The sequence below is a fragment of the Peromyscus californicus genome, unplaced genomic scaffold (assembly GCF_007827085.1).
Source record: "Peromyscus californicus insignis strain IS unplaced genomic scaffold, ASM782708v3 Scaffold_13__1_contigs__length_99412109, whole genome shotgun sequence".
Lineage (NCBI taxonomy): Eukaryota > Metazoa > Chordata > Mammalia > Rodentia > Cricetidae > Peromyscus > Peromyscus californicus.
Window position 1 is genome coordinate 72,315,310 of NW_026294424.1, and position 72,089 is coordinate 72,387,398.

Below are 72,089 nucleotides of genomic sequence, written 5' to 3' on the forward strand. Positions count from 1 at the left end.
GCAGGAATAGACCCAGCAGAAATTGTCGTACCTTTAACTAAGGAGGACATTGAAAAATTATGGATAGAAAATGAAGCTTGGCAAAAAGCTTGTAGTAATTTTTTGGGAGAAATTAACAGCAAATATCCCAAAAGCAATAGAATTGATCTTATAAAGAGAGCTGATTGGATCTTGCCTCAAATTGTGAGGAAAAAACCCATATCTGGAGTTCGTACATTTTATACAGATGCCAACAAACAAGGAAAGGCAGGTTACAAATCAGAAAATTTAAGTAAAGTGGTTCAAAGTCCTTATAATTCAGTTCAAAAATCAGAATTGTATGCTATTCTGTTGGTATTAATGGATTTTTCAGAACCTCTCAATATAGTAACTGACTCTCAGTATGCTGAAAGAGTAGTATTACATATTGAGACTGCAGAATTTATCCACGATGCTTCAGAATTAACTTCATTATTTATTCAATTACAAGATACAATCAGAAAACGGAGTCATCCTTTATATATAACTCACATCCGATCCCATACTGGTCTGCCAGGCCCTCTAGCACAAGGCAATGATGAGATTGATAAATTATTGATAGGAAATGTGCTGGAGGCCTCAGAATTTCATAAAAAACATCATGTAAATAGTAAAGGTTTAAAAAAGGATTTTTCCATAACCTGGCAACAAGCCAAAGAAATATTAAAGAAATGTCCTACTTGTTCCTTCTACAATCAAACACCATTACCAGCAGGATGTAACCCAAAGGGTACTCAGAGGAATGAAATCTGGCAGATGGACGTGTTTCACTTTGCAGAATTTGGAAAACTGAAATATGTACACCACACTATCGATACTTATTCAGGATTTCAATGGGCAACTGCTTTGAGTTCTGAAAAAGCTGATTCTGTAATCACTCATTTGCTAGAAGTTATGGCCATTATGGGTATACCTGCACAAATCAAAACTGATAATGCTCCATCATATGTCTCTGTTAAAATGAAACAGTTTTTTGCTTATTATAATATAAACCATGTTACAGGTATACCACATAATCCTACAGGTCAAGCAGTTATAGAAAGATCAAACAGAACTCTAAAGGATATGCTAAATAAACAAAAAGGAGTAACAAAAACCCCCAGAAATAGACTACATAATGCTCTATTAACTTTGAATTTTCTCAATGCCAATGAGAAAGGAACAACAGCTGCAGAGAGACATTGGATAATAGAAAAAACTACAGAATTAAATCAACCTATATACTTTAAGGATGTGCTGACCTCAGAATGGAAACCAGGGTATGTGTTACGTTGGGGACGAGGTTTTGCTTTTATTTCTACAGGAGAAGATAAGCTGTGGGTACCATCAAAATTGATAAAGGTTCAATTTGAACAAGAGAGACCTCTTAATTAGAGGAGGTGATAGTTCATCAACTATCGTAAACATCCAATTTAAACTAACTTACACCAGTAACACATGCCTTTTCATTTAATCAGATAACTTGTCAAAAAGGAACATCCCCAAAAAACCTTGGGGAAAGGTTTTTGTTTTTGTCTTTTAGGAGAATGAAGGTTAACGAATTTGAAGAACACTGGACAAATGAGACAACTGAAGAAAAGGAACAAATCATCTATCCTAAGAAACAGAGTGAAATGGCGTATGGGTATGTTATCTAAAAAAAAAAAAAAAAATTTATGTCTTCCTAAATGTTTGTTTCTGCTCTTCTTTAAAGATTTAACACTATTTAACTTCTAATAGTCCCAGTTCAATTAAAATTTAAAGCTGATTTTGGAGTTGGAGAATGGCTCTCTCCTTCTTTAAACTCAAGCATGTTGTTAAAAGGAAAATGCAAACTCCCTGTATCATGCCAGAGGAAAAGAGCCATCTTCTGCTATGGGACAGGAGAAAAGCCAAATTAATTAAGGGACTATTCTATTACGAATCTCAACTCTTTGATTCTATTCTGATTCTTTAAACTTTTCTTAAAGTATGAATTTTATATCAAAATTTACAAGATCAATATATATAGATATATATACATTTTAAACTTTGTTAAGATATAAATGGTCATATAGAGTACTAACTAATTCTAAAAAGTCACATATATAGTCTTTGTGTTCGAGTCTCTTATCAGTTTTTTGCAGGAAATCACGGTTAGGCCTAACATCAACTGAAGTCTCCAGGAAGAAGATGGGGCCCCACAACAACAACAATTCCACGTGGACAATAATAACATCACTAAGCTGACAAACATCATCTACAGATCAGCTTTGAACTACAAAGTGCTCAGAGCAATTTTGAGAAGAGCTAGCTGAGATGATCCAGTCTCAAAGACTACTTGAATAAGGATTTGAGATAAACCCTGAATTTTGGCATTATACACAGACTGGATAACGAAGGATATATTTTCCTTTCCTAGAATTTGACAATTAACCTAAAATTTTTCTTTCAGGATAAAGATACCTTCGCCCATACCCAGCAGGAAGCAATTTCAAGAATACGACGCCCACATTCCCAAAGAGGTGGTGTGGGGCGGTTGGTTTTTTTGGTCTTTTAATGGGTTTTGGGTCTGGGATAATTTTCATTGATTAGGGGGGTTGGTTACAAGTTGTTGTCAAGGGTTAGGAAAAAAGCTAAGCAAAGGAGATTAGATTTAAGGTTCTTATTAAAAAAAAAAAGAAAGAAAGAAAAGAAAAATGTAAATACTTTACATTGGATTGGATTGTTTTATATTGTATACAAATTATATATATTGAAATTGATATTGTTAGAAAATGTTATATATATTTTTCTAATTGTACCGTTCATCTAACAATGTAATGCAATTTTCTGATCCTTGAATGTTATTACCAACTATTAGGATATAAAGAAATGAAAGTTAGTAGTTAGATATTATAATAGAACTTGTAGTTATATTAGGTATGTTTTCAAGATTGAGTAGATATATTTTAGATAGACAGGTTATCTTCAAACCCTTCAGAGATCTACAGAATATGGCATTTAAAATGTTTTAATAACTTAGAAAATTTTTCTTTTTTGTTATGACTATGAGACATGTCGACTCCTGGCAGTACCAATCTACTTCAGAGAAAATATGGGCATTGAAGAAACTGCATATGGAGTTAACTTTCATTGTGGCAAAAGTTAGCCACTGGACAACAAAGTATCCTCGAATCAACAGGACAAAATGGACAAACAGGACATAAAACAAAGGATTACTGATTCTTGCCAAAACAAGTGTGGTTATGGCTTTATCAAAAGGCATCTTCAGAGGCCAGGACAATATGGCACCATCCCTGAAGTGGCCTTCGCAATTCGAAAAAGGTACAGTGCCCTTTTCTTTGAAGGCAGCTGAACAGGCAGTGGGCCGATGGCCTTTGATGTGCAATGGAACAGCAGCTGAAACAGTTATTCTTGAAGAGTAACTAAGCTCACGCCACTCAATAGTAGACTGGCATTTGATGGAGGGATATGGAGAAGAATGGGATGCTGAGATGAAGCCATATATACACAGCCAGGAAGAATGGACAGCTGAGTTGGAAAACCATCAGCAATTTCCAGAATTTGAAATCCTGAATCATGACATGACACTGGTGGAATTCAGGTGTTTCTGGTACATGGACTACTCTCACTCAATGTGAGGTTGAACTGTTGACCTTGTGTACATCCTACTTCACAAATGAGTCTGTCAGATATGCTAAGCCTATAGGCTGAAGATGATGCTCCAGCACTTCGGAGAAACCTCAGGTGACTGTCCAGACAGCTGTCTGTTTCTGTCAACTCACAAATTTTTTGGAGGTTGCTTATGTGCACTTCCTGTTTTTATTTTTGTTAGCTAATATTATTTCCTTCTTGGGTCTCTGAGGGAGTTGAAGATTAGTTAGTTATAGTTGAAGGTTAGTTAGTTATAGTTGAAGATTAATTAGGATACATTTTGGACTTACAAAAATAGGATAGATAATGAAATTATTTTCTCTGAATTTGTCAAATACAAATGGACTAGACATTGTTTAGGTATTTATTACTTGTATATATTGTATATAGTTATTGTCCTTTTGTATATAGTTTTTCTTATATTAGTTATAAGCTTTTTCTTTTTTTTCCTTTTTATTAAAATAGAAAAGGGGAAATATGGTGATATTTTATTTGTATTAAAATGTTATTTGTATGTTAATAAATAAAGTTGCCCGGGGGTCAGAGCTATTAGCAAGCCATAGGAAAGCAGGGCAGTGGTAGCGTACGCTTGTAATTCCAGCACTTAGTAGGCAGAGCTGGGTAAGTCTCTGTGTGTTCAGGGATACAGCCATTATTGGATACACATGCCTTTAATCTTAATACCAATCATGGAAAACCTGGAGGCCTATACAGACAGGCTGTGAGGAGGCGGTCATGTGGTTGGGTTTACAACCAATGAGAAGGCAGGACAGGAACTCTATATAAAGACTTTAACACAGGGGTAGCTCTGGTTCGGAGAGGTAGGACCACTGCAGGAGGAAGGGTAAGGTTTTGGCTCTTGGCTCTGACCTCTTGGCTTTCTTCTTTGCATTGGTTCTGTGTTTATTGTTTGATGGGAAGGTTGGATACATCTACACACTTCAGCACAACCAGCCTTGCAACAAAGCACTACAATTTTATTTTTTGGATATAATAACTAATTAAATTCATAGTTTCTGATTTTATCAGACCCCAAATTGCTTTCTCTCCTCCCTCAGAGACTTTGACCTACTTAGCAGATTAAGAACTTTGTGATCTGAATCATACTCTTGCCTGACGGCAGGAATTCATATCCCTTGAGGATTTACCTTAAGTAGGACTCATTAGCCCTCTGCAGTCCGGTGCCCCAGCTGCCCATGCTGAAGACAAAAGGGTAGCCAGTTTAATTAACCACAGCCTGGAGCAGCACAATTCATTACCATTTTCCCCAAGTAATCTAAGTCTATATCAGCATTCACAATGAAGGGGTAGATGGAGCCAAGCGATCTAATAAGGACAAAATCCAGAAATCTAATTGCTCTTTGGACTGTTTAATTTAAGGTAAAATTAGAGGCCATGACAAGATCACAAAAGTTATCATCAGAGCACAGAGAAGTATATATCTTCTATACGCTGAAAGGTCAATAAAATATACAGCTAAGCTTTAAGAAGACAATTATTGGTGATAAAAAAAACAAAAAGAAATAAAGTACTTGTGCTGTCCTTAGATTATGTGCTAAGTTCTATGTCAAATGCAAAAGAATTGAGTCACTTATTTTGCAATTATTTACAATGGTTTTCCAATACAAACCCAGTAATTAGAAATGGCTTTGCAAAGATGAATTTACTAATTCAGATATTAATTAAATGTCTACATGTGCCAGCATTATATGCAGTAAAGGCAAAGATGGAAAAAAGGCAGTTTATACCTTAGAAATGTAATGTTACCTTTCATCAATTAATCTTTTTTTAAAACAGCAAAACCTATGTATAAAGAAATATTCTCTGTAGAGGTTCCCAGAAGACAACTGCAGACAGGAGTACTCAAGAAGGGCTAGCAATTAGATTTAGAATTTATGAGAGAGGAAATAGTTGAGATTTCTCTATAAAGAAAGTAGTATGTGAAGAAACACCTGGTTATGTTCAGAAATCTGGTCCGCATGATTGAGAGGTGGGTGGCAAGACAGAGAGAAAAGTAGACTGATGTCAACTGTGTTATGATTTGATGGGTTATATGCTTGAGGACATATTTTCCATAGGTGGACATTCAGTCCACTTAAAAACTTTAGTGTAGCCTCTATTCCTTTACCTTGAAAAATAATGAGAATAAGAACTGAGAAGGTACTACAATGTCTCATGTCATATATATGATAAATGGAAGGCCATGTCTATAGAGACAGGATGGGCAGCTTCAAGTGAAACTTTCATTTTCATAAAATTACTGGCAAAACCTTGTATATTTTGTTCAGAAGAAGGAATAATCATATTGTGAGAATTAAGCAAGTCTCAAGAAAGACAAATATAGTTCATTTTCTCTCACATTCTTCATAGAGTTTATAGTTACATAAAACCGTGTGTGTGTGTGTGTGTGTGTATGACTTGAAGACAATTGATTACTCAGAGGTTTGTGTAGGAAAGGGTAATGAAAGAAGCCTTTGGGGAGACTATTTGACATATAAGACATATTTATGTGAAAAGTACTTATGTATTATAGCACTGTGTACAGCGAACATACAAAACTATAATTAGAAAATGATATTTTAAAATTAAAGAAAGGAAATTTTCAGACTACTATTGGCACATAATTAGAAAGCCTCTGGTTCTATTTTTTTTAAAATGAATACATGCCTCACACACACATATGTGATATTTTATTTGTATTAAAATGTTATTTGTATGTTAATAAATAAAGTTGCCCGGGGGTCAGAGCTATTAGCAAGCCATAGGAAAGCAGGGCAGTGGTAGCGTATGCTTGTAATTCCAGCACTTGGTAGGCAGAGCTGGGTAAGTCTCTGTGTGTTCAGGGATACAGCCATTATTGGATACACATGCCTTTAATCTTAATACCAATCATGGAAAACCTGGAGGCCTATACAGACAGGTCGTGAGGAGGCAGTCATGTGGTTGGGTTTACAACCAATGAGAAGGCAGGACAGGAACTCTATATAAAGACTTTAACACAGGGGTAGCTCTGGTTCGGAGAGGTAGGACCACCGCAGGAGGAAGGGTAAGGTTTTAGCTCTTAGCTCTGACCTCTTGGCTTTCTTCTTTGCATTGGTTCTGTGTTTCTTATTTAATAAGAAGGTTGGATACATCTACACACACAAAAAAAATAGAAGCCTAGTAAGTAAGTGGATGATGAATGAAAGAATGATATATACAAGAAGCTAAAATAGTTGAAGTATTTGTTAATCTATCAAGTGTTTGAGAAAGTATCATTAGAATCAATGTTAAAAACATGAAAATTCATTGAGCACCATCTTTATTAAAATTTTAAATATGTATATCACAATGCTTTTGTGTGGAATTTAAATATTCATTGCCTTTATCATCACAGAGTAAATTTCTGGTAAATAAGATGGGTTTGAAACGAAAGGAACAGGAATCAACACACTCTAGTACAAATTCTGATAAAGTGGGAGAGCAATAGCCATGCCATACTGTGTTTCCTCCGCTAGATCTAAGTAGAAGCTAAAGTGATAGCTTTAGCAAACACAAGCATCAGCACTTAGTTAATGCTTATGTTGCTAGGGAACACCAAAAGAAGGGACAGAACAAGGGACTTAGATGACTTAGAATATAAAGTATTTCTCATGCCAGCATGAGGAATTGAAACTGATCCCTAGAACCCAAGTGAAGGAAGCAAGAGAGAACCATTTCACAATGTTGTCCTTGGACCTCTGTGCTCACTCTGTGGCTTGCACTCCCCAAACACACATCACACATACAGTACCAATGAATAAATAGATTTTTAAAAATTAAAAGAAAAAAGATAGAATAAACTTTCTATATTTTGCATTAAGAGTGTCTCCTAACATCTAATTTTTAATAATTCAGATACCCAGAGTGGTGCTATTTGGAGAAAGTAAATATTTTTTTAAGGTAGGCTCTAGTGGGATGCCAATTACTCACTCACAGCATCTTGTTCCTTTTCCTCCTTTGTTTATTGTCATGAAAATGAGTGCAACTTCACCATGTGTTCCAGCAAAGAGGTGCTTTACCACAAGCCCCAAACAATGGTGCTAAACTGGTCATGTACTAGAACTTACAAACTGTAAGCCAAATAACAATTTCCTCTTCATTCGCTATCTCAGTTATTTTGTTATTGTAACAAAACTCTAATACAGAACTTTAGCTGCTACGGTACTAGTAAAGAAAAAAAAAATAGACAAACAAAACCCCTTATTTTCCTAAAGCAATTAGTTGGTAGGAAGTTCAGACACTATTTGAGTTTTACATAAATTTCACTTTTTGAAACAAGAGAAAAATCATTTTGTATTGAAACAACAAATATAAGGAATATCTGCATGCCATTAGACATATCACAATTTTTTTTCGAGACAGAGTTACTTTGTGTAGTTTTGGTGCCTGTCCTGGATCTCACTCTGTAGACCAGGCTGGCCTTGAGCTCACAGAGATCCACCTGGCTCTGTCTCCTGAGTGCTGGGATTAAAGACATGGGCCACCTGGCTCACAAAATATTTTGATACTAGAAGTAATAACTTAAAACTAAAAAGAAATTAGACAACACAATCAATACATAGGCTAACAAAATGAACAGAGACATCTCAAAAGATAATAAAAATCTAATTTGCAGGGACAAGAAAAATGTGGAAAACAAACGTTATATGATTAATCTCACTAGCCATCAAAGAATTCAAGTTAAAGATTCATTGAATTCCATCTTACACCTGTCAGAATGATAAGTATTGAGAAAAAAAATAGTCATGGAGATCTCTCCCATTTCCCCTTCCCACGGTGATCCATTCATCCCTCTTAGGGCCCTCCTTGTTAGCTAGCTTCTCTGGAGCTGTGGGTTGTAGTCTGGTTATCCTTGCACAGCCTTGATGGAGTGGGAGGGGCTTGGACGTGCCTCTACTGAATGTACCAGGCTCTGTGGACTCCCCATAGGAGACCTTGCCTTGTTGAAGGAGGGAATGTGAAGTGGGTTGGGGGGAAGATGGGAGGGGCAGGAAGAAGGAGGAGAAGGGGATCTGTGATTGGTATGTAGATCTGTGATTGGTATGTAAAATGAATAAAAACATTCCTTACTTTTTTTTAAAAAAGAAAACAAATAGAAGAAAATGTTGCCAGGGATGTTGTCAAAACTATACCATTATACACTGCTGGGAGGAATGTAGCATAGGCCAGCAACTATGGAAACCAGTAATGAGGATCCGGCTATAGTACTCCTGGGTATTTACCCATTGGTCTGATGGCCAACATTGCATAGAGATATTTGCATATCAGTGTTTACTGAAGCATGGCTTACAATAGCTCAGTTACATAATTCACTTAGGTGTCCAGTTTTCTCTCATATATTATTCCTGTCTTTAATTATATATACATGAATTCATGTATGCGTAAGATGAGTGACATCAAAATAGAGGCTAGTGTGGGTCATCTTTCTGCGATTATCCTTAAAGGATAAGCATGTGTTTCTACATTACAAGGCTGTGTAACAGAAACACAAATCGGATAGCATGGTCCATGACATCTACTTCTCACTGCAGAAACTCAAAGATCAATGAAACTGTATTGCATGATCTATGGCAGTGGCAACTTCTCTAGATGAAAAGAGAAGAAGACATGAGTTTAGAGTAAAACAAAAGGCAAATATTTAATGACAGTAAAAATAAGACCTAAAAGTGAAGTTGTGAGGTGTAATTGGTAAGTTAACAAATGTAATCAAGAAGCAGGGCTCAATTTATTTTATTTTATTTGTGTGTGTGTGTGTGTGTGTGTGTGTGTGTGTGTGTGTGTGTGTGTGTGTATGTGTGTGTGTGTGTGTGTGTGTGTGTGTGTGTGTGTGTGTGTGTGTGTGTGTTGGGGGAATCATTTACGACAAAAGGATTGTTTATACTTCTGTGCTAGAAAAGAGCTTCCTAAAGGTAAAGTTCTTGGCTAGCATGCAAAAGACTCTTGCTTAAATCCCAACTACTGAAATATAAAGCATGTGGAGGAAGAAAAGAATGAGAAAGAGGAAGAAGAGAAAGACATTTACTTAATTATATCTTTGATTTTGAAAGTTGGAGTATGATAACTTTTTACTTAAAATAAAGTTATAAAGGGAGACTCTAGAGACGCCTCAGCAGTCAAAAGCACTTGCTATACAACTGTGACTACCAGATTTCAAAGTAGCTCTAGAGGGAGTTTTTGGTGGTGGTGATTGGGATCAAAATATATTTTATGAAATTCCCAAATATTTAATAAAAATAGTATTAAAAAACTAATTGCACAAGGCAATTAGCACAGCAGATGAGGAGAGGTAAGAGATAATTCACACATACATAAACACACACACACACACACACACACACACACACACACACATACATTGTTTGCATGCAATAAGAATTAGTGAAAAAGAAGTCATTAATTTTAGAAGAGTATGGAAGGATTTGGATGCAGTAAAAGGAAGGGAGTAACTTTGAACATTAACATATAGAAAAATACACCACAAAACTACAAAGTGGAAACCAAAATATAAAAGCAAAGGACCAACAAGAATAAAAATTCTCAAAATTTTGTATTACCTGAAAATTTTCAGTTCTATGTTCCTTAAATTTCTGATTTAAAATATATAGATTCCTTTAAAATATACATTTAAAAATAAAGGAAAAAATAGATTTTAAGCTAGCCATTCTCAATACTCATGCACAAATAGATACATAATAAGAAAAATAAAATTATCCTCTGGTAAATGTTTCATGAAACAAATTTTTCAGTATTTTCTGGAATTTTACTCTTCCTACTATTTGAGTAAACACATCCTGTTCTATATTATGAATAGATGAGGAAGCACAGAGAATATTCTAATATTATTAATTCATGGAGACCTTTAATAAAGATGGCTTTCATTGCTGGGAACATAATTCTATTTTTAATTTCTTTGTTTCTAAATACATAAAATTGTCAAACTACAATTGTTTTTATATTCCAAAGAAGAATAAAATTAAACAACTTATTTTATTGGGAAAGGAACAGTTTTCATAGCAAAATGCATTTTGAAGAGAAAATGCACTCACATGAGTATGGACCAGGAAAAAGTTCCCATTGCCTAATTTCGGTGTTAACACTGTAACTGCATTCCCAGGAAGACTTGAATTACTCATCTGAAATACTTTAAAATATTGTTTCCTTTAAGAATTCATAAAGCTGGCCAGGCAGTGTTGGCACACACCTTTAATTCTAGCACTCAGGAGGCAGAGGCAGGTCGATCTCTATGAGTTTGAGACCAGCCTGATCTACAAATTAAGTTCCAGGACAGGCTCCAAAGTTACACAGAGAAACTCTATCTTGAAAAACAAACAAACTAACAAAAAAGAATTTATAAAGCTGGTAGTATTTAGTTATCTTTTTGAACATGTGACAGACAGCTTCTTTGCTATCTAATCTAAAGTAGTGCTTGTCTATAATATAAAGTTTTTTGTGTTCATTTGCAAATCAAGGCTGCATTATCTTTTTTGCCAATAATCCAATGTTTATTTTGCTTCCAATGTTTATTTTGTACACAGGTGTTGCCCCATCTACTGACTTATCAAGGTTTGTATCCCTGAAAAAAACTGACACTCTCCCTCCCACAACAGGAATCAATTGCCAACAGTGCAATGGTAAAGAGTGGGACTTCAGGAGCCTCCCCTATCCATGGTGGTATTTTTCAGTGGCTTGATCTGGTAGGTCGTGCGCATTTTGTCACAGAACTGTGGATTTATGTGTGATGGCCCTGTCATGTCTGAAAAAATGATGTTTTGTGGCAGTTTTCCTTTACCTATGGATTTTATATTTTTTGTAAAAGCTTCTAATTTTATTGATAAATTAAGATATAATCACACCACTTCCCCCTCCCCTTTTCTGCCTCCAACTCCTACCCTCTCTCCTCTTCTTGCCCCCTCTCAAATTGCAGCCTATATTTTCTTTGCTAACATATATGCATAAATATGTAACATATTGAGTCTGTTCAGTGTTGTGAAATTTGAAGTTAAATATGTGGATCTGGAAATAATCATTCTGAATGAGGTCTAAAAATAGAAGGGCTACTTGTTCTCTCTCTTCTGTAGAAGTTGATTCCAGATTTAAATTTTTAGCTATGTATATTCAAGTTAAGAGTATCCAGAAGTTAAGAAACTATCAAGTACCCATTGGCTTATTATAGGAGCAGAATAAAGAACACAGGTACCATGAAAGGGAAATTTGGAACAATGGGGCAGGAGGAATTGCAGGGGTGAAGGTTGAGAGAACTGGGTCAAGGGGAGGGACAACTAACACTAAGTCTTTTGAAAAAGTCATATGGGAGAGAAACATTTTTTTTAGATACTGTTATTACTTATGGTAACTACTGCTAGTCATAAACATTGCCTACATCAGGAAGCACTAATCACTCCATCCTTCATCCAGTGCATTCCTCAGAAGTAAGGAAAATCTTTCAAAAACTATATATTTTCTTGTCATGCTTTTACTAGCACTCTTTTTTCAAGGATTTAATACACTTGACATTTTAAATTCTTGTGACTTAGAAACTTGCAGATTGTGGTAATTCTTGAATAAATTACACTCATATTGAGCATGTTTCTTTCTTTTAAATATAGGAATTAGCAGATTCTTTTAAGAACAGCATTAGTCAGTAAATCCAGAATCCTTTCTTCTCCAAGATAGAAAGCATGAGCTATGCATGAAATAATCTAAGACATTTCAAAGGAGATAATGTCTTGCTTATGAGAAGATTTAGGCTAATCTCTAAAATGAAATCACTTAAATAAACTTGGGAATATAATGTATGTGTTTCATTTACAGTTTTCAAAACTGTATTTATATAAAGTTTTGAACTATATCAGTTTATACTGCAACATACTATTTTATTCTTTTAGGTTTGGTAAATACATGTTTAACTTTAGCAAAATAATAACTGTTCCCATTTAGGAATAAGTTGTGTTCAAATCAATTTATATTAATATTTCTGAGTAGGAACTGACCTTGAAAATTAAGATACAATAGAAGGCAAAGCAAAAAACAAACAAACAAAAGCTCCATGATCTATGCCTTTATAAAGCTTTGGGTTATAATGAAAATATAAAAACATATATGTTGAAACATAATAAAGCATTGAGGAAAGATAAACAAGGAGAAAAGGGATTCTGAACAAGGAAGGTCAAGATTTCCTAAAGAAAAGGAAGACCTGTTCATCAATTTTCATCTACTCTCTATTGTTTGATAACCATGGATGTTCTGACAAGAACCAAATATATATCAACAGCTGTAGCAGGTAGCTGCTGTTCCAATTTCAGTATCTACATAACTGAATAAACACTTGTTCTTAAAATTTAAAAAAACTATGACAAAAGACAGTACATAGTGACTTAGTCATGCTATGGTATATGCTCACATCTGAAAGGCTGCAGGTTCTTATGTTGTAAGGTCACCTACTTCAGGTTAGAAGAAGTTTTGCATGTTGCTAAGTGGAAGTATTTAGGCTCAGATGGTAAGTATAAATCATTTTGACTTGCTGTGTTAGTTAAAGCTTAGTTGTAATAGGACCTTACAAAAGTTGCCTGGAATTACTTTCAGACTATATCAAGAAAAGGGGAGGGGTTTGATTCAGGAAGCAGCAGCACTTATTATATAACCTATTGATTCCTCTGTCTATCACTATAATCAAACTTTAGCTGTCATTTCCCTACTTCTGATTTGCTCAGGCACAATCCTACCTGTACTGGCTGGTTTTGTGTGTCAACTTGACACAAGCTAGACTCATCAGAAAAAGGAGACTCAGTTGAAGAAATGCCTCCATGAGACCCAGTTGTAAGGCATTTTCTCAATTAGTGATCAATGCGGGAGGGTCCAGTCCATAGTGGGTGGTGCCTTCCCTGGCTGGTGGTCCTGGGTTCTATAAGAAAGCAGGCTGAGCAAGCCAGAGGAAGCAAGCCAGAAAGCAGCTATCTTCCATGTCCTCTGTATCAGCTCCTGCCTCTAGGGTCCTGCCCTGTTCTAAATTCCTTAAGTGATGAACAACAATGCTGAAGTGTAAACCAAATCCTTTCCTCCCAAATTTTCCTTTTGGTCATGGTGTTTTGTCACAGTAATAGAAATTCTAAGACACTACCTCACCCATGCTGCATTATTGCCTCCAAATACCAGGACTTCTGTTGCCTGTTATATAACTGTGATGTTCTTTCATGTTTTACTATTGTCCATTATCCAAATATAATGCCATCACAGATACCTTTCCTCACATTTATTTACTTTTTCATTTTGTTTAAAGTTTTCTTGCAAGATTGTTCTTAAAGAAGAGGAACTTATGTGATATGTATTGTGTGTTTAAAGTATAGGAGGTGAATCTTCTGATATGTGATGTTTATTGGACATCTAGAGTACAAGAGGTGAATCTTATATGTGGGAGGTTATTTTTAAAGAAACTGATACTGATAAACAACTTAAATTTTAAAAATCATATGTATTTTTCATTAAAATAGAATTATGTCAATTTCTAATTATCTTTACTTCCCCAGCACCTTCCAGATACCTTCCTTCAAATCTTTTCCATGCTCTCCCTACTCTCACTCTTAAGATATAACCCTTTTTTCTCTTTTAGTCTACTACTTATTTAAAATAATAATAAATGTTATAAAGAATATAAATTAACTTATGATAGACTTTGTAGAGGAAGTGTTGGTAATCATATAAGAGCCAAAGGACAGGGTAAAAGATTGAAATGTTATCCTCTGTGCCCAATACAATCATAACCTGAAAGTGACTGTGTTTATTTGCATTGGGCCAACAAATGATTGACCTGGTCAAGGGAGTTACTCAGGTACCTATTCCTTACTGATGATAGATTCTGCATAAGGGCAAATTATTGATTTTAGTTATGTACCCACTGTGGAGCCTACCAGGCTCCAACAAATTTCTATAAAATGATAATGACTTGGACAGCCCTGGTTTAAACAAATGCTCCACAAAACAAAACAAATAGATATGAATGTGAAAACTGCATTTGTAGAGAGAAAAATAGAGGTGGTAGAGGGCAGGACCGAGAGTGCTCACTATGAAATATATATATATATATATATATATATATATATATATATATATTTATATATTATATGCCTGAAATTATCAAAAAATAGATTCAATTAATAATAAAATAATAATTAATGAGGAAAAAGTGGTCATTGTCATAATATGATCATTAAATGTTGCATAAATTTATTGAACATCAAGCAAACACAAGAGAAGACTCTGAAATTATGATAGATAAACTTTATTGTTAATGTGATAGAATTTATCATGATTATGAAAATAAACCTTTGGGTATATCTTTGAATGTGTTTCTAGAGTAGTTTGGATGTGAGGAAACATACTTTAAAAATGTTGGTCATAGCACTTAATGGATAAGAGTCCCAGAATTAATAAAAATGAAAAAGTAAACTAAATACCTGCATTCATTATTTGGTGCTTCTTTATTATGTGTGTGGATATTTGATCACACTGTGTGAGGATGTCTCTGTTTTACCTCACTTGCCTAAAGCACCTTCTTATTGGTTTAATAAAGAGCTGAATGGCCAATAGCTCAAGAGAAGAGGAGAGGCAAGAGTTCCAGGGTTAGAGAAGAACTTGGGGGAAGAATCTGAGAGGCAGGAGATTCTCCCGTGCAGTGCAGAGGAAGTCAGATGTACAGTATTGAGGCGAGGTAAAGAACCATGTAGCAGAACATCGATTAATATAAATAGGTCAACTTAAGTTTAAGAGACAGTTGGGAACAAGTCTAAGGTAAGGCCAAGGTTTCATAATTAGTAATAAGTCTCTGTGTCATTATTTGGGAACTGGTGGTCCAAAGAAAGACCCTGCTACAACTGTGAGTAAAATTGACAATTGCTCAGAGACCTGATACTTTCCTCCCTGTATTAAGAAATTATATTGCCTCACACTTAAGCCAAAATGTATCCTTCCTTTCTTACGTTACTTTTGACAAGTATTATCTCATAGAACTAGAAAATTAAATAAAGTGTACCAAGAAATGGAGTCATTACTATGTTCATGACTATGTGATTCTTAGGCTTTTGGAACTTGTTTGTGGGAGGAATGTGAAAGAGCTTTGGACTTTAGGATAGAGGAGTGTTACAGTGATATAAGCATAGATAAATGGGGATTTTTTGGATGCTTTGAAAACTAGAAGAATGACAGGAATGTTGACAATGGAGTCTTGGTGTGTGAGGTTTTAGAAGGTAAAAAGGACCTATGCTAAAAGTCAGGAACCTTATCTTCTAACAAAGAATGTATATTCTATAAAAATTCTGAGGACTTCAGTGAGATTGAATTTTTAAATGATGAACTAATGTGTTTTGCAGAGGAAATTTCAATACAGGATGGGTTTGTCATGGCTATGACTCTCTTCCTTCCAACAGGAGTACAGTTGAAGAGAACAAAAACAAAAACAAAAAACAAAACAAAACAACAACAACAAAAAAAACAGAGCAAAAGACATTAAAAATGTGCATGTGCCAAGCAGAAAAATCTCAGCAGTTTCAAAGCAGTTGTAACTGTTAATGATATTAACATCATCAAAGGATCAAAGGACAGAATCCCTTCCTACTACTATAGCATGTATTAGTCAGGATTCTCTAGAGGAAGCAATAGAAAGAATGTATTACCAAGTGGGATTTGTTTGCTTGGAATATGTTTGAATGGTGTGGGATGGGTAATATAACCTTGTATTCATTTTCTCAATTCTGGTCCTTCAGTGAGCCATGATTAATGCAGAATGCTTTTCAGAAATCTTCAGCATTTAACTCCCATTACAATACCAAAGTTTTATGAGGAAAGAATCTTAGCAGTCAGTTCATCATATCTTATACTCCCCAAGGTTTTTATTCCCCATAGTCCAGCATAGCACAACTTGCCTTCACCATTTATAGGCCATTTGGGTCTAGGGGAAACTCAGGCTTTGATGATGCAGATGATAATATTTAGCAATATTTATTCCTGATATTCAAATAACCCAGGAGGATGGATGCATGACTTCTTCTCTACATATGTTAGATAATATATAGAGTAGAATGAGAATCCACAGTAAAACTTGCTATAAGGGCAGAGAATCAACCAGGGAACTCCTTAGTAAAACCATAAGAGCAAGAATATCATCAGGGTTCCAGAACTATAGAGTTACTCACCTGCAGTTTGAGTAAAGTTAACATGCTACCAGTTGAATACAACTAGAGATTAATCAGAGGATAGGTCCATCAAAGTCATGGCAGTAGGGTTGTGAGAGACCTTGGAGGGCCAAAACATGTACCAAACTTCTCTGCAGGCAAGGCAATGGGATAAAGAAGAATTTTCCCTGTTCTTAATACTTAATATGGGTTGTCTTGCTGGGTTGCTAATTTTTAAAAGAATAGAATTTATGGAGTGCATGCAGAATGTTTTAATGTATTCCCTAAATTGTATGTGTCTGAATCAGTGTTGGCTAGACTTTTCTATAACAAATACTCAATATAATAACTTAGAAGCAGGAAAGATTTGTTTGGCAAAAGCTTACAGAAGCTTTCAATCTGTGGTCATTTAGCTTCACTAATTCTCATCTTGTAGTCTGGGCAGAAATCATGGAGGAAATCATGTGGCACAACAAAGTTGACCAACTCATGGATGTTAGGAAGCATCGAAAGGAGCATGGAGTGAAAATACAAGCAAACTTCCTTCAAAGACACCGCCTTGGTGGCATATTACACACTTCCAGCTAGGCCCAACTAGCTACAGTTTACCCCATAACAGTATGGGTGAATAGTAGTCTATTCATTATTTTAATTCATCAATGTATTGATCCATACAGAGCTCTACTCCGATATACATAACCATATCCCAAGAGCCCCACATTTGAACACTGCTTTCATCAGGAATAGTACTTCAATTCAGGAACACGCTGAAGGGCATGATGTATCTGATCTACACCAGGGACTTATGCCTGAGTTTCCATAAATCAGGTTTGAATAGGAATAGGAAATGAGAACCTTAGATTAGCACTCTTGTTTTGTTTTATGCTTTCAGCCATATTATAATGCAGTAAGACGCTCATACCTGTTGTTAGCATCATGACTTTGAATTGCTCAGACGATTGGACCATAAGCTAAATAAACCTCTGTACCTTATTAATTACCCAGTCTGCTGTGTTCTGCTGAGGTAGGAGAAAACGGAAATGGATAAATTGCTAAAGTCAAAGGTTAATCATTTACATTTTGGAGGTGGAGGCAGGAGGATTTCTTCAAGTTAAAGCAAGCCAATGTAGCAAAGTGTGTTATTCCAGTCTATAATGGACTACACTGTCTCTATTATAAATACACTTTTCTGAAAAACAGAATCATGAGAATGAGAACAGAAAAATTTGGTGCAATATTTTAGCTATGGCTGTTTCATCCATTAATATATTATATGATTCTTACATAAGTAGTTCAGTACTTTTGAGGACAAAAATAAGATACTTGTGGAGAAATACTTCATAACCCTCATATTACAAATTTAATAGCATTTGTTTGAAAATTTAAACTCTGATCTTTTTCAATGAGCTATTATTTTTAATGACATTATAAATTAATTCATATTCACTGATTATTTCTTTTCTTCTGTCATATTGTTAAAAGGAAGAACTATAATAACAATAAGATAAAATAATAATGGTAAATGGTGTGTATTCCAGATTCTTTCCTGTTCCTAGTGAAAAATAAAAATCTGTTTCCAAGGGTCTAACTTAACTACTAGTATAAAAGTGCGTGTGTGTGTGTGTGTGTGTGTGTGTGTGTGTGTGTGTGTATGTGTGTGTGTGTGTAGGTGAGTGTAGTCATCTATAGGTAGGTTACAGTCATGTGTTTAGAATTAGACTGCTACTTTGTAAACAACTATGTCCTAGGTGTTCCCTCACTGTAGAAAAGAGGATCTAGGATGTCTTTCTATCACTTCAGTACTGCTTTTAAAGTTTATATCTATATTCTCCATGTATAAACTTTAAATAAATACTTAAATATTATTCTAATAAAAGATAAGATTAATGTGCAGATATGTTACTTGATGCGCTAATGACCCAATCATTGCCACAGTATTTATAAACAACTGAAAATGATTCATGTTATTGGTGTTGGTGTTGTTGCTTTGAGATATCACCTTGTTGTGTAGCCCTTGAATGCATAGAACTTTCTAAATAGACTAGGCTGGCCTCGAACTTGTGATCATCCTAACTCAGGCTTCTGAGTTTTAGACTATAGACTTGTGACATCATGCCTGGTAAGGTTACATATTATACTAGTTTAAAAAAAGGCATATTGAAATTCCATAAAAGATTAACACTTAATCTTAGGTTTATTAAATATATCTGGTAGTGTTTATATTTTGTATTATGTAATGCTCTTATAATTATCTAAATAATTGTATTTTAATTTTTAAATTTTATAAATATTCTTTTATTATTTCCAAGACATAGATGCATTTGGTACTGAGGACTGAATTGTTCCCCACAAAATAATAAATTGAACTGCTACCTCCCAGTGATACAGTAGTAGCATGGGAAGCATTTAGGAGGTTAATAGGGTCAATAGAATTGTTAGTCATTTCTTTATGATCCTCATAAAGGAATAATTGGCTTTATAAGAAGTAGAAGATGTAAAGATGAATCTCTTTCTATATCATGTGATGAGCCAGTTAAAACCCAGCCAGTTGAAAGCCAGTAATATGGCCTGCATCCAGAATTCATTTATTTGGTCCCTGATTCTTAGTCTATTCTTTTTTTAATAACATGTGTTGAAAATATCTGTTGTTTAAGTCTTTCAGCCTAAGGAATTTTATAGCAGATCAAATGTCTAAAAATGTTACATAGGATTATAAATTCAGTTGCTAACAGTAATTGATGAAGCTAGATTTGTGTTAGGTAGAAATTAAAAGCTTTATTAAAATGAAACTAGAATATTTTGTGGTAGAATAGTTAATGAGGCAATTTTTTTGGCATAAAAATACCTCAGATGTTAACTTTAAATTAGAAAAAGTTTATTTTGTCTCGTTTTATGTCAACATTTTTTTTATGTTTTTTTTTTTATGCAACATTCATTGCATTTTTGTTTGATCCCATTGACACCATCTAAGGTGAGGCAGCATACTAATGTAGACTATGTGTGACTGGTAAATATGTCACAGCATAGCAGCAATGATAAATAAAAATTGGGATGAGGAATAGACGGAATTCTATTTGCCTTTTTAATAGAACACTCCCAACTATCTAAGAACTTCCGAATCTTTACACAACATTTATACTAACTCTACTAGGTATCTACCGCACTAGAGAACAAGACTGAAACTAATCGAGATGTGTATATTACACATTTTTATTCTTGAGTAACTATATGTACAAGGACATCTGACTGTTTAAAAACCCAGGAATAAAGCCGGGCGGTGGTGGCGCACGCCTTTAATCCCAGCACTCGGGAGGCAGAGCCAGGCGGATCTTTGTGAGTTCGAGGCCAGCCTGGGCTACCAAGTGAGTTCCAGGAAAGGCACAAAGCTACATAGAGAAACCCTGTCTCGAAAAACCAAAAAAAAAAAAAAAAAAAAAAACAGGAATAACTAAAATCAGCAATATTTTGTTTGCTATTGCATGCATAATACTAGAATTAAAGTTGATTGCAAAGTTTTTTACTTGTAATAAACAAATTGCAGATATAAGTCCCAAATAAGTGTGTATGTCCCCAACAGTTAAAATTAAAAAGTTTTGTTATAGCAATGTTGGTCAATTACTTTTGGTACCACTTAACTTGTAGGGCAAAACATCCACACTTTATCCTATCATTAAAATTATTTTAACGATTTATTGTGTGACAATCTGATGCTCCCCTTCAATTTTCTTGAAAGCAAGCGTGATGAACCTCTGACTTTGTAAGATGATTTGTTACTTACTCATTAAAGTCATTCACTCCTTACAATTGTGACTAATATTTCAAAATATAACTATTTTGACACTTCGAGTGAGTACTATAAATCATGGGTATGACTGAAATTAGGAAATGTGTTGTAGATATTTCGTTTTGGAATATATGAGAAAGGAAGTTATGCTGTTGCAATGGGAGAAGCAAAAAGGTTTCAGACACATTCTCAAACTAATTTTAGAAGTGAAAAGATCTGGGAGTGGGTATCTCAAAATCAGTGTCTTTAGGACATTTTTTCTTTGAAGGGAGTTAGAAAACCATTACAGCTCCTTGGGGCAACATTACTCCATGTTGTTGATGTTGAGGTGACATTCACTGAAGTACCCAAATCTTTTAAGTTAGTGCTTATGCTTGTCGCTGCTCGATTTGGGAAAAGAATATATATGTAACAGATAAATGAATAAATATACAAAAGTTCTAAGAGATTGGCAATTTGATTGTACTCACATTTCCAAAGAGGAAAATTAAATTGAAGTTGGAAATACATCATATTTATTACTCTAGATTGACTGCTCTGAAATGCTTTGCCATTGTTATACGAAATATATTTGATTAGGCTTAAGTGATGGTTCTCTCAAGACCTCAAGAAAGAGATTTATATGCCTCAGAGGCTGTTCATGTGGTTTCAACTGCCAGTTGCTTCAGATAATTAAGATTACTAGAAGAAATTTTAGACTGCAAAGTAGTTGTTACTCCTATATCCACCATCCTATGTGGTGTGAAGCTAGAGTTATATATATAATTTCATATACTAGTACATATATATATATATTATATATATATGGATATTTAATGTATTTGAATTATCCATGTGATAGTAATAGCAAAAAGTCAACACTGTATTTAAATAAGTTGTATTCTACAATCATTTTGCATATTTATATTATAATTATTTTATTTGATTTTTGGGACAGGATCTCACTATTTGCTCTGGCAGTTCTCACTGTGTTGACCAGGTTGACACTGACTGCCTTGAATCTACTCATGTAGATTCACCTGCCTCTGCCTCCTGAGTGCTAGGATTAAAGGTGTGTGCCACCAGGCCAAGCCCTATAATTATTCCATATGTGATTTTTGATTCTTATTTATTTGCAAATAATTACATAATGTGTAAAATTATAAAAACACACATAAAACGTATGTTCTATTTTATGTTCTCTCCAGCATGTGATGTGATACAAACTTCTATTTTAATTATGATGATAAACTTATGAAGGATCCCATAAAATTTTATTCCCATAAGCTTAATCAACCAGCAGTGAAAACTATGTGTTTAGTTGACATTTTCAAGTCATATGTGTGGCAAGGCTCTTCCAATGTAAGTTCTGTTTGACTCCATTTAACTCACGACATCATAGTAGCTTTTATGACCCACTGGGGTTTGTGTGAGTCCATATGCTTTACTGGAAACTTCTATCTAAATTCAGAGCTGGAACACAGATATTTGACTGCTAAGAACTCTCAGTCGCTGCTTTTCTACCTCCCATGAAGCCCTGTAATAACGTTGGAAGTAATAAACATGCTTCAATAACAGAAAGCTCAACCTAGGGTGGAGGATGAGAAGCCTTAGCACTCAAGAGTATTAGGACATCACCTGGATGTTTGTGGCAGCTTTCTTAGAGTCTAATTGAAGGCGAGACCATCTCAGTGGTCTCACAGTATGGTGACATTATTGATATTAACCTTGTGAAGTTCTGATGAACATTCTAGTGATTATTCTTTACAGAACTTAGGAAAAACATATGGAAATACTAACTACTGTAACCAGATAAAACAATCTTAAGCAGACAAAATAATGCTGGAAATTATTATAAGTAGCTTAGTATCCTATTTCAAACTATACTTTGAAACAAAACAGACATCTAGGACATTGGAACAATAAAGACAACCCCAAAACAAACCACACAAATACAGCTCCCTGATTTTTGACAAAGGTGCCAAAGATATGCATAGGAGATAGGAAAACCTGTTTAATAAATTGTGTTGGGGAAATTGCTTACCTGTATCTAGAATATTGTAACCAGATATCAATCTCATAAGCAAAAATCAATATAAAAATGGAACAAAAACTTTACATGAGAAAAACTTAGGAGGAAAGCTTTAAGATATGGGCCTAGGCAATGACTACATAGGTCCCCAATGGCTTCGGAAATAATTGGTAAATATGATTATATCATACCAAAGTGATCCTATACAGAAAAGGAGACAACACAGTGAAAGATGCTCTACAGAACGGAGAGCCTTGACTATTCTCAGTCTCAGAGGATTACTACCTCTCTATGATAAATGGTTTGCCAAGCTGAAGTAGCATTCTCTTCCCTAGCATCTCTAGACTGTGTGATTAAATACCTCTTTCTTGCTTATTAAAGCTTTCTGTTTTTAGGTTATACAACATTGTAGTACAGTTCTTATCGAAGATTTGTCCAGAATTATACTACTGTTCTTCAGGAGAAACTGAGTGAACATCTTTTGTTTTATTAGCTACACATCATGGGAGAGAGAGGAGGCATGGGGGAGAGAGATAGGAAGAGGAAAGTAACTCTCCTCTCATACAATGTCTACTCTTTTCTCCCATCACCATAGCATTGATGAAGGGGGGCGGGGGATTCTCTCCATACTCTCCCCAGTCATTCTTTTCATGAACAGCAAGTGGACAGTCTTGTAAGACCCTGCACCCTTCACTGCCTTGTACTATGACCTCACCCTTTAAGCATTTTGCCCTTACTCTAGTCAACACTTTTTTTCAACACATGATTTAGATCTTCAGGATCATGGTCTTATACACTATGTATAAATCCAAGGAATCAATCATCCTCGTGTTTTCTTGGATGTGTTTCAACACACTAGGATAGTTTTGTACCTCTGTGACTTCTCTAAAGGATTGTATGAAAGTTGCTGCTATTCAGTTTGTCCAGATTCTTCTTGTACGAGTAGAAGTGATAAAGGAAATGTCTAAGTCTTTACTTTTCTGAACTGAAACCAGAACTTTTATATGATATTTTAAGTAAATTCTAATAAAAATTGAGATATTCTTATTGCAGAATATTATGACAAAAAATAGAATTTATCGTATGATTGCAATGTGTCTTTTTTCTACCTAAAAAACTAATCAATGGTAGTATAGTGTGCTATTCTTTCTATGCTTCCATAACTTTCTATAAAAAGTATACAGTTAATGTTGTGTGATTCTAAATAAAATATTTTACCCTCACTGAACTGCAATAAAATGCAACCAGTCTACTATCAAAACAAATAAATATTGGGAATACCAACATCAGACAAAAGCATAAAAACTCAGACTTAAATTGTTAACCTAATAAATGGAATGGAGTTTCCCATGTCTCTAATTTCATGAAACAAAAAAATGAAGTAAAAATAATCAATTTTATACTGCTCTTTAGAAGTTCCTCACAGAAGCAGAACATTCTCAGTGTTAAATTACATATGATATTTCTCTGAGAATGCATCTCACAAGAAAAATGGCAAAAATGAGTAATATCCTCATAATAGGGACAATGAACTTATTTTACTATTTTATTTAATTATTTCCACCTGAGAGAAGGGTTAAAAACCAAACAAAAATGATAGTGGGAGTTGTATATTACTCAATTAAATAGCTTATAATAGAAAAATGAATGTGTTCTAAGAACAAAACACATTATTTCTAATTTCAGGGTTCAGAGAATTGAAGTGAGGTAGGATATGCTGAATAGTGTGATAGACCAATTCCATTATACCTTCCCTCAATCCCCTGCTCTTGGTATTTGCAACATTGTGCATGTCTATTATATGAGGTGTTAGTTTGGTCTGTATTACCAACAGAAAATGTTATATGTGGTGGTGTATGGCTTCTGAGCAGAGATATAAAAGGCATTGTGATGTTTTCTATGCTTTCTGTCTCTTGGATCACTTGCTCTGAGAAAACCAGCTGCCGTATCATAAGGACACTCAGGCATCCCTGTGGAGAGTTCCATGTGGCAAAGAAATTGGGGTCTCCTGGCTACAATCCATCCTGGAAGGGGCACTTGTCTCCCAAAATAAGTTTTCAGATGGCTGTAGTATCAGCCAGCATCTTCACAAAAGCATCACTAGATTCTCAGAGTCAGAGACACCCAAGAAAGACATTGCCAAAATTCAGACATACAAATAGTTGGTTTTCAAGCTAAGTTTAGAGACAATCTGTTACATAGTGAGAGCTAACCAGTTCAGGTTAATAAATGATTGCTGAATTTTACCTGTTTCAAAACAAAAGTATAGTAAATTGTTTGACCTGAAAAGATTTTGAATTTGGCATTGTTTTTACTCTAAAACATTAGTTAAATATAACACATCTTCTTTTTAAATATATTTTTACACGTACATATATATATATATATATATATATATATATATATACACATACATACACAACCAGACACACACACACACACACACACACACACACACACACACACACACACACACATATATATATATATATATATATATACACACACATATACATATATACATACATACATACATACACTATGTAGTCTTTGGGTTACTCAGGAACACTGCAGTCTTCCATGCATGAAATTATTATCTGCATGTCCATCTATTCTGTGGAATAACAAGAGACATTACAACAAAAATGTTGACAGTGAAGTATTGGTTTAGAAAATTTCAGCAATTTTTACAGCACTCGAAAAATCAATAACCGTCTCATGGATTATCTGATTTTAAGCAACTTGGTTTCTAGTGCACCTGCCAGGATTCATTATGAGCAACCTATTCCTCTTGATAGCTGGATAAATTGACTTGCTGTTTGAAGCAATTTCACAGCAGCCTGTAGATCTTACAGGTCTACCTATCAAAGCCAATGATTTTGATTTAAGAATAATTATCATTGAATCTCTATTTTTGGTTACACACTTAAGTTAAAAATAAACATTCATGTAAATAAAGAATATTATTTGCTTAGAGATTTTCTAATGCACAAAATCATTATTTCAACTCTAGTTAGACAGTTAAGTGGCAATATATTTTATAACTTTTATCATTGTATGTTCTGGCATAAAGTAATTCATGAAATAACTTGTAGCTCGTATTTTCACTTATAAAATGCTCCTAAAAAACACTTTTTAAAGGTCCATGTCAGCACTGTAAAATTAATGAAACGAAACATAATGAATTCACTGCTGTGTTGATATGAACAGTGATTGTGGTTTCGTACCCATTTCTCCAACACCTTAGTATTCATACGTTGCACCCTGAAGCTACAATGTCTGCCAAAAATAAACTGTAGCTCTTCTGTCACTTTGCAGTCATGAAAGCTGCTGAAAAGGAAAGAAGGTGAGATCAGAGACAACAGAAAGCCCCTTGATGTGTGCCACTCCTAGGTAGGGTATCTCATATTTAAGCCAAAAGAAAAGAAATGTGTTTACCAGAGAGAGAGAGAGAGAGAGAGAGAGAGAGAGAGAGAGAGAGAGAGAGAGAACAAATGCACTGACTTATTGACTTGTGGGGGGAAAGGCAAGAATATAACAGATCCCAAATCATTACATAAAATTATACTAAATCCCTACAATTACACTAGAAAAATACATACAGTTTATGGGATTTTTATGAAGAAAATTTGATGCAATATGGATTGTTGAAGTTAACTTTTCTGGCACAGGTCTATTTAGCTTTATTAATATTCCAATAATTATATAATAAATAGTAAATAATTATTTTGAGATATTAAATGAATATATATTTCCTTATAAATATCATTGCAAGATATTTGTTTACACTGTGTGAAGTTGTACTTATGTTTTGCCTCACCTGCCTAAGATACCTGATTTGTTTAATAAAGAGCTAAATGTCCAGTAACTAGGCAGGACTTCCAGGGAGAGAGAGGAACTAGGAATGATTCTAGCTGGGTGGGAGATGCCAGCAAGACATTGAGGAAGTCAGACATACGTTATGGAAGATAGGTAACTAGCCATATGGCAGAATGTAGATTAATAGAAACAGATTAATTTAAGTTATAAGAGCTAGTTGGGACAAACCTAAACCAAACGTCAAGCTTTCATAATTAATAATAAGTCTCTATGTAATTATCAGGATCTGGTGGTCTCAAAAGAAAGTCCATCAAGAAAGTTCTACTACAAAATGTTGTTTTTCTTAGTTCTTGTTTAATATTTTTTATATTTTATAGTCTTTGTAAAATTTAAATACCTTTTTAATAAGTTTAATTTATAAGATTTCACTATATGCACAGTAGCATTAAAAATTAGTTATAAAATTCCTGAACTATCTTTATATTTATGTAAAGTACATATTTTGTATATGTTATTAATTATGATGTAGTCATAGGAATAACATCGTCTTTAAAAAATAGATAATGTTTTGAATATCTTTAAAGAACACATAAAGCTCTATATATCAACAAAAGCTTAGAACACTGACAAACCAGGAGAATATCACCTTGACAGAATTTTGTTTTATATCTCAGAAAAGAAAATTAAAAAATGATTTACTTACCGTGAAAATTAAGGGAGAAATAATTAAGTGGGGAGCAGAAGAGTGGATAATGTGTGTCATGAAAGCATACGCATCAATGATATGGGAAGAAAATGTGGAAAAGAATGGGTAGCAAAGGGCCAAAGGTGGGGAATGTTGAGGTACACAAACTAGAATAATGTATAATGATACCTCCATTTAAAATATTCTGTAGAGGAACAGATGACATTACATATTGAATTTAAAATTAATTTTAGTTTAGTTACATATTTTCTCTTCTATGTAGATTTTAGATTTTAAATTGTAGATATGTTCATTTGAATCTACTAGCCACAGAGATTAGGTACCTAGGAAGGAAACAAGGAAGAAGAGCGAATCTCCCAAGGAAGGTGAAATAATGTATATTGATAAAAGAGGATGGAGGGATGGCTCAGCGGTTAATAGCACTGGCTGCTCTTCCAGAAGTCCTGAGTTCAATTCCTAGCAACCACATGGTGGCTCACAACCGTTTATAATGGGATCTGATGCCCTCTTCTAGCATGCAGGCATACATGTAAGCAGAACACTCATACCTTAAAATTAACACACACACACACACACAGATATATATATATATATATATATATATATATATATATATATATATATATATATATGAATGAAAGAGAGAGTTAAAGGAGAAAGCAGAATTAAGTGGGGAGGAGAATGGGAGAGCAAGGCAAGGGAGGTAACATAAGATGGGACAACTAACACTAAAGAACTTTGAAAATCATATGGAGACCTAGTAATGTAGTAACTTCCTGAAATATATACATATATGAAAGGAAGTTAAATAGAATCTCATATAATGTAAGGGACAATTGCGTCACTAGACATTGTATACCACCTAGGAAATTTCAGGTTGCCAGGAACGGGTTACATTGATTTGAGTCATTGACAAAAGCATCCATAGGCTCCCTCAAATATAAGGCCATTGAGTACTCTCAAAACTCTGACAGTAAAGTCTTATTGGTGAAGGCACAACTTCCTTATTTTATCTAACATAGAGAAATTGAGCTGGTGCCTAGTTGAAGCTTCAATACTACTGAATAGAGTTCAAGATTCTGGAAGAACTTTGCATGGTTTTGGAAGAGAAAAATAAACATGATTATCACCCATTAACAAACTCTACTGCTTATAACATTTGTCTGCAAGCTGTACTGGTATAATAGTAGCACAAATGTTGTGGAAGTAATCAACCAAACTTTGTTACTGCAAAAACAGCCAAGAACATTGAGACTAGATAGGCCGTGAGCCTATGAGGAAAACCTATTGCTATTATTATGTTAAAGGAGTATAGCAATAAAAATAACTTATAAAATATTGCTATGCCCATAAATCAGAGCATCACTCAACCCTAATCAGAGAGTCTTCTTCTAAGCAGTAGATTGTAATTAACGCAGTGATCCACAGCTTGACAATGTTAAAATAGTGAGAGACTTTGGAGAACTCAGCCCTAAATGGAATTTCTTCATCAAATGGCATCTCTCAATGTTCACAGATAATGTGGAAGAAGAGGCAAAAATATTGTAAGAGCCAGAAGTGGTGGATGATTCCAAGAGAACAGTGCCTTGCAGACACAGCAGGATAGATTCACAGAGACTGTGACAGGATGCATAAGACCTGCATGGGTTCAAACAAGACAAAATTCCAACACTGAGTTGGGCAAAATGCCACAAAGCCCCATTTCCTGACAAAGAAGTGGTATGTAATTGATACCTGCTGAAAGATGGAAAATGAGATTTATCCAAGGAAGTGTCGCTGGGTATGTCAACCACACTATAGGGCAGGCACTATGCCCAGGAGTATTTGACCAGTGTAGCCAGAAGTTTCTCCAGTCCCACCTGGCCCCACAGTCCCACACCTGATTATAAAATAATCACTTAGAGGCTTATATTAATTACCAACTGTAAGGCCTATGGCAGGTTCTTGCTAGCTAGATCTTTCATCTTAAATCAACCTGTTTCTATTTATCTATATATTGCCATGTGTTCCATGGCTTTACCTCCATCCCCAATACGTGCTCCTTGGGTGGTGGTTTGGCGTCCCCCGCACCCTACTCCTTTCTCCTTCCACTATATCTTTTGGCCTGATTCCATCCTGCCCTGCCATAGGCCAATGAGGCTTTATTTATCAACCAATCAGAGGAACACATATTCACAGCATACAGAACGATATCCCACAGCAGGCCAACATAAAATGTACTTCATATTTTAGTTTTTTTGTTTGGTTTTTGTGTATACTTTTTGTTTTGTTTAGGTGATTTTTTTTTTTTGTTTCATGAATTTTCACTTTTTTAGTTTGTTTTAATTTTCATATTCAGAAATTGAAGTAGATAATATCAAGTTTAACATTTTATTTGTATTTCTCTGAGTACATAGCCTGATAAATTAGTCATGTTGTTTTTGTTCTTTAGCCCAGAAATTATTTTTCTCAAGTTTGTATATTCATTCCATGGGTTCAGTCATCTCATCATTAAATTTCAAAATACTTTTGTTAAATGCACTCCATTGGTTTTCATAAGTACTTATGTTTCAGGGGACCAAAACATATGCAACTAAGATATTTTTATTAAATACATTACAATTATAATTGTTACTGGTTTTATATCTCCTTGTTAATTTTCCTATTGTTTAGATTTAATATCTGCGTATTTTCAGTTTGAAATTGCATGTGTCCTTATTTGTGATGAAGTGGCTACAGTTTATCTACATATGTATATTTACATATAGTGATATATATGTGTACTGTATTTGTATATTTATGTTCATATGTATGTATACATACTTTATAAGAAGTACATAAATGCTTATTTGGGCTAAAGAGACCATCAGTTCACTATCCACAATTATATCTGCTTTTGATAATCTGTAATTTCAAGAATATTATCTGCCTGTTTAATTTGTAAATTTAGAAGGGAATAATTTGTGGCTAACTTAGTTTTGAGTGATAATTAAGTCATCATTAAGTTAAAAGTTCCCTCTGGGGAATTTGTTCCTGGACCTCCTTCAGATACAAATATCTTTAAATGTACAATTACTGTCTACTAATGTAACATTGGCACAATACCTATGTATAGCTTGCTGAATACTTGAAATCACCTCAGGTTACTTATACATAATAAAATATGAGGGGCTGGAGAGATAGCTCAGGGGTTGAGAGAACTGGCTGCTCTTCCAGAGGATTCGGGTGCAGTTCCCAGTACCCACATGGGAGCTCAAAACTGTCTGTAACTCTAGTATCAGGGTACCCAACACTCTCACACAGACAGACACACAAGCAACACACCAATGTGCATAAAAATAAATAATAAAATATGAATGCTGTAGAAGTAGATAATTGACTGTATAGTTTAGAAAATGATAAAATAAGGAAAAACATGTATGATTAAAGATAAATTTTCAGTTGATTTTGGTTAAATTTGTAATGGTGAAGGCATGGATACTTAGGGTTAGGCATAAACATAATAAAATAGGACACAATAAGTATATACTACCAAAGTCCTGTAACCGATGTGGATCTTTAACAGTTAGTAATTTTTATTTTAAGTTCAAATTCTGGATTCATGGGAGCTGGAGAGATGGCTCAGCAGTTAAGAGCACTTGTTTCTCTTTCAGAGGATCTGGGTTCAGTTTCAAGCATCTACATGTTGGTTCAAAACTATCTGTAACTCCAGATCCAATGTCTTCTTCTGACCTCCAGAGGCACCAAGGACACATGTTGTGCACTGATATATGCAGAGGCAAAACATTCACCTGTAAAGTAAAATGAATACATTTAAAATAAAAGGAAAAATAAATTCTGGCCTCAGCATATCGAAGAGCTGCTGTCCTTTCCCCTAAGTTATTCCAGATGGATGAGTTTACATTCTATAGATTTTAATGGATTACTGGCTCTCTCTCCTGTGCTTACGTATCTTCCTTCTCTCATCCACATAGACTTCTCAAATTTGAAACCTTTCCTTTACTTCCCTGGGAATTCTTTTCTTCCTCTTGGTTTTTGGTTGTAGTTTCCAATTGCAGGTTTTATGTCTTCTCCAGTAATCTATATCACCTGATAAGAGGAGAAGAAAACCAACTTTGATCTAATTTCAGCATAAAAACAATTACTGGCATTTTAGTCTACTAACATATCTTCTTTAAAGATATGCCTCATTACCTAGAAACGGTCAGTACAATCTTTCCTATTATTTTTGCTGATGATGATCCAGAGCAGTTGGGAAGCATTGAGCCAGTGCTCTAGTCTGGAATATGTTACAGCTAATGAGGAAAATACAACACACACTAAATCACATGTAATGTGTTAGTGTATACATTCTCACTCACAATATCAGTGTACATGGTGTGATATTAACTGAGAGAGATGTGTTCATAAAGGTTTTGATACTTCATACCTGAACGATGGAGCTAGTTGTAGCCCACTGCCTAGAACTGCTAGGAACTATTGTTCAATAGATGACAAATCTAGAAATATTAAAATGTGAAGCTCAGTCTCTCCTGAATAAGTTACCAGTTTTAACAACATCATAGCATGAAAATGTCAAAGTGCAACCACTATAAACAGGTACAACTGATGTTTTTAACAAAGTAAGTTATCATTTAAGTATCTAAGCTTTTATTGTGTGTAATGTAGCAATAGGTAATTCATTTTATGGTAAAAATTTCTATATATTTGTGTAAAATAGCAAAATGCTTTGATGGTTATTTGTCAGAGTTTTTTTGTTTACCCATAGTTATAACTACTCATCTAGGCTGTGATAGCTTTTATTCATAAAATATAATAAAATAAAATGCACCTAACAATGGATAATTACATCATTAATTCATTAAAAGCTTTTCTGTTATTGAGGGAAAGAACCTTTAAAAATACAGGTCTTTCATAAGACAAATATTTTAAAAGCTCTGATTTGGCAGGAAAATTCAAACCTTAAAATCATTGGTTGTATTTGTAAAGCATTTTTCTTACTAATTGCTAGAGAATGCCAAAGTCCCTGGTGGTATACATGGCAAAACAAGCTGATTAAGAAGCTTAGTATTATTTTTAAATCACATAATTGCCATTTAATGAAATAGGGAGCTCTGACTTCCATGCTACGTAATAAAATGGTTACTCTGCAAGGAATGAATTGCTGGTTGCATTGACCTTGCAGAGCAAGTTGAGTTTAAAGAAGCCACATAATATGCTTCTATAATGTTGGCATGGGGACTGAAAGCCGTATTACTGGAAATGGGCATGTTAGCACTTATATACTTTCTATAATTGCTGAAATAATAGCCATCATACATTAAGAAATGTCTGGGAATTCTACTGGGTGCTCTGATTTCAGGCAAAACACACATATGAACACCTCTTAATTGCCAAAGTAATTTCTAAAGAACTAAAAACACAGTTCATTTGTTTTTCCACTCTGCCCTTGGGAACCTGCAATTTTGCTTCATTACAACCACTCAACCTTTAGCCCTTCTCCACTTCAAAAATGTTTTCAGTGTTTTACGTATAAAAACAACACCCATGTGCAGCCATGCATAAATCTGTTGTGTCTGTTAGCACTACTGTCTTCCAGCTTGAAATTAGCTAAGGTCAAAGGCAGGGATTTGGTAATATTTGTGCCTGTTTATCATACATGACTGTTTGCAAAATAAAGTATCATTTCCCACTTAAGAAAAAAAAGAAATGTTTGAAAGCAGAGATCTAGTGTTTTCCTGACAGCACCATCTAATCAAACCAATTGTCTTGGAAAACAAAATGGAATATTATAAAATGCCTGTTGCATTACAAGTCTCCAATCATTATTTCCCAATGCTAATTATATGCTAAATTTACTATTCAGTCTGAAAAATATCCTATTTGTATATTCTTATCCATGGTCACACATAGCCATCATCTATGTTTATGTACATACATTCAAATGGTCAGGCCATCAGTGTATATATATTTCCAGACCTCTGTACCTTTAGGTTTTACATTTAAGATATCAACCAAGCATAAATTGAAAATATTCAGAAAATATGCAACTACCCTTAAAATATAGATTTTTGGAGGAGGCCATCAATCTTTGAACTAGACAGTACAACACCATAGCATTTGCATTGTATTGGAATATCCTGTAGACATTATTTTACATAAGAAGATATGCACAGACAATATGTAAATCCTGTGCTATTTTATATAAAAGACATGAATATCTATAGGTTTTGGAATTTGTGTTTTTCCCTGTTCCAATCCCTGATTTTTATATAAATGCACATATGTACTTATGTGATTGTGTGTGTAAATATGTTTGTCATAGTTTAAAATTTATTTTGTTTACATTTGAATTGTATTTGATTCTTTCTCACTCATTCATATTTTTTACTTTCTTGTTTTATTGCATAGACTACTCTCTTTGACCAAAACACCCTTTTTCAGAATATATCTCCATACTTCTTGAATGATTGACTAGTGTTAGGAGCCACATTATCATCTAATAGTACTTGGATGTTCCTTTTTCAGCCATTCGTATATTATGAAATTTAGGTGTTTCTAACAATCTCTGTGGCTGCTCAACAATCTATCATGGTCTCATGACAACTGACTGATATTGCCTCAGGTTTGTTTGGTAGTGACATATCAGGACAATCTTTCATATCAACTAGCAATGATATGTTTTTGCTCTATTAAGTTTGTTTAGCTCTTGTATATTAGTCTTAGGTGAAGGGTGATCATGTTAACCATTATGTAATAAAAAATTCACTAAGAATACTGGAGATAAGAATATATTTTTAAATACTTTAATTCTTTGAGAATATTTGCTGTATTTTGATCATACTAACCTCATTCCTCTAACTCCTCCATAATCTACTCACTTCCAAACTCACTTAACTATGTCTTGTTATAAAGGGCAGGTATGAATGGAGTTTATACAGGCTGTCTAGGAAAAACAGGCCATGATTTGGGAAAGACAAAAAAGGCAGAAAGAAAACGTTGAAATGTGGAGAGAATGGAGGGGAGAAAGGTTTTACAGAGGCATGCTGACATGCCCAAATTATTTGCCCAACACTGGTCGTGGGAAAGGAAATAAACCTTTTAGGAAGTCTAAGCCAATTTCCCCATTTCTTCCATCTCTCCAGTAGCCTCCTCATTTTTTTAAACATAATTTATTTACATTTTCCCTTCCCTTTCTGTCTTCCAAACCCTCCCATATACACCTTTACTCTCCAAGTTCATTGCCTCTTTTTTTTTTTAAATCTAATTGTTATTGCAGGCATATACACACATATATAAATGATTCTAAATTTAACCTGTTCAGTCTGTATAATGTAACTTTTATGTATGTTAGTTTGAGATGTGTTACACTCATTTATGCTGTGGAATATTAGCTTAATGATGCAATGATGTGTTGTATTCTTTTATGTTGTATGTGTTTAACTCTGTAAAGCTGTGTTACTTTGGTCTAATAAAGAGCTGAATGGCCAGTAGCTAGACAGGAGTAATAGACTGAGCTAGCAGGCAGAGAGAATAAATAGGAAGAGAAATATAGGCTAGAGAAGAACAACAGAGAAGAGGGAGGAGTGAGAAATGGAGGAGAGGAGGATGCCAGGGGTCAGTCACCCAGCTACGCAGCCAGCCATAGAGTAAGAAGGAAAGAAAGATATATAGACTAAAGAAAGGTAAAAAGTCCAGAGGCAAAACATAGTTAAAAGGAAATGTGTGGGAGCCCAGCCCCCACTCTTATTTACCCCAGGAATTCTTGAGGATTGAAGGATAAGAGACTTAGAAATAGAGAGTAAAGAAACAGAGAGAAAACACAAGATAGAGTTGGGTGGGCCTGGATCCTTATCCAAAGGAGCCCAGAACTTTATTCCAAAGGTCTATAACAATGCCAAGGGATGGAGCAAAAGACCCCCTTGCTAGTTAGGCCCTTACAAACACCTGGTACCTACACCCGTGGTCCAATCCACCGCCCATGCAGTCATGCTGCATACAGCCACTAGGAAACCTTGTGGGCTCCAACAGAAATGGTATAATTTAAATTAGAAAAGCTGGTTAGAAATAAACCAAGCTAAGCCTGGGCTCTCATAAGTAAGAATAAATCTCCATGCGTTTATTTGGAAGCTGGATGGCTGGCCCCCTAAAGAGCAAACACAGAGTAAAAAACAAAGCAAACAAACAAACAAAAACCCACAAAACGATTTTTGTCCATTTGTACCTATCTCTGTTCTGTCTTTGTTTTTGTTAAGAAAGTTTTTATTAGTATATTTAAATGTACAGAGTGGTTGTCAATATGAGATTTTCATGCATGTGTATGAGATTTTGAACATGTTTATCCAGCCTTACATACTAATAATTTTGCCATCTTGTCTGCCCCCATCCCATCCCCTAATAACCCCATTTCTCTACTAATTCTGTGTCTGATATCTACATAGCTGTGTTTATTGTGGCACCATTCATGATTATCCAGTCTTTAAATCAGACTGTGTGCCCAGCAACAAAGGGATGGGTAAAGAAAATGAGATAGAAATGCAGAGTATTACCCAGCTACTCATAAGAACAAAGTTACTCTGTTTGCAAATGAATGGAACTGTGGCTCATCGTATTAAGCAAAATAAACCAACAAGGAAAGAAATATGGTTTATCCTGGGTGAAAAGTTTCCAAAGGAGATATTGTATTTAATATAATTGTGTCTATATAACATGTTCTCATTGTTTTTAAGTTAATGTGCTGCCTCCTCTCCTCTACCACTCACCTTTTCTTCTTTTTGTTTCTAATTCTATTTTATAGCTTCTTCTTCCTTTCTTCAAACAGATCTGAGTGAAATAGTTTATGATGCCTTTGCTGATTTATGAGCATAGGAGACATCTTTAGTAAATACCAAACAGAGAAACTGTGGCCTTTGGTTTGTATTATTCAAAGGCACCTGTGGTCATTGTTTCTGTCTTCTGTGACTCTTGCTTCTGTATGAAGATCCCTTGCTGTTAGCAAGTTCCTACTTCAGAGGTAATCAAATTTAAAATCTTTGGAGCCAGAAAATTACATATGTAAATTCAATGAAAATAGGACTTTGTTAAAATTTAATGATGATTAAAAAAACAACATTATAATTGTACTCCTTTTATTATATACATGATGTGTTAAGGGATTACATCTGCTCACATTGAAAACTGCAGAAAAGTATTTCTTTGATACCATTGAAATTTAACTGCTTATTAAGTGAAATTAAGAATGATGCATAAATAACAATAGGCATGGTATCATCATGCTCTAAATTACAATCAGAACTTATTTGAATTCAGATAGGAATCCTCTTTACCTTTTGTATTGTCTTCCATGCAAAACTTTCATTTACAGTTAAAGAGTGTTTCCATTATAAATGAACCATAATATCTGATGATGAAGTTTGACAGATTGTCTATTGTCTAAAATTACAGATGACTTCAAAAGATTTACCAACTGCACTGGTTCATAAAGCTCAATTTGACAACCATAAGTGCACTTTTCTATAAATGGAAACAGAACCCCAAATAAGAGATAATCTCCAAGTGTTGGAGCCTGGTGTGGTAGAAGACAAGGTTTCATAATACAATGAGATAGTTTTGGTAAAAATGTATCTCATTATATCCTGTGTCAGTTAATGAAAGACATCTTAAAGAGGAATGTTTTGGGGAAACAGCAAGAGGATATATAGACTATTGAATAAAAATGGAGGAACTTTCAAATACATGGAATTATCATGACATATTGACCTAGAATCTCTCTCTCTAATCAAATTTCTGTGTCTTCTCCACGATTTATTTTATAAATTTTTATTACAACTTTTTCATCAATATATTTTGATGATTTTTCCCACTACTAATTCCTTCTAGATCTTCTCTACCTCCTTACTTCTGAGACTTTTTACTGATTTAAGATGAATAGGAAAGAGGTAGCATTTCACTATGTGAACGTTATTCAATAGTTTAGTATTATTTAGCATTATACAGAATTATATAGAATTAAATTCAGTCATGTTCTATTGCATTATTTAATAAAAGAATCAAGTTTCATATATGACTCATAATATTATATTTATAAAAGCCTAAAAATTGTGTGTTCTGACTATAGTGGTCAGAGCTCAGGGTCTCTGGGTGGGGATAAAGATTAGATGCAACCATGGGGATGGAGTTATCTCAATTAAATCCAGGTTCATTTACACATTTAAAACAGAAAAAGGAGAGAGAGAATGTGTGTGTGAGAGAGAGAGACAAAGAGAGAGAGAGATGAGATGGAGTTAGAGACAGAGAGAGGAAAGAGGAGGAATTGGAGGGGAGGAATAAAGAAGAAGAGGAACAGGAGGAGGAAGAGCAGGAGGAGCAGGGAGGAGAAGGAAGAAGGAACAAGAAGAGGAGAAGTAGGAAGAGGGGAAGGAGAGAAGGAAGAATAAGGAAAAGAGGAGGAGGAGGATGACACTTGTATGTACCTTTTATCTTACTATGTGATGCTCAGGCGGAAGCTAAAGAGGTCATTACTACCCTTTGGTGTCGGAGCAGCAACCTGAGCCCAAACTGTGTACTTTAAAAGTAAGTGTTATAAGAATCTCATAATAATTATAAATTTGTAAGTCTGTGAGTAAAGAAATGCAGTCATTAATACCAAAGAAACCTCAACCTCTAGACAAGCATAGGCCTTCTCTCAAAGTCAACTTCTACATGAGACCAGTTTCTTCTTCTAAGACCATGAGTGATTTTTTTTATTTGCACACAGTGTATAAATGAATGAACTCAATTTTTATGTATAATAATTGTAATATGTCTTGTATACAACGTGATAATAATTGTTACATATTTTTTCACAACTATAGTTGCAGCTATGTCATATGCTATGATATAATAAAAGTATGATATAGTGCAATTATTCCTTTGCATATTCCTGGCCTCATCAATAGAATTCAGCAATTTGTCTCCTTTTCTAGTCTCCTGAATAATTTAAGATAGGTGTTGATTTTTATTGTTTCCTAGAATATCTAGGAGAAACTGAAAACACCTGATGTCCAGTGGGATTAAGCTCTACTTACTCATTAAGGTAACCCAATTGTGAAACGTCTTATTTTTTTCTTCCTTTCTTTTAATCACTTCTTTGTCTTTATTGGGATCTCCACACACAGTTTGCAAATGAGCTATTGACTCAGAGCCTGGTTTAACATACCATGACAATTTTCTTTAATTCACCAAGTTCCTCTTCCCAGATGCTCTTGCATGATTTCTATGAATACATTTGCTGTTCTCTCCAAAAATCCTATGGGTGATTAGGCATCTTTTTATCTGCAAGTGACTTCATGACTCACTGTGTACAACTCTCATCTTATTATTTGATTTTGGGAGATCTAGTCCCAGATACCATCTTGGAGTTTACCTGCTCTGTCACCTCTTCTTTGCTTTAACATATCTGTTACTTACATGTTTTCAGCTGAATATTCCCAGTCAATCATATCTATCTATCTATCTATCTATCTATCTATCTATCTGTCTGTCTGTCTGTCTGTCTGTCTGTCTGTCTGTCTGTCTGTCTGTCTGTCTATCTATCTATCTATCTATCTATCTTTCTTTCTTTCTATCTATCTATCTATCTATCTATCTATCTATCTATCTATCTACCTATCTATGTATCTATCTATCATCTATCTATCTATCTATCTATCATCTATCTATCTATCTATCTATCTATCTAACTATCTATATGCATCATAAACTGTAGCTCCACCAAGCCCCTGCAGTCCCGCAGCCCACTTATAAAAATAAACACATGCTTATATTATTTAAACTGTTTGGCCTAATGGCTCAGGCTTCTTGCTATCTAGTTCCTATATCTTAAATTAACCCATTTCTTTTTTTTTTTTTTTTTTTTTTTTTTTTGGTTTTTTCGAGACAGGGTTTCTCTGTGTAGCTTTGCGCCTTTCCTGGAACTTTGGAGACCAGGCTGGCCTCGAACTCACAGAGATCCACCTGCCTCTGCCTCCTGAGTGCTGGGATTAAAGGCGTGCGCCACCACCGCCCGGCTAAATTAACCCATTTCTATTCATCTATACCTTGCCGTGTTGCTCGTGGCTTACTGGTACTTTACATCCTGTTTTTCATGGCAGAGGCTGGCAGTATCTCTCTGCCTCAGCCTTCTACTTCCCAGACCTCTCTTCTTTCTTTGTCCTGCCAATATGTCCTGTCTGGCTACTGGCCAACCAGCGTTTTATTTATCAATCAATCATCCACAGCAATAAACCACTTGCCTGTTGGTTGTAAGCCTAACTTTCAATGGCTGAACCAGTCTAATGAGGAAGTCCATGCCTAACATTGCCTAAATGGCCAAGCTGAATGACTCAGAGACCTAGGGTAGAAACATACACAACTTCCATAAAAACAGTCAATGAAATGATTCCTAATGATACTCTGCTATACTCATAAGCTCAGTTCCTAACCCAATCATCATCATAGAGGCTTTCTCCAGCAGTTGATGAGAGCAGATACAGAGACCCACACCCAAACATTACACAGAGCTCATGGAACCCTGCAGAAGAGGGTAAGGAAGGATTGTAAGCACCAGAAGGGTTGAGGTCACCAGGAGCATACTGCCCACAGAATCAACTAAGCAGGACTCATAGGGCCTCACAGAGACTGAAGAGGCAAGCACAGAGCCTGAATGGGTGTGCACCAGACAGTGTGCATACACACTGGGGTTCTTTAGCTTGGGGTTTTTGTTGGACTTCTAATAATGGGAGTGGGGGGTCTCTGGCTCTTTTGCCTGCTCCTTAGACCCCTTTCCTCCTGATCTTTTCTGAAGGGAAACAGAGGAGCAGTGGATCTGAGGGAGAGGTGAGGTAGGAGGGGACTGGGATGAGGGGAAGAAGGGGTTGGTATGGTTGGGATGTATTGTGTGAAAGAAGAGTAAATAAATAAAATAATATTTTTAAAAGAACCAATTGCCTGTTTAATTCCCACAGATGTGGTGTAACTATTATTCTGGAGTGTTTCTTTTAAAAGATTGTTTAGTCCCTATTGTCTTGATATGGGCCATTGTATAGTTTTGCTATTTTTTCGTATAGTAGAGCCATTAGTAGTCCTTTTCTGTTTAATATTTATTCCAAACAAGTGAGTTCCATTTGATCAAATAAAGGGTACGAATATGTTAAAAAATAAAATAGAAGAATGAATAATTCTAGTTCACAAGTTTGATGCAGAGACATATACATGTGAATCATACATCTCCAAATTATTTGGTTTACCCAGACATTAGCAATTAAGTAGTTTCTTTTGATTCACAGGGAATTTTGGTGGTGAGAGAGTCTTTTTTTCTGCCTTTGTTTTGATGTCTGGCTTTCCAAACAGCAGAATTGATTTTATTTCCTCTTCTTGTTCAAAAAAGAACTTCCACAAAATAAAGAAGCAAAAAAACCCTTATGTTTTAAATGATTAAACACCCAAGAAGAATAAGTTAAATTTTGTCTACTTACATTTTAATTACAATTTTACATCTTCCGTATATCATGATTTTTTTTATAAAATCTTATTACATACCCTTACTTAAAAAATATTTATTTTTATTTTATGTGTATGTATGTTTTGCCTGAATGTGATATATATACCAAGTGTGTACCTGGTACCTGTACAGACCAGAAGAGGGCATCAGATCTTTGAAGCTAGGTTTACAGATGTTGTTAGCTACCAAGTGGGTGCTGGAATCAAACCCCGGCTTCTGTGAGGTGACCAACTGCTCAGACTGCTGAGTCATCTCTCTGACCTACATCTTTACTTATTCTCACCAGTTCAAACAAGATGATCTTTCCTTGATCTAAAAAAAAGTAAGATAAAATAATTTCAGTTCCTGCTATGTTCTTTTTAAAAATTCATCTCATAAAATATGTTAATAAGAAAAGTTAGGCTAGAGCTAAGAAGCCTCACTAATTATAAAATTGCAGATTTTAAGTTAGTAAGATGATAAATTTTAGGAAATACTTAGGAGAAGTTCAGGATTGGATAATTATAAAATTTTGACACTTAGGGAAGAGTAAATATAATTTTACTAACCCACTCAAGTGTACTTTCTAGGCATTAACTCGTATGAAAAATATCACAAATATTATCAGAAAAAGACACTGATTGAGGTTGCCATAGAATAATGAAAATAAAAGCATTATTTCAATTTTATATTAAGGCTTTAGTAGCAAAGCACTGATGATTCTAATGTGGTATATTTAACTCTAACTGTCCCTTTAAAACGACCTACTTGAGAAATTTTTGGAACACAGTAAAATTGTTAAAAAGAACATAGACAACACCTCATTATTTGGTACTAAACTGAAAAGATGAGGCATACTGCCCAAAGCATCTTGTTCCCTATATGATTGCATGTCATATTCGGGAATAAATTCAGAGCCATATTGGGATTACATAGACAAGTCCTTTTATTTTACTCTCAAAATACATCTATTATTGTTGTTTGTGACTATTCAATTTAATCCTTAAGGACTGCAGAATTCATTTTGATTTAAGTGTATTTTCATGTCAAAAAAGATTTTTGAAAATTTTATACATATTCAGATATTTCTTGAAAATTAAAAAAAAATATTGACACTAAATTCTTCTTTCACACAATATATTTGACCACAGTTTCCCTTCCCTTCCCTCTTCCCAGCTGTCCCTCACCTCCCCTCTCTCCTAGATCCACTCCCTTCTCTTTCTGTTTTAGAAAAGAGCAGACCACTCTGATGCGAAAGGACTCAGGCTGTGTGATAATTTGATTTAAGTGAAAACAATGTCCAAAAATTTCAATCAATTATTAATTGGGAACACTTCTATAATTTGTGTCTAAAAAGCGTGACATTAGAAATAATAAGTAAGACATGTTAATATCATGTAAAATTCATTATATTTTAATTATCATCTTCTTAGTTTTTTTTTTTTTTTTTTTTGGTTTTTTTCGAGACAGGGTTTCTCTGTGTAGCTTTGTGCCTTTCCTGGAACTCACTTTGGAGACCAGGCTGGCCTCGAACTCACAGAGATCCACCTGGCTCTGCCTCCCGAGTGCTGGGATTAAAGGCGTGCGCCACCACCGCCCGGCTAATCTTCTTAGTATTTTAAGAATAGAACAGTAGATTAAGGACAAAAAAATGAAATGTCTACAACTGAGTAATCATGTTAGGATCCAGTGGTCATCTTAGAGGGTATGTATTCATATTCTGATATTAAAGATAAAAAATTGTATGCTTCTCTCCTAGCATCTGTTTTAAAGTCTATTTTGCCAAACTCAAATTCTTTGCAATTAGTCAATAAGAAAATTACCAAATTATATAAATATTTTTGTGTATGGCTGCTGTGGTTGCGAATGTAGAATAATATGAATAAGTGGAGAGCAAAGGTGACTAGGTGTTATGTAGTGAAAGATTTAAAAGAAATTCTATCATACAAAGTTCAAGGAGAATGACAAATTTCTTCAATCTCATCACTACAAGTATGCTCATAATCTGTTATAACAGGAATAACAATAGCTTCACATGTATGTTTTTCTGAGGTATAAGATAAATAATAAGAAAGACAACCACAGTGAGGGTAACTTTAGTTTTTGTAACAGACAATTTCAGGGCAAGTTAAAAGGAAATGTATATTCTTTTCCTTCTTTTGTTAGCAGTGACTTTTAAATAATATGAACTCTGAGAATTGTGAAGGCAAGTGTACTTTGCAGGAACTACAGACTCAGCAACGACCTAGGATTTCATCTTATCACTTTCCAGTCCTCAGTTTACCAACAGAGAATGGGCAGCTGAGGTGAAGCATAAATTTGCTCAGAATTTATCCTTGTGCTTGTTTTGTGTTAACTTGACACAAGCAAGAGTCATTCTGGAAGAGGGAACCCCAACTGAAAAGAAAAGGTCCCACCAGACTGGCCTCTGGGCAAGCCTGTGGTCCATATTCCAGATCAGTGATTGCTGCACAAGGGCCCAAGTCACTGGGAGTGGTGCCATCCCCGGTGGGCCTGGGTACTATTAGAAAGCAGGCTGAGCGAGCCTCAGGGAGCAAGTCAGCAAGCAGCATCACTCCATGGCCTCTGACTCCGTTCCTGCCCCTCGATTCCTGACATGAGTTCTTTTCCTGACTTCCCTGGATGATGAGACCTGAAATTTGTGAGATTAATTAAAGCTTTTTCCCTTCAAGTTGCTTTTGGTTATGTTGTTTTATTATAACGAAGAAACCCCACCTAAGATAGTCCTTAACTGAAACCTTAAACAATGATGTCACAGGCAATATTTTTTTTTTAAAAAATAATTTTGTATCAATCATGTACTTACAGTGGTAAAGATCTGATCATTATTCCCAGCTAATTATAAGAACAGGGACATTTTATGAGAATATGATTACTTTTAATTTTCTTGTTCTTTTTACATCAACACGTGGTATGTTAGGCCCTACTATGACATTCTTGTGATTCTCTTTCCTCCTATCCTTCCTCATCCCCTGCTAGTCCAGTTTCTCACTTGTCGTGACAAGCCTCCCCCAGACTCTCATATTCTATCATGCTATATGTGTCCTTTTGACAAACCTTCATCAGCTAATAGCATGCTCTGCTGGCCTGCTTTCAAAACGTTTAGGTTTTGTTCACATTTACATTTATTTGCATACATACACATTACAGGCAAAGCTCTGCATAGGAAAAAGAACATGGTATTTTTGTGCTTATGAGTTTGAGTCACCTTTCTTAATATTACACTTTTCATACATGTAAGTTTTTTGTTTCTGTTTGTTCTGTTTTGTTTTCACTTTATTATACAAAGTTTCCACCCAAGGAAAGCAATTTAAAAATAAGAAGTGATACATAGCTGAATATGCTCATTAGCAAAATCAAGAAGAAAATAGGTGGGTATGAATAATAATAGGAGAGGCCATAGATGTGATTACAACACTGAGCAAGATGAGATGATGAGATATACGGGACAAGGAGCCTGAGAGAATATGACAACGATTAGTAGAAAAACTCATATTACTCTAGGGACAACCTCTAGTCTATACCTTGGGAAAGGTTCGGGTGGAAGTATTTTATCTGTCACTATCCTCAGGTCTTCTTTACAGAAATGATATGTGAAGTATCTTAATTGCTCTGAATTGCTTGAAAAATTTTTATTCTGATACATAATATCAGAAAAAAAACTTTTAAAGCAATTATAAACCATACTAATTAGCTTTGGGTTATAAGAGAGGAGATTTCTCAATTTTTAAAAATGTTTTGGAAGTAGAGTGTTATTTAAGTTATAGCTGAATCACTTTCTATAAAATCCTAAACCTCAACAGACAACAGTATTCTCTGCTAAGAACAAAGAAAACTAGTAAGTGTAATAATTAGGAATGTTGAAGTTTTCCTCCTGAGCCTTTTTTTCCTTCCTTCACTAAAGAAAAATTCAGTCCCATATTGGAACTGTGTACCTCTGCACCCTTCTCTTTTCTAACACTATTTAACTTTATTTTTTAAATTATAAATTATTTATTACTTGCTTCAAACCTTCCCATGTACTTCTCCCCACTCTCTTCCAATCTGGGTCTCTTCTTGCACTAATTGTTTTGCATGCACATAGGTGTGTGTATATGTATGTATATATATATCCCTAAATATAGCCTGTTCAGTCCGTTTAATGCCGCCTGTATGTATGATTTCCAGGTTGACTCTTTTTTTTTTTTTGGTTTTTTCGAGACAGGGTTTCTCTGTGTAGCTTTGCGCCTTTCCTGGAACTCATTTGGTAGTCCAGGCTGGCCTCGAACTCACAGAGATCCGCCTGGCTCTGCCTCCCGAGTGCTGGGATTAAAGGCGTGCGCCACCACCGCCCGGCCCAGGTTGACTCTTTGATACTGGAAAACTAATAGGTTTTGTTTTTTCCAGGGGGAGGTCACCTCTCCTGTTCCCAGCTTTCCTCTGTTGCCTGTAATTATTTGTGTAGGATTGAGACCTCATGATCTTTTCTCAGTCCAGGTGTCATGTTTTTTGGCATCATCCTTTTTCAGCACACATTTCAGCAGTCATGATGGTGAGACTTTATGGATGTAGTATCATATTCTGATATTACTGACAGACACAGTCTCAAAGCAACCTCCTGGTCATCTGGCCATTGCAATCTGTCTGTGCACTCTTTGCAATGTTTCCTGAGTCTCAGTGGAGGAAGGGCTTTATAAATGTATCCACTGGGGCCGGGCGGGTGGTGGCGCACGCCTTTAATCCCAGCACTCGGGAGGCAGAGCCAGACGGATCTCTGTGAGTTCGAGGCCAGCCTGGTCTCCAAAGCGAGTTCCAGGAAAGGCGCAAAGCTACACAGAGAAACCCTGTCTCGAAAAACAAAAAACAAAAAACAAAAAAAAAAAAAATGTATCCACTGGGATTAGGCTCCACAACTCTGAATTTTGACTGGTTATGGTTTTCTGAAGTGGGATCTGTCTGCTGCAAAACAAAGTTTCCTTGCTGAGCGGTGAAGATCACACTTTTCTGTGGGTATTAAACTGTAATCAGTGAAGGGCTATGTACCTTGTACTATTTCACAATGGGTTCTGCTGGACAGATACTGGGCCAGTGTTATTAAGGTAATGAGGCAAGATCTGTTCCACAGGGCTAATGCCAACATCTCCCCTTAAATTTTTGTAGAGGTTATGAAAAGAAAGTGATATGTTGTGTCATGATCAGCACTAAATACTGCATTCCCATTAAAGCTACTTGGGGTCATAAGAAGGGAGTCAAAATGGAAGTCCAACTAGAATTTTACTTCAGAGGCCAAGTACATATTTAGTATGGCTTGAGTTGTGATATAGTTTTACTTTGATGTGCATTTTGAATTTCAGCTACACCTAGATAGACGTAAATAATAAAAATGCTGTAACCAACTTATCTAATAAAAATTGGCAACCAAAAAAAACCCCAAATATTTACAAGTTGTTGTGAGGGAGTATGTTGGGTATAAGAACAAATACTTAGAGTGTATCTAGACATGATGATGGATTAGTAAAGTCATGGATAGCTTAGTTTTCAAGATACATGACTTCATTTGCCTTGTATAGATGGCTAGATTTCCAGTACTAGATATAATTCCCCTCTTGAGTGGGGCTTATGTCCAACTAGATACATGTTGGTGTCTACCAAGTATTTGTGCCACTATGGAACCCTTAGGGTTATCTTGTCATGGTGGTCATTGATGTGGTTCATAGACATCTTAGTTGGACAGGATTGCTGATTGCTTTTTTCCTTTGGAAACTTGAATACCACCTTCTGTTAGCATCATTTCTAGTCTAGAGCCCTCAGGGGCATGTGGAATTTATTTTTGTTAGTTCTAAGTCTGATGTGGATAGACCAGGTTGGGACAGAAGAGAGGATGCACAGGGAGGTTGGGCCTAGTGGTTGGAAATGGCTTAGATACAATGGAGCCAAGTAAGCATAAGAGACAAGGCTGGTATACAGGATGTACCTTGTGATCCAAACCTGGAATGTGCAAAAAGAGTTGGTTGGTTGGAAAGCCTATGTGTAGTATAAGAAAGTCTTTGGATGGGGAGATAGGTAGAGATATTCCTAGAAAGAAGCTAAAGACTGATTGTAAATTGGTGGGGGTATGGCAGACTAAGACAGAGCACTTAATGTAGGAACAGCACTAGATCTGGAACAATGAGGAGGATAAATGGATAGCAAGGATCAGGGAGAGTCTCTGGGCTAGATGCAGGAGAACAATGTAGAGATTTGGCTGGGTCCAGAGGTTGTATGTGACAGTGAATATACATGTGAATAGTAGCAGATAGAGCAGGTCATTTTGGAAACCTACAAGGATGTGGCAACCTAGAAGGGGTGGTAAGACTAGGCTGAGCCCTGGATTTTGGACCTAAACTAGATCTGGTGGTTTGGGGGAGAATGTATAGATGGGAAATCAGGGAGACTCACTTGGCTAGATCCAGAAAAAGATGTAGGATATCTGGCTGAGTGGAGAGGTTGGGCGTAACACAAAAGGAACCTATGGGTGATGGCTTGTCAAGGCTACTTTCTTAAAGAAGCCTGACATACCCCATTGCAGCACTATCAACTACCAATGTCTCATCTACTAGGATTGTGAAATTTGTCCACTTAGACTCTTCATTAGGGATTTGGTAATGGCTGCAATTGGGCATATCTTATGCATGTCATTATAATCACTTTGATTTTCACACGTGCAGCAGCCATGTTGTGTTTAGAAGGCACCGTTTCCTTAAAATCATCCAACAAGTCTGGGTATTACATTCTTTCTACCCTGTCTTCTATAATGATCCCTGGACTTTGGAAGAAGAGGGTGTGATGCAAAGTCCAGTCTAGGGCTGACAATCCCACTGTTTCATATTCTTTGTACCTTGGTCAGTGTGGATTTCAGATATTCATCATCTCTTGAAAACAGAAACTTCTCTAATGATGGTTCAGAGATGCATGGATGCATGAGTATAAGAATAAGGAATTAGGAGTCAGTTTAATGCTATATCTATTTAGCAAAATAACAGCAAAAAAAAAAAATTGTCCCCTGGGGCCTATGACCTGTGTCTCTCTACAGACTCTTCATTGGATTATGGTACCATAAATGGGTTTCAGTGTTTCAAATATAATACTCATAAAATCATGAAGTTAGCAAAGTATTATACAGAGAAGTGTTTAAGGGTCAGAGGGGATAGAACACTTGTAAAATGGGAATAGTTGAGTCAGAAGTGTTAAATGGGGTGGAAGATAGGAGGGAAGGGTAAAGGAATGAATGTGGGGAGGGGTGAGTGACAGTAAAGACATTTTGATGACTCATCTGACTACCTACTACTGTAGAAATTTATGTACATGCAATATATTCATACACATATGTATAAATACACACACACACACACACACACACACACACACACACACACACACAAAGATAGAATTACCCTATAGGAGTATGCAGAGCTATAAGACAAATTGCTAAACAATCTGTTAACAAAAACCGGGAGCCAGATATTGGGGTAAAACTAAGAGATAAGGAAAGCAGAAAGAAGCCAGCTATGTTCTTACCACTAGAAATCCTCAGCCCAAGAGAGACCTACTTCCTATATACCCACACCTATATGCCTTTCTGTCCCTGCCCTTGTACTTCCTCTCTCTGCCCAGCTACATCACTTCCTGTCTGTCTGTACAGATCTCCACATCTCCATGGTTAGTGCTGGGATTAGAGGCATGTGCCACCATGCCTGGCTCTGTTCCCAGTGTGGCCTTGAACTCACAGAGATCCAGATGGATCTCTGCCTCCTGAATGCTAGGATTAAAGGTGTGTGCTACCACTGCCTGACTTCTATGTTTAATATAGTGACTGGCTTTTCCTGTGATCTTTAGATAAGCTTTATTGTGCTACACAAATAAAATATCACCACACAGAGCCCCACAAGAAACCACAGTATAACAGACTAAAAAACTGCTAGAATGGGTTACCTTTTTTGGAGTTGATGTCCAGTGATGGCCCATAGACCTCTAAACATTTCTGTCTACTGCCCTTCAGAACTTGATTATAAGACTATTTATGAAAGAACCATGTATTCGAGTCACTGAACATGAAAAAGTCAAGTTAGTTCTGACCCAGGAGATTCATTCACACTAGTTAGTTTTCATAGTGCTTGGAGGTACAATGCATGCCATGGGATGGAAAATTTAGTAAGCGTTTATACCCAGCTGTGAAGCCCACAGGCTACAATCATGACTGGACTAGCAATGCAATATTAGCATGAACATCATCACCATTTTTATCTCTAATTTCTTATAGTAACAACTTACTAGCCTGATCCATTTCCCCTAGTTTCTGTGTTAATAACCCATCTAGTAACATTTTCATCAAAGGCTTTCCTTGCTTAGTTTTCCAACTATTTTATATGTCTGAATATATAAAGGGTTGGGCTATTGCCACTGGTCATGACTTTTTTTTCTGTGCAGAGGAGAAAATTATGGTCCAGAATTTACCATGAGACATACCTTTCTTTCAGGCTAAAATTAGCACACCTCAAATACTCATGCTGGGACTTGGTGCCAAACTTACTTTTATACTATATCTCATCTCATAAATTAACACTTCTGACAGACCTGGCTGAAGTTTTCTTGTAGCTAACCAGGAGCTTTAAACCTATGGATTATCATCTACAGCTATTGTTTTAATATCTCTGATCATGGGGAACCTCTGAACCCCAATTAGTATGAGGATGCATTCAACTCACAACTCAGAATGTTCCTACACAACTTCATGCAGTAAAGATTGAAGAACTTCCTTCTACATATTAAGACCTAGACTTAGAGTCTACCCATAAGAGTGGAACTTTTGAAGTCTTCATTTTTTCTTATATTAAAAAAATGAGTTTTAAGATCAAAACACTCTAATATTTCAAATTACAACATAAATTTCACAAAGTAAGAAACAGCATTTTTTGAATTACTTTTTGTGGCAGATATTATTCTGTGTATTTGAGATATGAGATTTCTTTTAGTTTTTTTTAAATAAACCAAATGGAAAGAAAAATGCTTATTTTACTTACATATGTATTTTCCTAGTTCATATGTAATTTCATTAGAGAAGACCCTTAGTTTGAATTAACAAAATATTTTAGCATGTTAGAATTTAAATCCTACTTGTAAATGACCAAATTGCTTTTCATATGATCACCACTTTATACAGTGAAGGTAGACAGAATAATATAGTATTAATTTTTGTGCATGACTTTTGATCAAAGAGCCAGGATTTATTAATAGAAAATTCAGGTTCTAAATGAATTATACATTGAAATAAAAAGCCTAAGTTTTTAAAAGCAAGTTTAAAATAGCAAGTTAAAATATTTATCTTAAAAAGTAACTCTATGTTAACATCCTTAGAAATTTGTGTGTCAGGGATCTGAGCTCCTGGGATGTGTTCTTTTCCTTCTGGCTGTGTTTGGTTCAGCAGAGCCTGGCACCAGTAAGTGCTTCCTCCATCCAGGATCTTCTTGACTGATATATCACCAAGTTATATCTGAGATAAAGACTTGATATTAGTAGGGGACTATAAGTAGAGGAGATTGTATTTGCCAAAAGTGATAAAGGAAAACTTTAGCTCCTATCTTTATTATACACATATGTTTTAAAAGGTTGCTATCTCCAGTGTTAAGGGGAAAGGAGTTATTAACATATATTTGAGGTTTTGAAGCATTTGAAATGCAATTTATAAGGTTATGTAATAAATAAAAATGGAAATTGCTGTAATAGGATCACAGGAGTTTCTCTGGCTGTAGTGTGTTACTGTGGTGTGATTGTATCAGTTTTTCATTCATTGGATTATAAACACTTTATGGAAAAATTTAGAGATTGATAAAAATCGAAACAATAATTAAAGTGAGAAAAATATGAAACTCATTCATTTTTTAAGAAAACTTAATGATGGACTACTTACCAGTTTCACTGCTATCTACTTTCTAAAAATTGTCACCTTCATAAACAATGAAGAATAGAAGGGAAGACATTTAAAAATTTCAATAGTATGAAAAGTAGAAAGTACAACAGATACCTATTTGATATAAAAAACTATTTTTAATGATTATAACTGCTTCAAAATTAATCCTTGTGTCTTAGATGTAATCAAAGGATGGAAATAATTTGTTTATTATAACTACCCTTAATTTAGAAAACTTCAATACCATTTTAAAAATGAGTTTTTATATTCACATTTTCCATCTATAATAGGAAAAACATTATAAGGCACAGAACTTGAACGAATATATAAACTTAGTAATAGTTTTTGGATACAAAGTGTCATGAGACATTTGTGAAATATACCTAGAATTATCCAGATTTACAAAGCTTCAAGTGCCAAAGTCAAGTATAATTGGCAGACTGCTGAAGAGTCCTGGATAGATTATTATCTAAAGCTTAATTTGAAATATAAAGAGAGGATAAATATACCAAAAATGATCAGGAGACTATGCTATGTAAGAGAAAAATCAGGAAGAAAACTTGAGAGGATAAATCCAGAGAGGCCTGTGGGTATTTCACAGCAAGAGGAAGAGCTAAGTGAGAGGAATACCCAGGAGGTGAGGTATCTGGCTCAGAGCTAAAATCTACACACCTGTGAGTTTTCAGACACAACCAGAGGCAATTAAAATGGACTTATCTGGCAGGCCTCATGAGAAAAGCTGCCTTCAATCCAGTGGAATGATTGGCTGTGAAGGTCGCAGGTCTCTGGCTGACCAACCCTTTAAACCACTCACTACTCCTAGTCTGATTTCATGGCTAGGGGCTGGGGCTAGGTTCAGACTCTGTCAGGGGCAATTCTCATCCCCTCTTATTAGATCAGGGATGAAACTGAAGGTACTTTTATTGTTAGGGATTCAGTACCTCATGGTCTTTTATTTCCAGTACAGATAAATAATTTGTAGCTGAAAGTTTTCCAGTGTCCTACCCTGCCATGCATGATTCAGACAAATCTCTCTCACTTGCGTTTCTACAGCTACTTATAAAATAATCAATCAGAGGTGGCTTAATATTATTTATAACTGCTCAACCATTAGCTCAGGCTTATTACTGACTAGCTCTCACACTTACATTAATCCATAATTCTTATCTATGTTTAGTGACATTGCTTGTTATCTTTAAAGATAAAACCTTCTCTTTTTAATTAGACAGAAAAGGGGAAGTGCTGTGGAATGTTGTTCTGAATGTTGTGAATGTGTGTTGCTGTGGTTGGTTGATAAATAAAATACTGATTGGCCAGTAACCAGGTAGGAAGTATAGGTGGGATAAATAGGCAAGGAGAATTCTGGGAAGAGGAAGGGCAGAGTTGAGTCACCAGCCAGACCCAGAGGAGGCAAGATGACAAGGCAGAACTGAGAAAAGGTACCAAGCCATTTTGATAAACATAAATAATTATGGGTTAATTTAAGTGTAAGAGCTAGTCAGTAATAAGCCTAAGTTAGTGGCCATACAGTTCATAATTAATATAAAGCCTCTGTGTGTTTACTTGGAGGATGTGAGTGGGAGAGATTTGTCCCAACCATTGGCAGGCTGGGACACAGGAAAACTTCCAACTACAATAACTGAAAAATGAAATTTTATGTTTTAAGCATATAACGTGCTAATTAGATATATACACTATTTCAAGTGTCATAATTTTTTGATTGTTTAATTATATGGTAAGAAGCTTATGGCAAAAAATAAAATCTGAGTTACATTGATTAGAATTTTTACTTATTTATTTTTTTATTTTGCAATACAATTCAGTTCTACATATCAGCCACGGATTCCCTTGTTCTCCCTCACCTTCCCCCCAGCTTAACCCCCATTCCCACCTCCTCCAGAGAAAAGACTCCCCCGTGGATTGAGATCAACCTGGTAGACTCAGTCCAGGCAGGTCCAGTCCCCTCCTCCCAGGCCCAGCCAAGCAGCCCTGCATAGGCCCCAGGTTTCAAACAGCCAACTCATGCAATGAACACAGGACCCGGTCCCACTGCCTGGATGCCTCCCAAAAAGATCAAGCCAATCAACTGTCTCACCCATTCAGAGGGCCTGATCTAGTTGGGGACCCCTCAGCCATGGGTTCATAGTTCATGTGTTTCCATTCGTTTGGCTATTTGTCCCTGTGCTTTATCCAACCATGGTCTCAACAATTCTCGCTCATATAAACCCTCCTCTTTCTCACTAACTGGACTCCCATAGCTCCACCTGGGGCCTAGTCATGGATCTCTGCATCCAGATCCCTCAGTCATTGGATGGGGTTTCTAGCATGACAATTAGGGTGTTTGGCCATCCCATCACCAGAGTAGAGCAGTTCGGGCTGTCTCTCGACCATTGCCAGCAGTCTGTTGTGGGGGTATTGTAGCTAGAGTTTTCCTGCCTGGCCCACAGTCAGGACAAATCTCTCTCACCTGCCAGTCCCACAGCAGCTCAGACCCGACCAAGTAAACACAGAGACTTATATTGGTTACAAACTGTATGGCCGTGGCAGGCTTCTTGCTAACTGTTCTTATAGCTTAAATTAATCCATTTCCATTAATCTATACCTTGCCACATGGCTCATGGCTTACCGGCATCTTCACATGCTGTTTCTCATCATGGCGGCTGGCAGTGTCTCTCTGACTCAGCCTTCCACTTCCCAGCTTTATTTTCCTCCTTGTCCCGCCTACACTTCCTGCCTAGCCAATGGCCAATCAGTGTTTTATTTATTGAATAATCAGCAACACTTTTGCCATACAGAACATCCCACAGCACTCCCCCCCCCCCCTTTTTTTTTTTTTTCAAAAAGGACGGTTTTAACCTTAAGGAAGTAAAATTACATATAATTTGGGAGTTTGGACGTAGCTTCTCTTACTACTTCCTGCTGGAGGGGGGCACTGTATCTTATGGGGACACAAAGAAAATTTTAGGATTATGGAATAGTCCATGAGGCTGTATCATCTGAGCCAGTTGCCTTCAAACCATTCTGGATGTTGGATCATCTGGACCATGGTGTCATCGGAGACCTTTCAGGGGGTCTTGGCTGGTCAAACCTGATGTATCTTAGTCTGGAACAAATCCATAGCCTTTGGCTTTCTGTGGGAACAAAAGCAGAGTCTCCTTTCCAAAGCAACATATCCTTATATCCAAATTTTGAAGTCAAGATATCTTTAAAATATGCATATTGGTTTCACTCAGTTTCCTTTATAATCAAATATCTCTCTGCAGTTAAAAATCCCAAAGACAACACAATCCAGATTCTCTGTGTAATATTCATCTTTACATGGCTTATTTTCTATATTAATTTTACTGTTTCTTAAAAGACTTTATTTTTTAAAACTATGTATTTGTTTATATAACTGTATATATCACCTTTTTTGTCTCTTTTAAGCCTACGTATATTTTATACACATTGTAAACTGTTACATCTGAATCTGTCTTATTGTAAATCTATTGTTTTAAGCTGCATCAGCTGTGGCTGCTGGCTCTGCCCACCTCAGCTTCCCAACATGGCTAGTTTACCACCAGCTCTGGGAGCTATCCTGGGTCTATGCTTTTATCCAATCAGCGTGTAGCCCAGAAACCTCAGAAACCTCTTTTTTTTTTGTTTTGTACTAGCAAAGGCTAAATCCACCATGCAGCTCAAAGTGCCACTTGCAGAGGCCTCATTCCCGCCATACTGCAGGTCGAGCATGCACGCTAGGAACCCAAAAGTAGCTCAAATCAGCAGCTGCTGCTCATTTGAGAGAGACAATTAGGAACTGTTTTTAGCTCCGTTTTAGAATCTTTTTTCTCAGTTTTTAGGTGGAAACTCTTGCCCCACGTTGGACACCATTTGTAGCTAGAGTTTTCCTGCCTGGCCCACAATCAGGACAAATCTCTCTCACCTGCCAGTCCCACAGCCGCTCAGACCCGACCAAGTAAACACAGAGACTTATATTGGTTACAAACTGTATGGCCGTGGTAGGCTTCTTGCTAATTGTTCTTATAGCTTAAATTAATCCATTTCCATTAATCTATACCTTGCCACATGGCTTGTGGCTTACGGGCATCTTCACATGCTGTTTCTCATCATGGCGGCTGGCAGTGTCTCTCTGACTCAGCCTTCCAATTCCCAGCTTTATTCTCCTCCTTGTCCCGCCTACACTTCCTGCCTAGCCAATGGCCAATCAGTGTTTTACTTATTGACTAATCAGCAACACATTTGCCATACAGAACATCCCACAGCAGGGTATCTTTGTGGATTTCTGTGGGCCTCTCTAGCACTTTGCTTCTCCCTATTCTCATGTGGTCTTCATTTACCATGGTCTCCTATTCCTTGTTCTCCCTCTCTGTTGTTGATCCAGCTGGGATCTCTCGCTCCCCCAAGCTCTCTTTCCCTTGACCCTCACCCTTCATTACCCTCACTCATGTCCAGGCTGTTCATGTAGAGCTCTTCCATTTCTCCGTCATTGGGCGATCCCCGTGTCTTTCTTGGGGCCCTGTTTTCCAGGTAGCCTCCTTGGTGATGTGAGTCGCAGTCCAGTCATCCTTGTTCCACATCTAGTATCCTCCTATGAGTGAGTACATACCATGTTTGTCTTTCTGAGTCTGGGTTGCCTCACTCAGGATGATTTTTTTCTAGATCCATCCATTTGCCTGCAAACCTCATGATGTCATTTTTTTCTCTGCTGAGTAGTATTCCACTGTGTATATGTACCACATTTTGTTTATCCATTCTTCAGTTGAAGGGCATCTATGTTGTTTCCATGTTCTGGCTATTACAAACAATGCTGATATGAACATAGCTGAACAAGTGCTCTTGTGGTATGATTGAGCATTCCTTGGGTATATGCCCAAGAGTGGTATAGCTGGATCTTGGGGGAGATGGATTCCCAATTTTCTAAGAAAGTGCCATATTGGTTTCCAAAGTGGTTGTACAAGCTTGCATTCCCACCAGCAGTGGAGGAGAGTTCCCCTACTCCACATCCTCTCCAGCATAAGGTGTCTTCAGTGTTTTTGATCTTAACCATTCTGACAGGCATAAGGTGGTATCTTGAAACTGAGAAGCTTTTGTAGAGCAAAGGATATGGTCAACAAGGCAAAGCGACAGCCTATAGAATGGGAAAAGGTCTTCACCACCCCCACATCTGACAGAGGACTGATATCCAGAATATATAAGGAACTCAAGAAATTAGACATCAAAATGTCCAACAGTCCAATTAAGAAATGGGCTATAGAAGTAAACAGAGAATTCTCAACAGAGGAAACTCAAATTGCTGAAAGACATTTAAGGAATTGCTCAACATCCCTAATCATCAGGGAAATGCAAATCAAAACAACATTGTTTAGAATTTTATATTCTAAAGTGTTCTGTGTTTAGAACCTGACTCTTATTGGTGATTCTTTTGACTAAGTCTCTTGGTTATATTATCATTGAAATCACCTAAGGAAACAATTCTCTACTAACATATAGCTACCCATGTCCCCCAGCTCTGCTCAGCTTTCAACAGACTGACTACATTAAAGAATATATAGGTAAAGTTATGTATAGTTCTGATAAAGTTATATATAGTTCTGACTATAAACATGTTTTGTTGAAGAAACTGTCATTTGAATTAGGGAATGAGTATAGTGGGTCACTGTCCTGGATCCACGACTGTCATACAAAGAAGGCAGACATTTTCTGATCAGTAGAAACCCATAGAGAAAAATGATTATTTTTTCTTGTTCTTGTTCTTGTTCTTGTTCTTGTTCTTGTTCTTGTTCTTGTTCTTGTTCTTGTTCTTGTTCTTGTTCTTGTTCTTGTTCTTGTTCTTGTTCTTGTTCTTGTTCTTCTTCTTCTTCTTCTTCTTCTTCTTCTTCTTCTTCTTCTTCTTCTTCTTCTCCTCCTCCTCCTCCTCCTCCTCCTCCTCCTCCTCCTCCTCCTCCTCCTGGTTTTCCTGTTCCTGCTCCTCCTCCTCTTTCTCCTCCCCCTGTTCCTCTTCTTAGTCTTATTATTATTCTTATTAACTCTCTCTCCCTCTTTCTCTTTCCACACCCCTCCTTTATTCTGTTTATTATCTATCTACATGTCTGTCTGTCTTCCTACCTACCTTCTTTCCTACTTATCTATCTACTAACCTAATTTCTATCACCTCACTAATCTATTATATATTTGTAGTCTTCTAGATTTTTTCTCTTAAAAGTCTTGAAAGATACAGAGCTTATCAGTCAAGATAGGTAGAACACAGTGGGACCTAAAATAAATCCTGTGAGCAGTGACAAATGACAATTCTTCAGACTTTGTCAGTGACTGTGTGTAAAACAGATAGACTTGGCACCTGTCTTGAGGGAAAATCAATAAGGTTCACCCACTGATGATGTGAGGTCATGATAAGTCATTAAAAGTCATCAAGTCTGAAGTTTAGATTAATTTATTGATTAGATGAGCTTTCTATCTGTCTAGTCACTAATGTCAGAGGTAAATCAAATTTGGGGGTGAGTAATTTTAGTTTGATGAGGAACTTGAGGGACAACCAAATGAGAACTCTTGTAAGTCAACTCAAATGAAATATAAAGAATTGAGATAAGAAAGAACAGGAGAAGAAAGAAGTGAATAAAGATAGTGCTGTCATTCTGTCATAATCAGTGATATCGAAAGTTATCTCAGTTTTTTTTCCATAGCCTAGTGACATGAATCCTGCAGAATCCCAGTCCAGTATCAAGAAATTTGACATTCACTTTGACTCTCATGTTTCAAAATTGAAGGATCTACAGTTGGTAGAGCACTTGTAGATTCACCTATCTTCACACATCAGATAAACAAGACAATATGTGTGGGAGAGTACTGATGTTCACAGGGCCCAAAAAAATGGCTGCTGTGCCTTTCTTCTGTCTAATGCCACAGAACTTTTAGGAAGCAAAGAAGATTTTTCAAATATTAAGCCTATTAACAATTTAATCATATAATTCCTTATATCCAGGGTTGTGTAAAATAAAGGTCCCTTACTGATGAACATTTCAGTATCAGAAATTGTGCTGTACTAGAATAAATTAAGAACATTGTTATTTTCCTTTACATTTTATTTGCAGACATACCTAATTATCAAATAATTTATGTAACATAATGTACATTCAAATGATATAATTTAAATATTTATATCCTCCACTTCATTATTTGTGACTATTTTTAGTCTTCAGTTTATTGTTCATGACTTGTTAGTCTGTATTTATGTATATATTTATTCTCATAAATACAGTGCTATATATTATAAGTCCCAGATTTTGTCAAAATGATATATATGACTTTTAGAAGTCATTATGTTATGATTATCTGTAAGATTATAACAGATCATTTCTATATCTTATTTTAATTTTTAAAAATTTGTGTGTGTGTGTGTGTGTGTGTGTGTGTGTGTGTGTGTGTGTGTGTGTTTGTGTCTCATTGATTAATAAAGAAGCTGAATTGCCTATAGCTGAGCAGGATAAAGCTAGGTGGGAGAACAAATGTGAGAATGCTTGGAGGAAAAAGGGCTGAGTTTGGAGTTGTCAGAAACAAAGAGAGAAGCAAGATGGGCATGCTGTGCTGAGAAAAAGTTCCACACCACGTGGCAAAACAGGTAAGAAATATGGGTTAATGTAAATGTGTTAACTAATAACAAGCCTGAGCTTGTGGCCAAACATTTGTAATTAATATTAAGCTTCTGTGCTGGTCATTTGGGAACTGGTGGCCAGGACAGAAACTTTTGCCTACAACAGTTAATTTGATAATTTCTATTTTTTCAGGGAGATAGAAAGATATAACTTATATTTTACTCTGTCATGTTAAATATAGAATACTTAAGTATTTTTTGACTGTCATACAAATCAGTTAAAGCAGACCATAACTTCACACCATTTCATGCAATGGGATGGATGTGAAACCATCACATAGAGAGTTTAGTAAATAGTTAAGTCTTAATTTCATTCCATAACATTTTATTATTGGGGCTTTATTGTCTTTTTTTCTGAACTTGTGCTCTTGAAAACTGTCCAGCTTATTTCTGAATTTGAGTTCTCCTTTTTTTTTCCTGGTAATTTATTTAGAGCTGCTAGTAGCAAAAGACCATGGGAGTGTACAGCAGGTGACAACAAGAGCTTAGAATGTCAACCTATCAGAAGCAAAGTCCTCTTGGAGGAAACCATCATGCAAGGCATTATGGAATTACTTTCTTTGGAATGAATTGGCTGTTTCTTGATGTAAACTTCTTGTGCAATAACAGCTATGGTATCTCCACATTTACTATATATTTCCATTTTATGTGTATATGTAATATCATGATTATATCTTAAACTTATGGGAACACATGATTGTTGATAGCCTAGAAGATGATTTCTTATTTAACTGTACAATTTTTATGAATAGAAACATACTAAAATGTGCTTCATACTAGGTCTATTGTTCCATGTGGACTGTAGACACTTAGAGGTTTTGTTCTCCATCCTTAGCCACTGACAAGGAAAAATTGGCCAGACAAAGTGTCCTTGTAGAGTGGAATTGCAGGTGTCTGGCTTTGTTGGATCAAAACCTTTCAGTGAACTAGAAGTGATAGTGCAGGTGTCTGGCCTTGGTATATCTTAGTCTTTCAAGAGATCAGTAGCACCTATGCTGCCTTAAGCTTCCTCCACTGGCACCTCCCAACTCTGATTCAAAAAACAACTAACATTTTGTATTTATTTCTACACACCTTTTTTTTTTGGTGTTTGCACTTCTATTTATTTATTTATTTATTTATTAATTATTTTATTTTATTTTATTTTATTTTACAATACAATTCAGTTCTACATATCAGCCACGGATTCCCTTGTTCTCCCCCCTCCCGCCCCCCTTTTCTTTCCCCCAGTCCACCCCCCATTCCCACCTCCTCCAGAGCAAAGACTCCCCTGAGGACTGAGATCAACCTGGTAGACTCAGTCTAGGCAGGTCCAGTCTCCTCCTCCCAGGCTGAGCCAAGCAACCCTGCATAAGCCCCAGGTTATAAACAGCCAACTCATGCAATGAGCACAGGACCCAGTCCCACTGCCTGGATGCCTCCCAAAAAGATCAAGCCAATCAATTTTCTCACCCATTCAGAGGGCCTGATCCAGTTGGGGGCCCCTCAGCTATTGGTTCATAGTTTATGTGTTTCCATTCGTTTGGCTATTTGTCCCTGTGCTTTATCCAACCTTGGTCTCAACAATTCTCGCTCATATAAACCCTCTTCTTTCTCACTAATTGGACTCTCAGAGCTCCACCTGGGGCCTAGCTGTGGATCTTTGCATCCAGATCCCTCAGTCATTGGATGGGGTTTCTAGCATGACAATTAGGGTGTTTGGCCATCCCATCACCAGAGTAGGTCAGTTCGGGCTATGTCTCGATCATTGCCAGCAGTCTATTGTGGGGGTATCTTTGTGGATTTCTGTGGGCCTCTCTAGCACTTTGCTTCTTCCTATTCTCATGTGGTCTTCATTTACCATGGTCTCCTATTCCTTGTTCTCCCTCTCTGTTGTTGATCCAGCTGGGATCTCCTGCTCCCCCAAGCTCTCTTTCCCTCGACCCTCGCCCTTCATTTCCCCCACTCACGTCCAGGCTGTTCTTATTCTTTCTGAAAACACTGTCATTCTTCTACTTGGTACTTTAAGACACATGAATTCTGTGCAGTGTATTTGTCTCATTAAGTAGTTACTGTTGTATTCTATGGCATGCAATCGTAATTACCACAAGCAATAATATAAGGATGGTATATATTAGACATTAAATTAAATGATGTTCACACTTCATTTATTCCTCAAGTCAGCTGTGATATGGCAGTAGTTATCATGCATCTTTAGAATAAGGAAAGCATATAAGTTAAGCATGTGTGTTAACTTATTTTCCTAAATATATGTATATACATACACACACACACACACACACACACACACACACACACACACACGTAAGAACATCCCCTCCAGCTACTTTGTGAACTACCACGAACTAACTGGCCATAAATAACCACACATTATTCTCTTATATTCCTGAAAACAATGTATCTGAAAGTCTCTTCTCTTTTTGAGAATAAGGTTTTTTTCTCTTGCATCATCTGGTTTCTTTGATTCATAAAGCATTACCACAACCTCTGTTCCTGCTTCCCATCACTGTCTCCTTTGTGTATCTCTTACATTTAATTCTATTGTTAGTTTCATAGGTCACCCAGTGATCAAGAATATCACCTAAAAATCTTTTGCTTCCTGCATCTGTTATGATCCATTTCCGAATAAATTGACATTCCCATTTCCAGGGATTTACATGTAGACATACAGTTTGAGGACCACTACTCAACTCACTGTAAGACTAGCTGTATGTCTCATAACAGGGAAAAATTAGAACTCATCCATGGTAATGCTTTACCAAACAAGAATTAGGAAATAGTCTTTCCATAATAAAAGTGATTCACAAATCTTCCATTTATTTTTCAGTGTGTACATAGTTCCTTTTAAAAATGCTTATTTTTACCATTCTGAATCACCACTGTACTTTAATAAATATAAAATCAGAAAGACAATTTTATTTGCAAATGATATAAAATCTTAACCCAACCTTTACTGAAAATACATTGAAAAGGAAGATAATATAAAATCAAGGCAATATAAGACATGCTTATAGATGCATAACAATGATTTCAGTTACATTTTTCTCACAAATTTTCTTCAGAGAAATCAACATAATAATACAAACTTTATAGTACATGGGCAAGTGTAAATTCTACAATTATTTCATTGAAAAATTTTAGAAAAATAGTGAGAATCCTTTCAAAGTCATGTCTTTGAAATAGAAAAGATGGCATAAACAAAAATCTCGAAGTGTTGATTAACAAATAGGTATAATTCCATTACATTTGAAATAATAAAGTTTAGTTACTTTTAGTAATTACTTACATAATAAAGTGAAGAATTATGGGCTTTAAAATTTTTGTTTTTTAATTAATTATTTAATTTGTTTGTTTTATGTACCAAATGCAATTTCCCCCCTTCCTCTACCCTAGGTACTCCCCAAACTCCCCTCTGTCTACCCTCCATCCACTCCTCCCTCATTTCTTTTAGAAAATGTACAGGCCTCCCATGTGTAGCAGGAATCTTAGAGAGTTTTATTAATAAAATCAAACCTGGGACCAGTTATTGGGGTGAAATGCTGGATGGTCAGAGAGACAGAACAAGCCACAGCTAACCTCACCTGGCCAACTTCTCAGCTGATCTTGTTTCCTCAGACTGGAAGCCTCTGTGTCCTCATCTCCGAATGGCTCTCAGCTGAACTGTGCCGCTAGAAGCCTGAAAGCTTAACCAGCCAAATGCTTCTAGTTTCTGGTCCTCAGGCCTTATATACCTTTCTGCTTTCTACCACCACTCCCTGGGATTAAAGGCTTGTTTTCTGGGATTAAAGGCGTGTGTCACCATGCTGGCTGTTTCCAATGTGGCCTTGAACTCACAGAGATCCAGAGGGATTTCTACCTCTGGAGTGCTAGGATTAAAGGTGTGAGTGCCACCATTTTCTAGCCTTTGTATCTAGTGGCTCTTCTGTCTCTTACCCCAGATAAGTTTATTAGGGTGCACAATATTTTGTGGAACACAATAACACCACACCTATGGATGTCAACAAAACATGACATCAAGTTGTATAGTAAGACTATGCACCTTGCCTTGTATTAATGCCGGTCAAGGCACGACAGTAAGAGAAATAGGGTCTCAAAAGCCAGCATAGAGTCAGAAACATGAAACAAAGATAAAGTGAAAAGGAGAAGGTAAAGACAGAGAATGGAATATTAAATCTGTGAAATGTCAGATTTTATTAAAGTTATTAGACATACAATTTCAGAAAACATATATTGGAATTGAAGGCAATTGGATGAAAATAGTTTCACTTTGATTCAATGCAACAATTTGTCTGATTCTATCAATAAATACACATATGCATAGAAATTTGCTTAATGATAGAATGTCATTAGAAATTAGTTGTTAACGAGTGAAGATGTCTACTGAGAAATGACACCAGTTGTTGATTTCTGACTTAAATACATATGTGCTGATATATGCCCAGGTACTTTCACACACGTGTATCCACATCAACATGCACATAGACACAAAAAAGAGAGAAAATGAAAAGGCTTCAGCACAGAGATTAGGCACTTCACACATACACACACACACAAACACACACACAAAAATAAATAGATAAATAAATGATCATGTTTTTAAAAAGAACAAACTAATCACGCCACAGTAAATGGATAAATGAGTATGTATATATATATATAAGTAAACTTATACACAGAGATATTAAAGATGTTAATATATAAAAGTGTTGTAATGCACTTATAGTGAATATATAGGCAGAATATTAGTGCATTTGACAATGAAAAGATTATATAAAATTCAAAGGATCATAGAAGATGGAATCGATGAATTTAACTGTGATATTTATCTTTAGAGGAATTTCTAGAAAATAGCAAGTCTGTCACAAAATTAAACAGAAACCCCTCCTAGTCTTGAATGTGAAATGCTGTTCTTCTCTTATATACGCTTTTGTTTGTGTATTTGCCCTCTGCTGGTGGCACTGTTCAGGAGAGTTGTGGGAGGATGTTGAGGCAGATAATAAGAATCGGAGGCCTCAGGTATTTTAAGTGGAAACATAAAGCTTTGTGCCCTGATGAACAATTTGAATCTGTCTCTAAAAGTTGAAGATAAGCTTAAGCCGAAAAGGCTTACACATGTCTGTGTAACTTGGAACGGCTTGAGATCACATGCAAAGGCTGATGTGTGATAGGGTTCTCTGACAGCATGTGTTAAGAAAATGTTTGGAAAGAGAATACAAATAAATGGCTTAAATTAGATATGCAAAATTGTATGATGACATTCTAAGATTTTCAGAACTAAATTTCTGAACAATGTCTAGAAGGTAAGAGTAGGAATATCAGATGTTGTTCTCCTGATTTCAGTGATATTCAGGTTGAAGATAGACTGAAGTGCTGGGCAGAACATGAGAGACACTGATTATAGGACACCTTTGACAATTGCCAGCATCCTAGTCCTGGTGATGAATAATTAGAGTCCTTAATGTTTTGGGAAACTTACTTGTTATATATTTTGACCAACAAAACAGCCAGTTCTTCATTTGATTTACAAATACAAAATTTAACAATAGTAAATTAGTATGTTGCTGTAGTGAAAGAACGTTAAAGTGGGAATAATTCTCACTTGATTGCTTTAAAAGGATGTTAATTACAAAGAAATATCTTAGACTGTACTATTAGTCATCATTTCAAGTGCTCCTACATTGAAAAGTACATTACCATGAAGATCGGGAAGATGGATGTTGGATATTGTTTTTAGAATTTTCCCTGCCATATAGTTTGCTCTAGTACTGAAAGCAATGAGTATTGGCAAAGTTTACTCTATTTGGTTGATGTTTTCTAGCTTCGTGTTGTTTAAACAATAAAAATATAAAACACACTGCATTTCTATATTCTGGCCAGTAATGACAAGAGAAATCATAGTTACTTTAAAATAATGCACATATATGTCTTAATGATTATCCATTGAAGTTATTAGCTATTATTATTTGCCATATCTCCTTTAATTTTAGGATTATTTTATAATCCTGAAATTATATCAGTGTTCTTGTTAATGTTATGTATTGTCATTCCATCTTATCCAGTGAAGAGCACATCCATTGGTTGTCCAGTGCCTAAAATTTAGCCCTGAAATTATATATATATATATATATATATATATATATGTGTGTGTGTGTGTGTGTGTGTGTGTGTGTGTGTGTGTGTGTAATATTGCACAGATAGAGAAGGTTATATTTCAGAATATACATACAAACATTCAATAATAAGTAGTGAAAAGAGAGGCCATGTATTTGAAGGAGAGTGGAAGGCAGTCTATGGGAGGGTTTGCAAGGAAGAAAAAGGATGATATAAATGTTGTAATTATAATACAATCTCAATCATAAAACATGTATAAAATGAGTAAATTCACATAGACATACTGTAGGTATGAAAATAAAAATGTTAAGGAGTTATACAAATCCAACGTAACTATTCAAATACACATCTTTATCCTTCCAATTAACAATGATATTTCTATAACCAGGTAGATAGGCAGACAGAGGAAAAAGTGGGAAAGACAAATTGAAAATCAGCAGTCTGGAACACACACATGAAGAAAATTCTTTTCCAGTTTGTGTCTTGACTAGCCATAGCGACAGTCATCCACGGAGTTATTACTCGGAATGAGATATTATATGGCATCAAGTGAACACTTCCTTTTTCTCAAATATGAGGTTTTTGTTTTTATATCCAGAATTTACTTGCTCAAGTAATCAAAAGACATCTCTCAATAAAAGTCATGCAATTCATGTGTGCATGCGTGTGTGCTGAAAGGGGTAAAACACTGTTTTTCCAGCTTCACAACGTCTATCATCTTATAACTTTCATTCATGTCAACATAAATAAATCATCAATTTCTTTTTCTATCAATAATATCTTTAGGAAAATTCCCAAATCCCATTCCATGACTTGCTTGTGTCAAGTCATATCCATCAACTGAAGCAGCTCGATGGAAAGAAATGTCACTGTGTGTTTTAAAGGCAAAAATGGGACTTGGCTCTGTCTCACGTCCCTCTTGTTACCCTCATTCTACTGCTATACTGAGTGATGAACCATAGACTGAGGAAAGAGATGGGAATTCTACCAGATAATGCAATTCTTAAGATTCTAATAAATAACGTCAAAATATCCAGTCAAATGTGATATAGTGGTTATTATTGGGATTAAGGAGAAAAAATGTTATTTACAAATCACAGTATCACAAAAGCATCAGATAGAACAGTTAGTGCTGGAAAGACAATAATAAATACTAAAATTATACCATCTTTTCTAATGGATAATTCAGTTCCAACTCTTCCTAATATTCATTTTTCCTTATTTGGAATATGTTTCTTTATGTTGCTGCATGCACTATTTATAATTTGAAATTAAACTAAAGTAGAAAAGGAAAAAGAGGTCTATGTCCCTACCTCGTCTAACCACACCTTGGTTAATAACAGGACAAATTATAAACATTTTCTTTTTTCTTTCTCTATGTGTGGTTAGGACATAATGGAAGATTTTTGAAGATTAATATCTATGTATCTAAATATCAAATCTTAAATTTTAATGTCAGGATTCAACCTCAAATATATTATACAGATTTTAATTTTATTTACTGTGGCTGTCAATATAGTCTTATTACTCTATTTCATTTTTGATTTTTAATGAAGTACCTGTGAGTTACGATGTGGAAAAATGTCAGGATGAGAAAATGATGCTTGCCATTTTTTCCCAGCTGTGACATTTCAGTATTATGAGCTATACTTCACAAGGTCAGGAATATATGACCTCCTCTGATGCACTCATAATGCCTCAATTCCAAATATGAAGCCAGGGAAAGGAGTATAAACTTAAAGGCTGGCTGGGCATGGCTTTGTAAAGTGTGTTGCCTAGAAGAACCTGCAATGACTATTACTTGCTGGATTTTGTGGTTAAAAATACATTGGAAATAAATTTGTCTTCCTAATGCCCTTTATGAGCAAGAAAACAGATGAACCATCTTAAAACAAAATCACTGATTTTATGGACTAAAACTTGATGAAAGATAATTTTAATAGCATTGCAAACGTCTGCCATTGGTTTATTTTCTCTTGGAAATGAGTCTATCATATCTCATTATGTATCTCCAATTTCTACCACTTACCTGTTAAATATCAAATATTTGAGCAGAAAAAACATTCCATCTTGAGAAGTTATATTCCCTTTTAGTTTTGGTAAAATTGACATCTTTCTTCACATCCAAGGTTATCTTCTTAAATATAATCATTATCTTTACCTTTGAAAAAAATCGATAGAATCTGGCTCCAAAATAAAACTCAGGACAAGAAATATCAGAAGCCAAGTGGAGTTTGTACAACTCAGAGACGAGCTCACAATTAAACAAGATGTTCTAGACAAGTCTATCCCAAATTAATAAAATTTCAGTAAACCTTAACACATTTAAGCATAATATAATCAGTCTTCCAAAATGTTAGCAACTAATTTGGGGATATGTTTCTACACATGGGTGTCTGTGGTGGCATGTGGTCACATGTTTGGTGAGGCTTAATTCAAGAAGTGAGAGTCAACCTAAATATTGTCTGCAGTGCCCCGTATAGTAAGTTTGTAAACTGAATAGAACAGGGAAATGGAAGAAGCCTGATGAGCCCAAACAGTCACTGATTTCTGCTTCCTAACTTCGATGCAATCTAACCACCCACATCATGCTTTGGATTCTAAACCTTCCACCCATAAAGAACAGCATCACTTCAAGCTATGAACCAAAATACACCCTTCTATGCAAAATGAAAAAAAAAATGAAAGACCATAGGTATCTGATACATTATTTAGTAAAATATGAAAACCCTTAAGCATGTAGATGAAGTAATACTGAAATTGAGAAACAGGAAGTATGAACAGTGATAACATTTCCAGATAGTACTGCACTTTCTACGGTGTGATGTTGTAAAGAGAGTGGAGTGCATGTTTGATATTGTGACAATTTTAAAGATTATTAGTAAGAAAATATAAGAAGTGAAGGGAAGGATTAACATAGTCAATCCCAGAGTGGGTAGAAAATATTTGCTGACTATTTATCCAATATGTTATTAATATTCAAAATATATAAAACACAAAAATGTAAACGCCAAAAGAACATAATGTCCAAGAAATAAATGAACTGTTTAAATAAGATTCCATTTTCAACATATGGACACTTTTCAAGTGAAAAATTCAAATGGGTGACAAATTTGTGAAAAGATGTTTAATATGTTTAGCCTTCAGAAAAAAATGTAAATCAAAACATACTGAGATTCTATCCATCCCAATTAGATTGATTATCATAAGAAATACATCAGGCTTCAATTCTACATGAAGAATTGAAGACAACTAAGGAATGCTTTCAGTGGGAGAAATAGTATACCCCAGGGAAGAGCACACCAACTGGTTATCCAATACCACAGGTAGCAAAGAGACTAAGCATGTTAAATTTAGGAACATACATATATATACACCTATGTATTTAACTAAAATTAGTAACAAAAGATGCCATACATTTGAAAGAGCAATGTAGGTGTCTAGAGAGAGAAAAAACTAGGGGAAATTATATAAATGTATTATCATCTCAAAAAAATCAAAAGAAATTATATACAAAAAAGAATGACAAAATACTGGCAAGGATCTGGTAAAAAACATAAATCTAATATACATAGAGAGGATATTATTATTACAGCCATGATGGAACTCAATATGGAGTTTCCCCCAAAGAAATAAAATATGGAACTGTGATATTAACAACCATGCAAAATTCATGGGTTTATACTTAAAGAATCAGACCAGCACATAGAACAGAAACACCCACACCAATGATTATTGCAGCACTGTTTACAAAATCAAATCACAGATTCAGCCTAAATATCCATATATGGATGACAGGCTATAGAAAATGCTGTGTATCATGCAGCTGTCAAGAAGAGTAAAAACTGTCATTTTCAGGGAAATTAGGTGGAACTAAAGATAAAAATTTCTATATCATATGGGAAATAGTAATGTTTAAGTACATAAGAATTGCAATGGCACTATTAAATATCATGAAGTTGACCAGTAGGAGTAGAAAGAAGGGTAAATGTGGATAATAGGGTATAAATATGACAAAAATATCATACATATGTATGAAAATGTCATAATGCAAGCCACAATTTTGAATATCAATTGTACATAAATTAAAAATTATTTTAAAGATATCCACCCTGATTAAATGTCTATGTGCAACAACAGTTACATAAGAAGACTGTTGGAGCAGAGCCCAAAGGAAATTGAGGGATAGACAGAACAAAGATAGAAATGGATGTCTCAGGACAGTCAAAGATTTGATTGAGGTACTAGGGATCGAGCTCCATGATAGAAGGTTTGCTGCCCTGTGTTCAGTTTCTGGTACTTCAAAAATAAATAAGATACGAACAAACAAAAAAATAAGATTAGAAGGAGTGACATCAGTCCATAGGAATAACCAATAGTGACTCAAAGTTTATAAAGTATGGAGACACTGTCCTGGTTTGTATTTCACATGGACATTTCATATCTAGAGTTTGAGATCTGTTTGCTTTGAGACATAGTATTGAAACAATAGTCTTGATTTGATAAAGAGAGACACACCCATCTAAAAAAATAGGCAGGTTTAGTGCAAATTATTCATTCAATTCGTTTTCAATGTGGTGCTGATGATGATTTCCAGAATTAGTGCAGATTTGCAGGTTAAGAGTAGCTCCCCAGAAGATGTCATTTCTTCTCAGCTTAGGAGTTGCTCAGGCTGTTTGCATTTCTCACAAATAGCAATGTGTTTCAGTCTTTTTTTCTTCTTTCCAGGCTCATTAGCTCATGCAATCAACTCACATCATTCTGGAAACTTGCTTTATGTTAAGGTCTATTATGAAAATACAGACCAAGAACCATTTCAAAGAAAGTGAGAGCTGAACGGAAATCTTCAGTGGCTTTTCTTATTCATAGTTTCCTCATCTTCTTCTACCATGGATTAGGGAGGGTCAAGTTACATCTCTCTCCTCATACACCAATGAGTTCTCTATCACAGAAGCTCTGCTGACTTCTTGTGCACAGTTCTTGGGTTTTTATTATTGAGGTATGACAGGGTGGAGTCACTGGGCACAGACTTGAACTCAGTCTCCAACTTGTTCTCAACCTCAAGGTTGGAAGGATATCCTCTGGCTCAAGGCTTTAGCCCTCTAATTACATACTCAGTTCCTCTGGCCAGATCCCATACTGAAATGATCATCTCATCATACTTTCATGAAACATCTTGCCAAAACACAGTGATAAATTGTCTCAAGGGCTCAGTGTGAATAATTGAAACTCTCATGTAATTTGTGCAAAGTCTAAATTTGTCATTGATACTGGGGCATCCCCAGACAAGACAGTAATGCCAGTGGGTCAAGGCTGCAGAGATAAACCACTCTGGAGATAATTTCAGGTAACAGCATCTGCTTTATTGCACGTGAGCAAGCATTTGTATAGAGGAAGCCTACCTACTGTGCTTAGCACATTACCTCGGATTGGGTAGTGAGAGTTCATACCACCAGGGTTTCTATGCAGAAGAAACACCTGAAAGGAAACTTGGAGAGTGCAGATTCATACACAGGCCAGCTATTAGCTACTCATGCTCCTTCAGAATTCAGTGTTCTGATTACTGGGAAGACTCAGGAACATAGTGTGCCACGCTTCTTATTTAGAAGTGGTATGCCAAGTAGACTGGCTGCCAGGTCATGCTTGTATTTTCTCCTCCATAAATTCTCTGTCCCCTAAAATTGAACACAAAAAGCAAACATTTTGTTTACTTACACGAAAATATTTAAAAGAACTATGTGGATATCTTTCCTTGTGGGAGGCCCTAATGTCTTTGATGGAGGGAATTTAAAGAGGATTGGGTAGGCAGAATATTGTTGGTGAAGCATCAAAAAAAGATGTCATGGAAAAACTACAGGAGACAGAGTGTAAAATATAAGAAAATGCAAAGTTTAAAAAGTTGTTTTATGATTTAACTGTGCAATATAGGAGATATGTGGGGATAGGAAAGAACTGACAGTGTATTTCCTAATTCAAATTTTCATGAAAAAAACAGATTTAATGATAAGGAAAAATGTAGTATAGATGCTGTACACACTAGTGGATTGCATAGAAGTCTGGGATGCCTTTCCAACCTCTGCCAAAGTTGATGCACAGTGTAGAAGAGGTTCAAAGAAAACAGTTATTGGCCTCTGAAAAACAAAATATTCCCACATTCCACACAAACACTGATTTCTCCTATCTATTTCTCTTAGCTAATGTTTCATATACAGAAGGTATACATTATATTATATACTTATTTGTGACTTCCCTCTTGAACTTAAATAAATATCTTAATCATTTCAAGTAAATCATTTTAAACAAGGAAAGTACTTTATTACATATAGTTTTCAAAATATTTTATTATATAGCCATTCATTTCTTTAACCGTAAGAACTTACTCTGAGAAATGTATAGTTAAGGATTGCATTATTATCAGATATCATAGTGGGCAAACATACATTTATGTATACAATGTCACTGGGCTACATATTTTCAGGAGTATAGCATTTTATGTATCTTCTAGTTATCTAATGATAGCTCTGTGATGTGTACTGTGCATTGTTTGTCTCAGACAAAATTAGGTTGTTGCACCTGGCTGTGGTGATAGACTGATGTCGGGCCCACAGTTGCAGTAAGCACAAAATGGTAAGTTAAACCCACACTTTTTCAGTTTAGAATTTCTCCTCTCCTTCCCTTTACTCATTTACATTCCATTCCTGTTTGTGCTGAGAACCTCACTTCATATGCAGCTTTACATTCATAACCCAATTAGAATATGGTAAATATTTTAAACCAACTCAGCTGTGCCTGAACAGGGAAATGAAGTGTTTAGATGAACTAGTCCTAGGAGATGCCCTCACTTTCACTTTTCCACTGGTTCACATGTATCCTTGATATTTGTGTGTGTCTGTGTGTGTGTGTGTGTGTGTGTGTGTGTGTGTGTGTGTGTGTGAGATCATGCCAAGGAGAACTCAATAGAGATCTGAGGCATCTCGCTGTTAAGATCTATTCTGAAATTCAGAAGATTTGTCAGTAACAATATTTCTTCTTGCTTTTCCATTTAGGATCCAGGTGTTAAACTCTGAAGGGTGCTGCCTTTAACCTTCAGTTCAGAAACATCCACAAGACGCCCACCCCTGAACAGGTAAACTGCTAGGGAGGACTTAAAATCATCCAATTAAATATAACCAATTAAATATAAGTGTAGATGTCAGTTCCAATTTATAAGAAAGGATGGTTGTTATTTCCATGCTAACATATTCTAAACAGTGGAGGATTTTAAGTAAACTAGCCCATGCTAACATATTCTAAACAGTGGGAGGATTTTAAGCGAATGAGCCCAGAATTTGGTACACGTTTTAGTTAAAATAGTCTCTTAATTTTAAATATCAGATTTATTTAATTTATATTTTTCATGCCTCGAGTAGTCAAAATTTATTTGAAAAAAATGTACAGACAATAGTCATAAACCATAAGGAAAAGAGTGATTCAATAACACCATGATGTGTTCATATGGACCTGCTTCTGACATAAAAGGGTTGGGTGTGCCATTTCTGATGATCAAGAATTAACTTCTCTACTTCCTGTCCTATTGTGGTCCACCTCTGCTTTTTATTTCCCATGTCAAACAAAAATGAAGAGGGGAAGGAACAACAAACAGATTAGCAAATGACTGAATTACTATCATTATAATAGAAACAAAATTAATAGGAAAGATCTTGATTTTATTTGAATACTTTTACTGCTTTCTGTTCATGACTGCACTGTGAATTTAATCCTCATAGGCTT